The sequence below is a fragment of the Bacillus rossius genome, chromosome 15, assembly GCF_032445375.1.
Source record: "Bacillus rossius redtenbacheri isolate Brsri chromosome 15, Brsri_v3, whole genome shotgun sequence".
NCBI classification, from domain to species: Eukaryota; Metazoa; Arthropoda; class Insecta; order Phasmatodea; family Bacillidae; genus Bacillus; species Bacillus rossius.
The window spans coordinates 16,512,351-16,584,439 of record NC_086342.1 but is presented as its reverse complement, the minus strand read 5'-3'; the positions used below and the strand labels follow the sequence as shown (position 1 = coordinate 16,584,439).

The window sequence follows — 72,089 nt, the reverse complement described above, 5'->3', positions numbered from 1 at the left end:
TCATTTTATCTTCATCCCATTTTCCTTTCTTGGCTGCTGCCATCGTTCAAAATACTCCTGAAAACAAACAATACTTATAATGTGTTTTTTTACGATATTTTATTTCTGTCCGGTACTGGGAACATAGCCACTGTCCGGTACTGGGGCCACGCGATAGTTTACAAAACATTGCAAATGACTAAAACCTAAGCGAAATTATCTCAATGTCAATACTGCTTTTTTATCTCTAAACATGTGGAATCTCAAGTAAAATATGATAAACACAATTTACTTACCTAAAGAAGGTGAAAAATTGGTTCAAAAATTAACTGTGTAGTATGAAAAACAAGCCCTCCACACTTTCCAACGAATAACTCAACTACGGCAAGAGATACGACCAAGTGGCGCTATCTATACAATTGCTTTGTGTAACTCTACCTGCCTATGACCGTCAAGTGCTGTTATCTAGCGGAGAAACTTGTAACCTTGTACTGTCCGGAACTGGGGATCGTCCGGTACTGGGGCAAGTTCCCCTAATTTGTACAAAACATTGTAGTGTAAGTTAAAATTCCAGTTCATATAATTTGCATTTATTGTAATTCGCTATATATGGTTATTGTTTATATTTTTTTCCAAGATTGTAAAAAATTACAGTTATAATATAAGTTCAAGAAATAAATTTTAATTCATAACATGATTACATGTTATTATGTACCTACTTTTAACGATAATTACGAGCTAATTTACAATAACTTGACTTAAAACAGCAATAAAATGAAAGCCTAGCAATATAGTGTGGACGTATGCAATTATCAGCTCAAAACGTGTTAGATTACAATAATTGTAACTTCAAATAGTATGTTATTAAGTTTAAAAATATTTTTTTCTTCTAAAATTATAAGTGAAACTTGCATCCTTCCTTTTGAAGTCGTCATACATCTGTGAAATGAGCAGACACTTTTATTTTAGTAAAAAAAAAAAAAACATAATGTATCGATACACTAACTCATTTTTCAGTCGTAAAAAAAGAAGAAAACACTTCAACTGGCATTATATTTTTATAAAAATCATGGATGTCCATGTTGGGAAAAAAAATATATTGAAATTGCCAAAATAAAGATATTTTTCCTTCGAAAAATGGCAAGTAAATTGAGTATGAAGAAATATTGACAATCTGTTGTTTTTTTATGTTCTGGAATATTATTCGTATTTCGCTAATTTCTTAAAATATAAAGTATATATTCGTTGAAAATTTGGTAGGAGTGCCTTGATTCCTTTTGACTCTCTGCCGAACGGGACGGGGCTATACGAGTCTCCCTGGCGCCCAGAATTCGGGGGATGGTAGCGACAACATTTGTCTCTTTCGGGTTTTTTTTTCCTTTCTCCTACGGGAAGGGGAGTAATTGGGGAGGAGGGAGATGAGGGTGGAATGGGATGAGTTCGCAAAACGCACATAGACCAACGCCTGCTATATTTTCGAACTCTTCCATTTTTGCACCACTGTCCCCCCCTTCCCACTTTTACTTTCCCCTACTACCCCCAACCCCCTATCCCCTCGCACACGAACACCAGCAAGCCCCCAACACAACCCCCCCCCCAAAAAAACTGTGGCGCCTGCCAGTCTGAGTACAGTTCTGGCCAAAACTCGAGAGCAGGCCCGGAGGACCTATCTCTTGAGACGTGCAAAAACTCGCGATATTTTCTCGCTCCCGGTTAAAACCTACAGATGTGTACGCAGATGTTCATTGGATGGTGACACTTACTCTCATGGTCGCATATGATTCGGTAATATCATTGTTAGTTATTCGTCACTGCAATGAAAACATTTTTTTGTACCGTTACAAAAGATTCATTCGGAAATCAATTACCAATTTTTTTTAATAACAAAATAAAATAACTGTAATTTTTTACAATATTAAAAAACCTTGCTATAATTATTTTTGCATTAATTAAATACGTTTTTTTGAAAGAAAAAAAATACTGGATATTTCTTGTCACGCTTACGAAAATTGTAATTTTTTTTATACAAGCATAATATTTTTTTTTAAAACCATGGATGATTTAATCAAATATTAATCAATTGAATTTTATTTTGTTTTATTATGCTTATTTATGTGCGCATTTATACTGGAAAGCTATTCAGGGAACTGTTTACATATACCTAATTTTAACTAATGAAGAAACTGGGACAACACAAAGCATAAACGCCCGGGCAAGAATCCGAACCCAGTAGTAATGCGATATATATATTTTTTTAATTTTCATGTAACTGTAAAAATTTACAAATATTTTACATGATAATTTCAGTTCCATTTACAAAAACATTACAGCATGGCTTACTGCTCGTTCAAGGCGTTTCAACCAATTTTCTCGCGCATTGTCTCGCCTCGGGCTATTATCACCTTTAGCGGCCTGGGAATTCCGGGTTTACAAAGGCCGCCGCGTGGAGTGGCGAGAATAGGCGACGCCATTCTTGATGTTTCGGGCGACAAGTCACAACTGCTCTCGTCGGTTCGAGAAGGGCGCTACAGGTATTTCAGCAGCGACCCCGGCCTCGGCGGGAGTTCCGAGAGTTCGGAGAGTTCTGCGAGTGAAGGGAAGTGACATCGGCGAAGAGGGTGAGAGACCCTGTCGAGAGTGGTACGACGTGGAGCGATGGGATCGAGAGAGTGCGATAGAGTGGAGCGAGACTGAGTGTGCGGACAGGCGCGAGGTAAGGGGCGAACCACTGTTGAGCCTACCTCTAGTGTGGAGTGCGAACTGTGGAACTTGACAGACATTGAGTGACTTGCGAATAAACATTTTTAAGTGTCAGTGATTGGTGATCGAACATTTTTAAGTATAATTATTTATTAGTAATGTAAATATTAGTAATTAATAAAACTGTAATAAAATTTAATTGGGTTATCCCTTACGAACCCAGTTCCCCCACATTATAGTTCGTAACAATATCTTGCTTTCTTGTATCACGCGTACCCAACAATTCAAAACTGAAAATTGGAAACAAGACTCTCCTCACAAATACACTATTCATATTAAATATTAGGTTTATTTTGAAAACTATAAAAAAAGTAAATCGTATTTTCATTACAAACGTAATCGTCTGCCCTTCCTGAGGAGACGGTTTACAATGAAATGAAATTATACATTCGCCTGCACATTTGTAACATTTTACATTAACGTACGAGTTGTGTTGTAATATTATCCTTATGTTAACACAAGTTTAATCCTAACAATTAATTTTGTGACCTTTAGAGGTATTAAAGTATATTCTTTTGACATACAACTATACGTTTATAATAATTCTTATGATTAATATATCATATATATTGGACTTCAGAGAGAAATAAATTACCCTCAGAAAGCCACAAAACTGACCATTGCATCTGAATTTTAAACATTCCCCGGACCACCCTCTGATATGGGGGCAAGAACCCCCCCCCCCCCCCCCCCCGGGTAGGGCCCGGTTCCCCAAATCTGAGCACACGCCCCTGCGGCACAGTCCGGGTCTACCCAAAAATTAATCCTGAAGATGCCCCTGACAGGTGGGATTTTATCAATTTATTTCATTTGCATAGGTATATTTGTTGTTGAAAAAAAAATATACGAATTCTGTATATGCGTTATCAATTCGAAGGAATAAAATGTACATGGAAATATCTAATTCATACTCGTTGCTTTATTGTTTCTGATAAATAATCTGCTCTGTTAACTAGAATTATTATTATTTTTTTAATAAGGGAAGTATGCAACATAAAAGCACCCTATCGAGAGATGACTCGTGTCGGTAAACCCCACGCGCGATACCTTTGGCTGCAAATCGCCCCCTCCCCTCTAGAGCGGCGCGACGCGGAGCGACGAGAGAGTGCGACTGAGTGGCGGGAGGCTGTGTGTGTGTGTGTGTGGACAGGCGCGAGGTAAGGGGCGAACCACTGTCGAGCCCAGCTCCAGCGAGGAGTGCGAACTGCGGAACTTGACAGACATTGAATGACTTGAGGATAAACATTTTTAAGTGCCAGCGATTGGTGATGGGACATTTTTTTAGTACAATTATTTATTATTAATGTAAATATTAGTAATTAATAAATCTGTAATAAAACTTAATTGCGCTATCCCTTACGAACCCAGTTCTCCCCACCTAGGTCGTAACAATACTATGGATACAGCCACGATTATTTTACATGCATCTCTACTTCACGTTGACGATAAGACTACAGCGCTCTTGACACGCCCTTAACTGCCCTGAGCCGGTTATAAACAAGAAGAAAAGAAGTGGTCACATCACACGTAACTCGTCACATTCATTGGCTATTGAGGGGGGCGCGGAAGACTACCATACTGGAAGACTACCATAATGACAGTATTCCTCCTGGACCCTTCGAAAAAGGCGGAAAAGTACCATAACGGAACACTGCCATAATTTCAAAGGACAAGACGGAATTCTGCCATACTTTCTTATACACTCCATGGAAAGAGTACAGCGGCATTGCTCTCGAAGTATTGTATAGAATACTCGGTATATAGTGCTGTCAAACCTCTAGCTGTTTCTCAGGTTAACTTTAAAGCTTACAGATGGTGATTGTTGCAATAAAAGATAATTTCCAGATCGCGGACGAAAAGAAAGAAATGTTTCTAAAAAATTTATTATAGGGAGCAGCACTGTATTCTTATTATTTAAAAAAAAAACTACATAAGGTAGCTTTCCATTATGGTACTTTTCCGTCGCCTTCGTCAAAACAAGAATGGACGAAGGGTAATTCTGCCAACATTTCTTATACATTCCACGGAATGAGGAAAACAGCTTCACAGAATTTAAATTTTTTCACACTGGAATAATTGAAGTAATTGTAGATCATTATTTAATGAGTGCAAATCCAACGCAAATATTCAAGGGTTTTCTTATGTCGTGTTTTCATTATTTGGGTGATATAACATAAAAATCTCAGATATATTAGGTTTTTTAGTGTCCATTTTAAAAGTGTCACTGATTCTATAATTGCAAGTTTAAATTCTTAATCCAAACCGAGATATTATGTCTGAAGCATCAAAATGGTAATAAAACATGTATCACTGATTGAACGTCTAGTAAATAGAAAATGCAAATTAAAGTTATGTATGAATGTAGCATTTTTAAAAGGAATTTAAAAGCCTAAAATGTTAAAAAATTAATTTAAGAATTTTTTTCTGCATACTTTCCGTTCTATTTAAAATCAAAATTAGTTATTTAATTACAAATTACGACACAATATTCTACTTCATAGCTAATCAATTTGAAGAACAAAGTATAAAATTAGGTATTGATGAAGAGATAGTTATAAATTTAATAATACCTAAGATCTTCAAGTGCATGGTGGTGAAAAATAAAAACTAGGCATCCAATATAACTCGAAGGTATTAAAAGTGGACAAAACGTTTAATGTCATTTATTACTATGTGATAATTCGAATTAATTGAATTAGTTTATTTTACTAAATGTTCTACAATAAATGCTATCGTAATTCAGAGACGTTTGTTAACTTAAAAACCAGATCTGGACAGCTGAAATATCTTGCTGAATAGTTTCACAAACATATTTCCCTTTTTTTTCTTGCATATTTTCTTGATCAATTCTGATTACAGTTGTAATATCATTTATTAAATATTAAAGAGTAGTTGAGATAAACTACTACTTTGCGGAACACCTAATACCATGAAATTGCATTTGCAAATTTCACTGCAAAGCGTCTATTTGTAAGATATTTAAAACAAATATATACCACGCAATGCTTGAAGAGGCCTAAAATAAATATTTTTTAATATAATAACATTAGGTTGGAAAGTGTCAAAGGCTTTGCTCATGTAGAAATAAATAGAATATTTTATTTATATCTGGATGTTAACCTGGCGCACACACACACACACACACACACACACATATATATATATACATACATACATACATACATACCTAATACTGTGTGTGTTAAAGACGATCTTCCTGATTGAAAACTGTGTAATTTTTAAGAAATAATATTTTTAGAAATAAAATTAATGTGCCTGTAAATATTTTTTTCGTCGAAAATTCTAAATAACAAAGGTATTGGTCAATAATTTGTGACTAAAATTCAACTGTCAATAATACCGATAAATGGTTGAACACAACATCTCACTGACTGATATACCTACAATTAATTCAAATATTTTATGTACAAAAGCAAAAAAAAAAAAAAAAATGTTGCTTTGATCTTTATTTATAACATGTTTGAATGATAATGCTACAATTACTAAAAACTAAAACGCTACAAAACTACAAAAAATATTTTTGCAAAACTCCGTTCCCCCGGAGAAACCCCAGGAATGGCCACCGCATGGGGAGCCCAAGAAAAGAAACGGGCTCCCCATTTGGAAGCCACCTGGAAGGTTTATTTCTGTTCCACCCACCGTTTCTTTGGTAGCCTGACTTGTTACAAGTGATTTTATTCCTACCAGAGAAAATGCCACCATTTTGTCTGGGCAATCCGCCTTTGAGGAGCCGGGGCGCGAACCCGGATCCTACAAGTCACAAGGCAGGCGCTCTACCCCAGAACCAGAATGGTAGAGCGGATACTTGCAGTCTTCTTAACACTGACATGATGTTATTCCACGAGTTTACTGTAGTTTCGTGTGTCATCAACACATGCAGTACGTGATGTAACATCTAACCTCGGTAACGAACAAATTTGTGTGTTCTTATGTTGTTCGTTCAGCATGAATTATGTAATTTCATAACAGTGAAATATAATTTGTGTAACTAGTCTGACAATTTTTTAGTTGATTTCCTGCAAACAAACTTACTGTCCCAATGTACAATAATTATATAGAAATATAGACTAGTAAAAAAATATGTAAGAGCTTGCACTGTCGATGGTAAAGTTATTTTGAAATAAATGTTAGATATAAAAAGAGTGTGTTTAGTTAAAAATATGCGTGTGATTACAAGCATGAAGTTATTGTATAACATTTTATTTATTTGGTTTTAAAGCCACAAAAGAGTTAACCTTGTTATATAACTTTTTTTTTCCACCGTGTTTAATATGCGCAGCTAATACTGGAAAGCTATTCAAACAACTGTTTACAAATAGGCATTTTCAAAATCTTAAATGATATAGTCGAAGATGTCAAATTAAAAGATACATTTCATACTGACATCGCCGGAATTTTAGGTAATGATAGTACTGACCTTAAATCGATCAGTTTCTGAAGACTAAGAATTTAGATGACACTAGTTTTGTGAGATTTGCTTACTTATTTAGAAATATTCACATTATTTGAATACAACTATATTTTATTGTACCTTGCAGTACTCCTGAGTACAGAATTCTTGGTAATAGCTTACCTCAGGGTTAAGCAAGAGCATAAATGTTTTATATCATACAATGAACCTTAATCAAATCATCGGGATTATTAAACATGAACTTATTTGAGTACTCAACAAAAGAAAGTTTTTATTTAATATTTGTGCACATCGCAGTGACATTGATATTTAATTATTTGTAATTTTAATTGTAACAAAAATTGTAATCCGGTGTTTTTATTTTGGATGTGTAATCTTTTTACGTGTAATAGTATAAAACATGTATTATGTTTTAACTGTTACAGTATCAAAAGTTCATTTAATAGTTGTGTGTGTTTATTTTCGACCAAAAAATATATTTTTTTACAAAAAAATATCTTACAACAAGAGATTTCATTTTTCTTATAATTTTGTTGTTTTAAATTATTATGTTCGAACCTTTCCTTCAGTTCAACAACTTGAGTATATAATTATGATAATTTCGTTATGAAATTATATTCTTCATACAGACTACACTTGATATTTTGAGATTATTACGAAATAATACATAATTTTATTTTAAATACATTTTTTTGCAAACGTACGGGTTTCAAATTCTAATTAATACTTTAATTTTTCTCTTTTTTTTTTAATGGTTCTTTCTTTCAATTGGGGAGATTGATTATATATATATATATATATAATATTTAGGACACACACCATTGCTGATTATAATGTATGTGATAAGAAACCTCAATAACAACAAGAAAGATAAATGTGCAAACATACAGAAAACAAGCGAAACTCAGGGAACATCAAAACATTTAAAACATAGACAATTACCTACGTAGAAAGAATTGATAAAAAAATTATTTCCGCACAGACGGACAAAGTGGACTAACAACGATGAGACATTAGCAATAAGACCAGTAAAGAAAGACGAAAAAATACTTTGGACAACTCACATAATTGATTTTTCAGTACTTTCACAAAATATTCTATTGGAAACCAGTTGACAAGGAATAGTTTGCATTACTAAAAGAAAGATATTATAACTTTGTGCACCACATAGCTTTGGTTATTTTTGCACATCTGAAATACGGTTTATCGAGGTATAACTGAGTATTTATTACAAAAATAGGCTAATAATTTTATACTTCAATTGATGTGTACATTCGGCAAAAATTTTTTTTTTCAAACCATGGAAAAGATAATCGATCAAATAATCAAAAATTTTGCTTTCTTTTGTTTTACCGTGCTTAATGTGCGCAGTTAATACTGAAAAGCTATTCAAACAAGGGTTTACAAATAACTTTTAAATATTGGAGGTACTGGGGCAAAACAAAACATAAATGGTAACACTATTTTGTAGTGATACAGTTATTTTCATGTAAATGTACAAATTAACAAATATGTAAGTTTACATGAATATTTCTGTTCCATTTACAAAGAAAATTTACGGTGCACAAAAGTAAACAGAATAACCCAACGATGAAACTTACAGATAAAAATTGAAAAAAAAAAAAAACAACGGCTATACAGAGACGCACAGGTGAACCCAGCTATGTGAATAAACAGTGACGACAACACAGACGAACTCCGTAAGCCACATTTGAGAGACAAAACAGATATTTTGAAAACCACAACGATGGTAGCACAGAATAACACAGTATGTTTTTCCCAAGACAACAGTTGCGACGTTTCGGGAGAGAGATCTATTCCCTTCTTAAGGCACAAACAGACCGAAGTTTCTCATGATATACAGTTTAATGTGTAATATTATATGTCCGAAACTACATCTTGAATTAATTTACCTATTATTAAAAATTCTGTAGTCGGTTGAAATTTTATTTAATGAAACTACAGTTTTTGAAATTCACTTAGATAGGTACTGAATTTCTTTAAACAGATTTGTATTTTGTTTTGTTTTAAGTGTATATTTGTTTACACTTCCATTAACAAGGCACAGGTAAAAGTGCAGAGAAGCTGACTCAAAAGAGGAACCTGTTTCTGTAAAAATAAGTGTCAAAAACGTAGTAAAAAAAATAGGGGGGAGGGGGGTAGAGTGGCAAGATTTGTTTGGACAAAAAAAATTTATTTTACAAAAATTACAATGGCAAGAGTTTCAAAAGCACTTAAGGTATCGTCAAATAACCTGAAAATAATTTTCAAGCATTATCTTTGTAAAAGAGTTTCCGGAGGAGTGACTGGCTTCTGTCCTCCCCTTCCACAAATACTGTTTAAACCCATGGTAAATGTGTAAATAAAGTCACATGTAGTTACACGCACTACAACACGGTATACTCAAAAGACGTGAATTAAAATTTTCGTGACTGTAATTTTTGATAGTTGTACTTATAATATTATATGTCAATATTTTTTCAAGGCATGTGATGATAGTCTACATCGAGTACTATAGTCTGAAACTATGTATTTGTAATGTTATGCAATGATCGTACACTCACGCCTGTAGCAAGGCAATCTGAAGATGAGAAAATATACATTATCGAAGTTTATGGACCAAGTCGTAAGACACTAGATTAGTATCCCAGAGAACACTGGTTCAAATCCCGGCTGGCCGTTGTCATAACGTTTTGACGTGAAGCGTCTTAAAAATCACAGCGAAACATATGGGTAACAGAACAGACGATAGGTCTGTATCATCTTTCTTTAACATTTTCCTAACTATATAAGCTTCGGCCTGAGACGCATTTAAGAGTCTTCCCTACCTAGACTTCCCACATAGGTACACTTAGTTTTAATTTAGGTTAGGAAAAATATTCTGTTCAGTGTAGCTCACGACTCAGACGTAACAATGCGGTGATTCGTGTGTTTGTGTATAGAGAACCGACAACACTGGGCTGTACCTACCTACAGATTGTACGTTCACCAAATGTTGATATTATGCCTTCTAATATCTGATATCACAGGTCAATGTTAAACATTTTCGACGAATATTAATTGAAATGAATAGTAAGCTACCATTTAGTGTCTGTTTTGAATTAAAATATTTAGTACGTAGACAATGTCTCGTTGTTATTATTTTAAACCATTACACTAAAAGCGAGTCGCTGACAGAAGTTTCACGTGAAACCAACGGCCGTGAGTCTCGATACAGCTCCACCGATTTTTTCTAGAAAATTGGTAGGATATTTCCTTACTGTAGGTCATGGCTAATTCCTTTCATATTGTCGCTCTACTGTGGCGTGTTTTGTCGTCTGCATTGACCTCGCTATTTATATGTTTACGGACAAGCAAGCATTTCAGAATAAGAAGAAAAATAATATCGGAAATAGGCTATTCTCCTGGTAAACAAATATAAAAATGATTTCAAGGCTTTCATAAATTAATATTCTGAAATGTTTTCGCAGTCATTAACGCAGTTAAAATATAAGCCTAATGTCACAAGTACTCAATCAATCAAATTTAAACAGCAAACATGAATCGCTCTCACTATTCCGTATTCACATTTGAGATTGTTTTGATCTATTCTTAATGGCAATTGTTTTTCTGTGAATCTATATGTAAAAATTATTTTCTAATGGTTTTCACAGCACATGCTAAAATTATTATGCTGGAATCACAATACCCTGTAACAGCCCCGAGATGACAAAAACAACACCACAGACATTAAGAAGTAGGTAAGATCGTAGTGAAGTCAGACCACGAAAAGTGAACCCCAACAACCCATCAGAAACACAATGTGGGTATTATTAAAATTATTGTAACGTAAACATTTTTTTTTTGTGAAATAATTCATGCTTAAGTTTAGTTTATCGTTCTTTTGATAGACATGACGTAAAGTAAACTCAATTGTATTGCCACCTCAGTAGTATAAATGACTATACACCTGATGGTGATAATCGGTCGTGGAATTTCAAACATATGATATAAATCATGCAATATTTTACTTACTTAACCGTCAGTTGTCAGGTAATTGTGATTTCCGGTCATTAGATTGCATTTAATTTCAACTAGTGACCTGGAGTTAAAACATTAATTAGAATCACAAGACTTTGTATGATACTTATTTATACAAATTATTTCTAAGATAACAGACATAATTCAATGTCGGTCGAGTATTAGGACTGTATTCTTCGATTATGGTAGTCTTCCAGTATGGCAGCCTTCCATTATGGTAGTCTTACAGTATGGCAGTCTTACAGTATGGCAGTCTTTCAGTGTTGCAGTTTTCCAGTATGGCAGTCTTCCGTCGACCCCCGTCAAAACAGGAGGAAATGTGCCATAATGGAAAACTACCATATTTTTATTTTTACAGATCGTGGTTATAAGTAGACAGTGCTGCTTCCTATAACCCATTTTTGGAAACATTTGTTTCCATTAGTGCGCGATCTGTTTAGTTGATTTTTGACTGGTACAGAAAGTCACCGTCAGAAGCGCTATCTGTATTCTTTTAAGTTAACCTAAGAAACACCTAGGGGGTTAACAGCGCTACCTAGCGATGTATTCTTCACACTATTATTTAGATAGAAAAGCAGCTGTACTCATTCCATGGAGTGTATAAGAAAATATGGCTGAATTCCGCCCTCGTCCTTCGAAATTATGGCAGTTTTCCGTTATTGTACTTTACCGCCTTTTTCGAAGAGGCCAGGCGGAATACTTCCATTATGGTAGTCTTCCGTCGCCCCCAAATGAGCACTGTGGAAAGGCTTGATTTTGTGTAGGCAAGTTGAGTTTAGCCTGGAGTGAAATGAATATGCGAAATAATTGTAGCTATAGCTACAGATTTATCTAAAAAAATTGGTTGTCTGTAAAGTCGGTTTACGGACGATAGTTTAATGTGACGTCATAACAAAACATTGAAATTATTGCATACTTTTATGAATAAAATTGAATCTTTTTTATTGAATTATCACTATTTTGTATGGATACAAAGAATGAGTGAAATGAAATCTACAATTTAATTGATAAATTTACTTTTATTTGCACTCATTAATTCAAATATGTTTATTACTTTAACGAAGAGATTATTTTAACTATAACTTTTATACATGTTTGCTATTTAACTTCTTCTAATCTGTGTTATTCTGTTGAGGATAGGACGATGACAGGAAAAGTAGGAAACGAATGGGAGTGGTTCAAGTTTAATGTGCCTCGAATAAGTCAAATCGATGGTTGTTCCAATCGAGTGGAAGAGAGATAGATGCGGCGCAAGCGTACAATGAGTGTAACGGGACACGGCGTAACGGGACACTTTTTCGTGCGTGCAGCCGGCGTTCGATTTATTAGACGTTGTCACGTCAAAACCAAATGCGTACGACCTACGGCCAAATACTGCCTGCCAGGTAGTCAGTATCACTGCTCTGCACGACTGTATAGCCTATATATCAGCAAACTGTATTCGGAAACTTATAAATCGAAAACACTACAGAAATAAAAACTTATGCTACACCCGTTTTACAGGTACTTATTCAAACATTTTCCTGGCAATTTCTTTGAATCTTTTGACATCTACGAACAATGTGAAGTCCGTTTAATATAACTTGTCTCAAATATAACGGTTCTCTATAGTAGTATTAAGGAGATACCTATCTCCCAAATTTCACTTGCAAATCATCAAATTATGTTTCTTTATGAACACAGACAATACATGAAGTTTTTTACGAACACTGTTGACGGAACAAAAGTGGCGGAATAAGGATACGTAGACCATTAGTACTACTTCTGAGAACTGTTAAATATGAGATAAAATACATGAGAAAGCCTATAATTTCCGTACTCACTCTAAAAATTGGTGAAATCCATTTCCAATTCACTGTCTAAACGTCTAAAGGGTCCAAGATTGACAACTGGGGAGGTAAACACTACACTTTTAAAACATTCCCATTGTGGCCAAATCCAAAATGTCTATAAAAGAAATTCCCAGTTATAAATGTTAATTGTATTAAATATAAGCATTGTAAAGTTTATTAAATAGTATCGCAAACAGTTTTAGATACCGTTGGATATCGTAATGTTCGAGATGACAGAGCTCTTTTCCGCTGGCCTCTGCGTTCACCTGACAACACCAAGCAATTTTTTTTTTTTTTTTTGGCAGCTTGATAAAAGATCGTGTCTATGTTCCGTCGCTCGCTACCTAAAGGCCTTTTCACAATACCACGATGCGACGCGATCTGGCGACGCGATGTAGCGAAGGCAGCGACGTAAATATATGTCGCCAGCGAGTGCACTTCATAATAGCGCGACGCGATCGCCATGCAGCTGGCGAAAAAAACCGAACCAGCCTGCACTCTGCGGGGGATATTTTACAACATGGTTGTAAACAAAAGTTTTTGGCGGTAATATTCAGATTGTTATTATATTTGTACACTGACTGACTGGTAGAAGCATTTAATTATGGATAGGAATCGCGAAGCCCATAATATATTTCTAGCCAAGCATTATTTTTCTCAGTCTGATTAAAATATTTGTTACTAGAAACATCGTACAAACACGGCTTTTTCTGAACTTCATCAATCAGACGCTCTTCAAAACTCATTTCAATTGAACAAAATCCACGTGTTGTTTACTAAAATTACTTAGATGCATCGTTTCTTACCTCTTGTTTTCAAATCTTCTTCTTCTTTACCACAATCTTGTTTCTGATTGGCTGTTATTTCTGACGTCATTAGCGACATCGCCGAAGCGACGAAACAGCCTCGTCGCCAAGTGAGCTGTCGCGCATCGCGGGCGATGTAGTTGTGATTGGCTGGTTTGGTATGACGTCGCGTCGCGTCGCGTCGCGGTATTGTGAAAAGGGCTTAATGATTTGGCCAAGTTGAGACACAGAATTGAAGATGCCATTGCTTCCATTACTACGGACATGTTAACCAAAGTGTGGGAATAATTGGACTTTCATTTGGATGTGTGTCATAACTAAAGATGCACATATTAGACATTTGAAAATAAAAAAAACTAGGTTAGTTTACCTTCAGTTTAATTAATGATGTGTTTGACCATGGGAAAAAATATTCTTTCAACAGAAGTAAAAGTATGCAGGAACACCATCATTGATAATAACCAATCATGCTTGTCTGATAATTACCTAAAACAAAGTTTTTTAGTAAATTGAGTAGTTCATGTTCGAGAATGTGGTTGAACTATTACCCCCAAAGAAATTATCTCAGATAAATTCCATTTAAAACTATGATGCTGAAATACCAATAGTGCAATGCAAATAAAATAATTTACTAGCCAATCACATTCAATGTGACATCACTGCGAAAAAAATTTGCGGGTGCAACAGACCTTCCAATGTCACAGGTGCGACACTTAAATTTGTTTGAATTTTCTTTTCAAAAAATAGATTAGTGCAGAAGTATTCAAATTTTTTTATATCATTTATAACCAACACGATAAATAACCAAAGCCACTCAGTGTTAATTTATTTGAATGGTTCTTGCATTGGGGAAGCTTGATTTTAAAGATTTCATCGACATACGCCATTGCTGGTTTTAACTGTATGTCACAGAGAAATCATAAAAAATGACCAAGAAAGATAAATACACAAACACACAGAAATACAGCCGAAATCAGCCAATGTCATATGTTAAACTGTGGAAGGAATTGGTCATAAAAAATATCTCACCGCAAACAGTGGACTAACGATACATTTGTAACAGACGAACACAGAATAGGATTTCTAAGACAAACCATTTTCTAAGATTGATTTTTCACTTTTAGACAGTTTTTTTTAATGGATGCATTTATGACCATATATTTTTTTTTTTTTTTAAATCTGTGTCCGATGTGCTTTACGAACTGTTGAACTTAAGTTTGGCTAGTTTTTGTTTTCTTGGCATTTCATTTATTTCTTCATGACTAGGTTTGAGATAGATTGGTAAATACTACTGAAGTTAAGCTGGTTTTCTGTTTTTTTTTTATATTCATCTTTCTTGTTCATTCTTATGGTTTCTCTATGACATACAGTTAAAAACAGCAATGATGTATGTCCATGAAAATCTTTTAAATCAACCAAATCCATCAAAGGATACTGTAGAACATGATGGCACTTTGATTTTAAATCATCTGTAAATATATTTATGGAACTATACTAAAATAACCAAGATTAAAATGCTCTCTCCAACTTTACATCATCTGTGGTAGGTAGTTAATTTCATTTGTAAGCTACATTTTTTTTATTTGAGATCATACCCACATCCTTAATGTTCTCAATTATCTTTTATTCAATTTAAAAATACCATAAAATCTATATCTATACCTAACAAGCAAGACGTTTCACTTACTTCTGTTGCGTGTGGACTCTACCCATACACTATTTTTCAGGTGACAGTAAAGAAATAATATGAGTAGTAAATATTTGTGTAGGTACTTAATAGTTACAATGTTAATAGTTTTACCTAAATTAATCAATGCAAATTTAATAGTTTACTGCAATATGGTTGATTCTTCATGAATTATATTAAAAAATTTTAATTAACTTCTTCAACTTGAGTGGTAAGTTAGGTGTAGAATGAGTGTGAATTTCCTATTGTATTTGTACGAAATACAGTCAATTAAAAAAATAATTATTTTGTAAATCTACATACATGGAAATGTCTGCTTCTGTAAGAGTAGGGTTTAATGTAAAATGTTAGAAATGGTTATGCACGTGACTATTCCCAGCCGGATCAAATCTGGATTTATCACAAGTGGAAAATGGGCAGGCTTTGTTGAGAGCCGGACTGTTTTGTTGAGATAATCCCATCTCTCCACCAATGCTCCATTCTCAATCACAGATGTGATAACTCCACAAACCCCCTTTACCCAATAACTTAAGATCTAGTATGTACTCCAACCATGATGTTCACTGAATAGATGGTACCATTAACACACCACTTACTCCACAATTAAAATTATGCATATAATAATCTAAATCAAAATAATCTACGCATAAACTTTACACAAAACATTTTATTAGAACAAATTATCAACAAGAGCAGTCATACAGTTCTGAAACTATAACAAATATAAATCTGAAATTACTTTTGATACAAGTTATCAAGAGCAAATTCCTGGTTATCAGGGATGAATTTTCAGTTCATGGTTTACTTCACTTTTACATTTTTCACAAACAGTTGGGATTGTATACATAACAAATTTTTTTTTTCTTTTTCATTTGGCCAGTGATAATTTTCAATCTCAAAGTCTCAAAACAAAGAAACATCAAGGACTAAACTGGCTGCTGTAACACACCCTATATCACTTCTACACAAAACAAACTGAAATAAGCAAGACTTCAGTAGTGAAGTAAACATACTTTATGGTGTAGCAACAAAGATAAAGGTATGATGCTTGCCCTTCTGTTATTAAAATTTTTTTTTTTCCCACCAGAAACATGATGTCTTAACCCCAATTGAGAAAACACCTGTTTCATTCTCCACAAGATAAACTTTAGAAAAACTCAAGGAATATACTAGCATTCTGAAACAGACATTCGTAAACATAAACTACTTTGAGATCTCAAACTATTTTTTTTTTCCATGGTACATTGACACCTAAAGTTCTGAGCACTGTCTGGCAGTCTATTAGTGATAGAAGGTTGCAAAGCAAATCAAAGAAGAGACATTGAGAAGCAAGTGAATGAGTGTGCGAAGAGCAGAGGCCAAAATTGGGAAAGAAAGAACAAGACCGACGAAGGACAGAGGAAAAAGGCAGTTGTGAAGCCCTATTGGTCACAGACTGAAAACGGCCAGAGGAAGATGAAAAGGACAGTCTTTAAAATTCAACTAGTTTATAGAGGAAATGTTTAAATAAATAACATTATATGAACAAATAATGACCAACCAGGAATTTGCTTGAAATAAATAAAAAATTGGACAATATTTTTTTTTATACATAAAAACTATACAACTGAACATAAAATTAAGTGCCACATATCAACATAAGTTAATTTCCCACAATTACACAGTTTGTTTACTACAAATGACTTGGAATGATTAACTCTTTAAAAGCACATCAGTACAGGAAAGAATGTTTTACAAAATATGGAAGATCTCTATTATCACCGATTCAACAACAAAAATCATGAACACTATTTTGGAATACAAGGAGAAACCTACAAGTTGACAGAAAAGCTGAACAATTCACCAAATAAACACACACTACTATTCCACATCGGGGGCTGATTACAACTGGGCAACTAAAAATTCTGCCGTTTAAAAGAAATAAAATGCAGAATAAATAATAGAATGAAAAAATTATCTATTTTATAAAATTTATAAGCAGCACATAGGTATGGTTTACAACAGTTATCCAGTCATAGCATATTATAAACCAAGCCTACTGGAACTTTAGTGTGCATTTAACAATCAATATTTAACCAATTTTGTTCTTACCTAGTTGTACTACTCACCCCACGAAAACGTCCTGCCTTTAAGCTGCATTTTCATAATCCGTTAGATGGCTGACGTGCTTGCTCAAAGCAACACAAGCAATGTAATATGTAAACAAACATTTTTCACAACTTCAGCTAACAGAAACAGAAAAATAATATTTGCACTAAAGCAGACCTTTTCAGTCATACATAAAACTCAACACAGAAAAATTTTAAGTTTCAAAATATATTGCACATTGCAAATTTTGTTTTAAAAAAACAATACGGTACCAGGCAAAACATTTCACTGCATTACATAGGAAAATTCATTAAAATAATTTAAGTGACCAAGTCACCTGAATCACTTTGACGCTACAGACAGAATCGAGACTTTTAATGCAACACTTTTTTTTTCTGCTCAACTGATGGCTTCCCTGCTGCCATTATGAAAGAGAAAAAGAACATCTTGCTTTTTGTTTCCAGTGTGTGATCAAATTGTGTACTGCTAGGAAGGGTGCCTAATGAGTAAAAACTAGTTCATATCATTACTAGAACTAAAATATAAACTCAATGGCACAAAGTTGAGGAAATATTAATTTAGTAGGTAGAATCTCAGTGAATATTTAAACAGCCATTGTGTTACCCAGAAACGATTTTATTTCCAACGACCATAAGCAATTTAAAAAAAAAGGCAATTTTCTCAACGTGCATAAATTATAACAATAGTGACAGCAGGGAAGCCGATGAGATGCCCAGGATTTTGCCACGGCATTCTGTGCTACATTTATGCTTGCAAATCATCAACATATCCTTATGGTACACAAAAGCTAAGTTATTAGTTACAACTCCCACCGCCAGAAAACGCTAGAACACGAGTAACCGAAAACAAGCAGTTCCATCTTTCTAGAGGCAGCAGCAGTTTGAAAATTGAATTTCTTGGGGAGGGCAAACAATTATTTTGAATCTAATACTCCCTACCATTTTTTTTTAGAATATAGGTTTTGAAAATTCTACGCAGAACTAAATCAATGCAGTTTTCTGAAAAGCGGCAGACACCAGACATTGTGGAAAATACTAACTACAATTAAAGGTAAGCGTACCCTGTAACCAGATGAAGGAAAAAGAAGAGGGAAGGAAGAAACACAGCAAGAATAAACTTTCTGAAGCAGTAGAACGGCAAAGGTTGAAGGATTTAGCATGATACCGTAAGGCACAGTGAGGCTCAAGACGTAAGGGCCTTCGGGACTGTGGTGGGATCTGAAACAATTGGTCAATTGACTAGGTTTGTCGAAAATCGATACCCCAGTCGTGCAGGAGAGGGTTGCGATCAAACACCCTTAAACCTCGGTCCCTCCCTTTACCCGGCACATTCCTATTAGTAGCTAGACCCCACCAACAACTTCTTAATATTTGTGCGCTGTTAGCTTGCTGAGAGGTGTAAACAATCATTCTCATTTAACAAACTTTAACACATGAAGGTAGGCCAGTGTAAATGCTAATTTTTTGATGCGAAGCAAATGAAACATTTGCAAAGTTGAACTGCGAATATTGTTCTCAGAAAAGCTGCATTCCACTTGTTTTATAAAACACATAACTGAAGTAAAAAATAATAGTTTAACGTTTGTAATGTGTCCGTGTGCTCTTGCATTTATTGCTTTTCAGTATTTATTATTAAGGCCTGAAACTTATTATGTAATTTTTTTTCTAAGCACATTTTCAAGCTGTAATAGTATAACTTTTTGAGATGATTTTTACAATAAATTTGTATAATATTTAAATAAAAAGTCATAAAAACATAAATGCTACAGCACAGTGCAATACAGTAATGACAAAGGTATTTCAAAACTCATGAAAGAAACGACAGTTCATGAAAACCACTGAATTTGTTTTGATTCACAACACAGAGGATGATAAGTTCAGCTCTGTGGCAAAGTGTCTGTAGTTACATATGTGGGACTTTCTTTAATGAAAGTGGATACAAAATAACCTCCCATTTGGTGATTGTAAATAAAGGAGTCATGCCGGGAATTAAAATCAAAACACAAAATTTTACTGCATCACATGTGCAATTACACTAAAAATCCACACCCACAGAACTTGGAAGTATTGATTTCATTAGGAATGATGAGAACTTCTGGTAATACGCAATATGCAACACTCTTCATACTAGCAGTTTCCTGATTACAGTATTTATCACAACAGAAGAATACATAGTTAATGCTCTCCACAATTTGTATAGTATTTACTATCCATACATATGCATTGAGAATAGTCAACCAAACATAAAAAAATAAAAATATTATCAACGTATTAAAAGTAGCTTAAGTCAGCAACATACAACAAAAATTCTACACCACCCAAATGCACCTAAAAAAATAATTAAAGGAAACATTTTTTTCATTACTTAAGACCAGCTACCCATTAAAACCAATATTGATTTAACTATCCGTGACATCAACAAAACATTTCAACAACGTTAATCAATTAGCGAGTATGAGTGACAACCTTCTGCTTCTCAAAACTCTAGCACATTTAGGGAGGAAAAAAGCACTGGGCTATGAAATTTTGAGTGGAAATTAACCAAATGCAGAGATTTTAACCATCACGAGAGAAAAGTTATGAAACATTTCAGAGACAGTTACACCCAAAACTAGATTAATATAGTCTGCACCAAACCATTCGTACCCACAACTCAAGCACTAGATGATATGCTGTAGTTTTTCTGCACTGAAACATGCTTGGTCAAACAACACGTTAGTTATTCCATTTTCTTGTTAATAACTTTATTCAAATGCTTTTCCTGTAAATTTAACAATACACCCAGCTCTCTTGCATTTCATGTTTTTGTCTAAAAGTTTTTCAACAGATATTTACTAAATATTAAGGTTACACAAATATTCACAATTATAATTACTTGCACAACATTTTACACTTGAAAATATATAGTAAATCCCTCTTAAGAAAATATCCAGCACAGCAACTTAAAAAGGATCAGCACTGGGCTCATAAATACATACATTTTTCCTTTTGAATAAAATTTCTCTGTTAAAAAGTTTAAATTTCTAATACCTACAGAAACATCGGAACAGGGATTTACTGTAATATTTAGTACGTATTTGGGAGAAAATTTATGACTGAAAAACTAATCCAAGAGAGCTATCAGAATAAATTTACAGGGAGAGCCCTTCATTAATGGTAATGACAAGAAAATGGAACCCGCAATGTGTAAGACCGAACCTCAAGCAAGATTACCAATTTTAATCAAAAATTGTTCTCACTATTCAAAATCTGCATACTTTAGATTAGGTAATAAAAGTATCTCCTCACATAACCCACAACATAATCATGAATCACAATCAACAAAAATGTGAAACCGCGAAAACAACCTATTTCACCGTGGTCCCAATCAAAAAGACACCAGCTAGGCATGCATCTCAGAATGATAGCTTCTCACCAGTCTTTTCGCTTGCAGTAAATAATGTCCGTTATTGTCTCGTTTTCAGTGACCAAGGAAAACCCAGCCGCCTCGACGTCACTGTTTGACAGGTGTTGACTATTTGATTATAACATGAACACATCCTCTGGAGAAATCCACTTGTGCAATTACACTGCATGTATCTTTGAAAAATGCATTTTCAGAACATTCGACGTCTCCACCAGTTATAAACCACCTTTTGTTCTAAAATAGTTTTATTTCAAGTGCTCCTTGGTCAGTAGAATTTCTTCGCTTGTGCTTCTTTGTTTTCCCTGAAACAAAAATAATCTCAATAAATCCATTTAACATCAGCAAAGGAAACATATTTAATTAATAGAACTTCTCCACACAACGATAGCTTACACATTAAAAATGCAATATAGTCTAGTGCAGCAATAAACATTAAACAATTTTTTTAGATACTAACAGCAAATTTCTGAAACTACAATTATAAATATTCTTTAACACATATAAAATAATCACAAGAAAAAAGTATCCCAAAAAAAATCCTACCATGTATTTTATAATTTTTGTTTTAACCATTTCTATTACACTTTGTCAATTCCTAAAACATTTTTATTCATTTTTATTTTAAGTGAACAATTTTATGCATATTTTATGTTGTAATAATCTTTAGTTTTAATTATAATATTAAGGTATGATTTTATATTATATAAATTCTAATGAAATTAACTTCTTTCACTGCCATAGAGTCTGATATCTGCTAGAATGAACACCTTCAGCTCACACATTCAAGAATTGATAAACTCTATGTATCAGGGTATATATTGTCCACTCCAGTGCAAAAATAGAGTGAAAGGGTTAAATTTGATTTTAATGTTTTGTCCAAAACAAGATTAGACACACACAGACCAAACATCCAGGCAAATAATAGTTTTTTTTGGTGCGAAGTGAATATCAAATTGAATGTTTAAAATCTTTGCCATTCCAATCGAACTGCGAATATTGTTCTCAGCAAGGTTGTATTACACTTATTTTATAAAATACTGTATGGAAGTAAAAAAAAAATAATAATACTGTAACATTGGTAATGCCTGCCCTGACTAAGTGATTAACCAATTTGGCCATATATACAACACCATTCAATAATAATTATAATATTATAAACTAACCATACATAATGATACTAGGTACTGATAATTCACAAAAGCAAACTCGAGTTCCTCATTTTATTATTTTAAGCGTCCAACTTTATTTGTGCAAAACATACACAACGTAAAATAAAAATTATGAGTGAATCTTAGGCTTCATGTTTTAAAGCTTTGTAACAAAAGTACAACTTTATATCAGACGCGAAGCTTTGCATTACAATCATATAAAACGAATACCAAATTTCCTGGCTAAGTCGAATCAAATATAAAAAGAAGCTTTGACCTATCAATTCGCTTAGAAGAAGCTTCGCACAGGCCTACAAACATCACAATTCACAGTAACTGATGGATGTAATCAGCCACGGTCTTTTAGTTCGGAACCACCCCAGCATTTGCCTTTGAGGAAAACACGGAAGACCGGAATCAGGATTGCCGGCCCGGGACTCGAACCCGGATACTCTGCAAGGAGTCTTGACACACTGCACCATCTCACTCCATACTTCAAGATAATAGGGTGATCGGCATGAAGGCTGGGTTGTACCCCCCAGCCACAGCCATGGGCAGATGACGACGGCGAACAGACGAGGCGAAACTACCGCGCTTCACCAGTGCCTTCCCTCCCAGTATGGAGGTGAAAGGACCACACCACACCCAGTTCTGGGAACACGAAGGAAATTATACAGGAGTTAAAAATCCCTGACTTGACTGGGAATCGAAACCTGAGGCTTGTGGCTCAAGAGGTAGAAGGCTCCATACTTTATATGTACATTAGAGCTGTGCCGATACGAATCGGCATAAGCAGATCTACCTTGTATTTAGTTAAATCAACGTTTCTGCCGATTCACAACACACTTGTTAATTTTCGGCGGATATTAATGAAAAATTAAAGTGTTTGCCATTACCTAAAAATTCACGACTACCCTATTCACAGTTCGTAGTATTACATACTTTCAACTCCTTATGGCTGCCACTACAAACAACGGAAATTACCAACTGCTTGAACTACAAAGATATGTTTGTAATATAATTACGGAAACATTTTTTTATATTTACTCATTTCAAGTTTTAAAAATTGAATTTAAAATATATATCGGAACATTATAAGGCTTCACACAATGTAAATTACTTTAAGAATGTAACTATGTGTGATGCAAAGATTTATTGAGAAATTTTAATTTGTTTTCTGCAAAATAGTAAATTCATCCTTTTACATGTTACAAGGAATACACCACTCTATTATGCTTACATATTATAATTCTACTGTAATATTATAATTTTATTGCATTTTGCATGATTTTTGTGTGACTCCTGTGTAGTGAGAAAATACTATTTTGGCTTTGTGAATAATTTGATATGAGATTGCAAATTTAACTGAAATGTAACAGGCTGCACAGATGCCTAGTAACTGATCAAGTGGCACGTACTTGTAGAGGGAGTACGCGAGCATGATGACGAGCTGGACGGCCAGGAAGACCAGGAACACGGAGGTGGAGAGGCAGGCTGCCTGCGGGGGGCACCCGCCCTGCTGGGGGGCAGCCCCCCCCGCCCCGGGCCCCAGCCTCTGCAGCACGGCGCCCACGTCCCGCTTCACGGCGTTCATCCCGTCCCGCATCTCGTTCACCAGCCCTGCCGTGTCGTACCCCACCGACTGCACCTGCGCCGTCGGCTGCCGCGCCTGCGTCTGGATGATGGCGTCCGTCTGGGCGTTCACGTTCGTCACCAGCGTCCTGCGCACGCGCAGCGACGTCAGCACAGCTCCGCACGGTTCAAGCTTCGAATATATTGCACCCTGAGTACAAGACTATCGTAATTCCAAAAAAAATTGAGTTTATGAGATATTTTTTTACCGTAAGCAGGAAAATAGTATCATTATCTTAGGCACTGCAAGACTATCGCAATATTATATTTAATTTAACGGTACTTATGGCAAATAATGTAGTGTTGCACTCTGGAAAACATTATATAAGAATATGTGCAAGACTATGGCATCTGAGTTGTGATAGTATTGTACTGATTTTTGAGTTACGATAGTCTTGTACTCAGGGTACGATATATGTATACTGTATAGAAGTCGCCAGCCCAGGTTAAAATTTCTAATACGGTTTTGAGGTAGTTGGTTAGTTCACCGCCGCAAATCGCCACCACCTCTAGGGGCATCGACTTGTGGTGGTCCCTAGCGGGACAAGTGTCGAACTCTTCAAAACACCCCTCTTCCCCCCTCCAGTTGAACGACCTCGAGCTGTAGTGAATGATTGGTGGGGGGGGTGCGGGGGGAATGACAGCGGGCGACAGTGCTGCGCTCTAATGTGTAAATAACAACTAAGACGATACACGGCGTTACGGCAGTGCACTGCAGCGGTGAAGTTCCCAAGCTGCTCATCATACGCTCCTGAAAAACGTAGAGTAAATCCTATCCACTCGCGACTTCTATACAGTATATATATTCAAAGGTTCAAGGTAGTGGGTCTTAGCATAAAACGAAACGTACTAAATAATGTCCTAGGTTGAGCAGTCTTTTGCATGGTTCTCATCAGCTGTTTTCTGTAAAATGAACAAAATTAATTACTACACGAAATAATTTTTGTTGCCTTTTTGTTTCAAATAATGTGGTTTTTTTTAATGGTCTTATTTTCAAAGTTATTTTCCATGGAAGCTGAACATAATAAAACTAAAATTGGATTTTTACGTGGTTTCGTTATTAATACTGAGCTTGACTGTGTAGTAAAAACCCAAATGATAGTTTTCTTTCTGCAAGCTTTAAAGATTTTATTTTTTAGGCCAATTTCATTTTTAAAACAAGAGATTTCTGTGTTATTGTTATCATTTTTAAGAACTCTGTTTATTTATAAAGATGGTACCAATTTATAACGAATACAACACTGATACTTCATCAAAACAGTGTCATTTCAAATGATACATTATGCACTTTTACAATATAATAATTTGTAATACGCATGTCTAATTACATACTGGGAATAATAAAAATAAATCAGTATATGTGCATTAAATTTTTTTTTTTAAATGAGTTATTAGCTTATTACTAACAGTTTCAATATAAAAAAATTTCCAACCTATTTTTTACATACAATTTGGTATTAATTCCACGCTAAATCATTTACATTCATTTAATTTAATCCACCAATCCTTCACTTAGCACGTCTTCGGATTGAACGAATTCATTTAGCGCAATGTTAATTTTACTGTCCCAGTCTTGAATAGCACATCTGTAAATTTCAGTTAGCACAAAATTGCCACAGGCAAAAAAAAAAAAAAAAAAAAAAGTCGGGATGACGCCACAAAGTCTGCTTCTACTCGGTAAATAACAGATGTACAGTGGCATACAGTTAGCTATACGAGGGGGAAGAGATGGGCACGCAGCTCTGACTACAGTATCAGCTGCTGTACAAAAATCAGCTATGGAAAGTTAAGTTGCAACTATGGAGTGTAAATAAAGGACCAAATATTTTTACTTCCGCGCGTATGCCGCCATGCTATACCATTGCCACCCGGCAACAGACCTAGCCGTGATGAACTTCAGTCTGTCCAGTGGCAAGGAACTCGCACACACAAACACAAAGAAGGTAATTGTACGTACGCAAACACCTGCAGATGGAATCATAGTGGAATCATGGCTTCCAAGTGCATAATGCATCATGTTCAAGTATTTGAGACAAAACTAGAAGTATTACGGCATGCAGAATGTCATGAAGACCACACTTATGTTGGTCACACTTTAGTTTTAAGCAAGTGAACTGTGTGCACAATCGTACGAGACAAGGACTCTATCAAACGTTTATATAAGTCTGACGCTGTTGGTTGTACTAGTGGGAATATATTTCACATTAGATACTGGAACATAAATTAAGAGATGATTGATCCATGGAAAAGATTGTTAAATGAATGGTGCAGTAAAAAAAATGACGTGCCTGACAGGATTGGCGTGAACCAAGCGGTGATACACGAATAAGCACTTATAATTTTTGAAAAATTAAAATGTATTATCTGTTTCACTGCCAGTAAAGGATGGCTTGGAAAGTTCCCAGAAACGTAAGTGACGTGAGTTGATGGTCACGCCCGGGCGGGCAAGTCAACCAGCCGACTGACAATAACTATCTCCAGTTACGTGGTGTCGTATTTGTCATACAATGTATTCGATGGTAGGCTTATAAAGATAAATTATGTGACGTATTTATCATTGTGTGTTATTCTACGCATTTATATTACGTAAAGAATATTTTTTCTACACATTTTGGAACACATTAAATAAATTAGTCGTGCTATTTATGGAGACCAATGCTTAAAAATACACAATTTTTAATAACACAAACATTTTTATGAACGCATTAGTTGAACTAAGTGAGGGATTGGTGTATATTAATTTTTTTTTTTTTTTCATTTTGGTCCTTTATGGTGTATTAACTTGCATTTCAGGGTTATATGGTGTTATTTTGTCTTTATTACAATTACCATATAATCTTGTCCCTAGCGTGTTAAAGGAATTTACAAGGGGGAAATTTTTTTTTTCTCAAGCTAGGACTATAAAAGCAACACAATAGTAAATTGAACAGTTTATGATACCGATACCACTGCTATCTTAACAGACAAGCAATAGAAGACTGCTAAAATCACAGTATAAAATTCAGTATTCTAAATGCAAGGGGCAGATATGTAATTCCATTTTATTAAAATTCATGGAATTTCTTTTTTTTAAATAGTTAAAAAGTTTATACCAAAATTATTATTGTTAAGAATAATTTAAACACCTCAAGATCATCCATACAGAAGAGGAAAATCCTGAAACAGGGGAAAATTGCATGATAATTGCAGAAACCTTTCCTTACAATAACAAAATAATGCATAACCTGCAAAATGCTGACACCTTTGGTTATAAAACAGTTCTTGTTGAGAGTTTTGTTATTATAATAGGAAGAACAACAAAATGATGCATAGCGCATAGGATAAGGTTTACCTTATTTCACGAGCAGTGCTGAGAATAACATTTTGGTTATTCAACACAGCATCCACTTCATGACGACGTATTGTATCTATGGCCAAGGGCTGCCCGGGCTGACCTCCTATACAAAAAAAATCAGAATTATTTAACCTGAAAGTAACTTACACCTAACACGTAACATTGGATGAGAATAACAGTTAAGTGACAAGGAACTTGCTACTTCACACTCCCCCTAATCAGTGCACAAATAAACACAGTCTTCTCCACGAGTCACAACTTCTTTACGTACAGGCCTTAAAATGAATAAACGCTCACCGACTTACTTTATCTGCCAATTCAAAAGAAAGCACACTCGAATCCACACCTCCTATAGATTTATGATGCAATACGAAAAAGGTTTTCTTGCTAAAATAAAAGCACTTACTTTACAGAAGTTAGGGTAAGTTGAGGTGAAGTAATCAGAGATTAACATAAATGTAACATCAAGTGCAAAAATAAGGAGTCGAGTACCCTATGACAAAGAAAGGAAGAGGGGTCATAGGAGTGGGATGCTGAATGGCATGATTCAACTATAGAACACTTTCATAAGTGTATACTTGCACACTGCTCAACCATCATGACCACCCCGTCAGCCGCAATCGTTGAGTGTATTCATTCAATGAAAGCTCAAATTGGTGTTAAATTTTTTAAATTTGTTCTCAAAAGAGTGTACATGATTTATTGTATGCAGCCATTTATATTGGATGAAAAGTGGGGTAGTAAAAAACACACACTGTGGCAGGCATGAGTATTCTGCTCATATCCAATGCAGAGGGTGAGATAGTAAACAATGATGGTCAAACGTAGCAATAATACAAAAAAAAATTACAATGAAATATTAAATTTCCAGAACTACACTAGTTAAAATACAAAACTATAAAATCTACGCTCTAAACATTTTATAAAAAAAACACAAATTAAGCTTGACTTATTATTTTCACGTATTTATAACTTGCTCCTGAACTAAGGAATCATACAGAAGTATGAGTGTCATGTACATATCATATTATCACACTTTTTTTTCAAGGACGATAAAGGTGAAATCTAATTTTAATTACGCAATCTGGGCACACATGTGGTCAGCAGTGCTTCAGAAAAAACCATGCAATTTGAAAACTACTCAAGATAGAATGGTGTCTTTTTTAAGAAAAAAGCATTTAAGAACATGCTCATGGCAGTTGAGTGGTTCTGTTTCCATATTAAGTTTTTGAACTGTATTCTTAGGAGATTAAAATGGCTAAAATGCATGTTTTCAGCATAATTTTTAGGCATGAAACGCCCGGTACAGATTCTTGAAAGCACTCCGGAAACTTGCAACATACACTTTATACGTATTCATTTCTTAGGGCAAGTGATGTTACGGATCCCGCTCAAATATGATGGTTGCTCCTTGAACAAGGAGAAGCTGCACATCAGTTCAGAGCCTTGCGCTCAGAGGCGACACCGTTCTAGAAGCACCAGTGAGAGCGCTGCACGTATCATCCCACCTCGCCGACGCAGACGCACCCCTGACCATAAGGGGATGTGACCTTTGAATATATATATATACTGCATAGAAGTCGCCACAGCCCAGGTTAAAAATTTCTAATACGGTTTTGAGGTAGTTGGTTTAATTCACCGCCGCAAATCGCCACCACCTCTAGGGCATCGACTCGTAGCGGTCCCTAGCGGGACAAGTGTCGAACTCTTCAAACACCCCTTTTTCCCCACCCTCCCTCAAACATGCGTTGTCCTCCACCCACCCTCCACCTCACCTCTCATCCCTACAGTTTTGTGACGCACAAACTCCCGTTGAACGACCTTGAGCTGCAGTGAATGTTGGGTGGGGGGTGCGGGGGGGAATGACAGCGGGCGACTGCACTCTAACGTGTAAATAACAACCTAAGACGATACAGGGCGTTACGGCAGCGCCACTGCAGCGGTGAAGTTCCCGAGCTGCTCATCGTACGCTCCTGAAAAACGTAGAGTAATATCCTATCCACTGGCGACTTCTACACGGTACATATATTCAAAGGCGGGACCGGGCCCGCTCACCTGCCGCGACAGCCCCGCCGGCCGACACCGCCGACAGCATGCTCAGGGTGCGCTCCTGCCGGCCGACCACCTCGTCCAGCTTGCGGTTCAGCTCCCGCAGCGCGTCGAACATCTGGCTCTGGCCGGTGAAGATCTGCCGCAGCTCGCGCTGGCCGTCCGACTCGAACCACTCGTCGTACTCCCCGTCCTTGGGCTTGGGCGTGGCGTCGGGGTGGTCCCGGCGGTAGCTGGCCCCCACCGACAAGCAAAATTTTATTTTTGAAATTTTTCCTCAAAAAAGTGTACATCGATGGCTTAGAATGAAAACCTTGTATCTCATAAAATGCAAATTCTACAGCAGAGACAAAAAACCGTTTCTTTCGCCCCCCTCAATTAATGATTGTACAATTCTTTTATATGATTTCCCGATAGAAAGCAGTAGGATGCACATTTTATTTCTTTCAGCCAAACATTTTGTGAGATACGAGGTTTTCCAGCCAAAAACATAAAAAAACGTATTTTCGTCCAAAAATTGAGATACGAGGTTTTCATTCTAAGCCATCGACATGATTTATTGTATGCAGTCATTCATATTGGATGAAAAGTGGGGTAGTAAAAAAAAACACACACACTGTGGCAGGCATGAGTATTCTGCTCATATCCAATGCAGAGGGTGAGATAGTTAACAATCATAGTCAAAAGTAGCAATAATACAAAAAAAAATTACAATGAAATATTAAATTTCCAGAACTACACTAGTTAAAATACAAAACTATAAAATCTACGCTCTAAACATTTTATAAAAAAAAAACACAAATTAAGCTTGACTTATTATTTTCACATATTTATTACTTACTCCTGAACTAAGGAATCATACAGAAGTATGAGTGTCATGTACATATTATCATATTATCACACTTTTTTTTCAAGGACGATAAAGGTGAAATCTGCCGACTGACAGCGCCGATGGGTCAACCCTGACAGGAATCACAGCCGAACATCTACTACAGCAGATTCATCAACTGCGCTTCGATTAACCAAGGTTCCGTGATATCAGAGTCTACCTAAAACAGCACCACCGGCAAAGACTGTTTAAAATTTGCTTGAGAAGATAGAAAATGAACTAACTGTTGTCAAACACAAGATAATTAACCTCAATTTGGCCATTTACTGGTTGGGCGAATCATCGGAAGAAAAGATGCAATAAAATCATCCCAAAAAATGATACCACTGGGACAACTGAAAACCAAGAAGATTATATATTTATACGCTTATCCGCGGTTGATGGGGTCCACATTAACTCTTACTCAAGACTGCTGTATTGAAAATTTATTAACTCAAATCTAAAGACAGTCTTCTAATAAAGTTAATGTGTGAAACAGTAATAAATAAACCACCCCCCCCCCCCAAATCCTACATTTTTTTGCCCATTACCTGTTAATTTTGAAGTAGAGCTGTTATTTATTGATATGAATTTTTATTTTCTGTGCACAAATAATAGAAAAGCTATTCTCTCTGTCTTCAACTATTATATCACACCCATACCAGTTGCCATGAAAATCCTGTAACATTAAATACAACATAACAAATAAATAATACGATAACTCAATAAAGAAAGCTCACCTTTTCTTTAAAAGCTATTAGCTTCCTTCACTGCCTATTAACTTAAGCCCAATAAAATGTTATGATGAACTTAAGCCCAATAAAATGTTAATATTTTGTGGGAATATTGTCAGATGCTTTTTTTGTACCTAGCCAATGTTTATATTACATCGTCCCATGCCACCAGAAAGCTGTCTTGTGACGTATGTAGCCGCCACCAGCACATCAACGTACCTAATATTTTATTAAAAGCAAGTTAAATCTTTCCATCCTCAGGCAGAACATCTAAAGCTTTTAGACTCCAGAAAGAATCTCAGTGCTGTTTAACAGCATTGCTAACTCTATCAAATGAGTGTGTTAGGTTCCACTGAATTTTAATTGGAATAACGTTGAGAACAATATATAACACACATGTGTGATAAAAGTTTCCACACGTATAATCCCAAGACCAATAAATTAAATGCTGGGGCAACACTTGCTCATAGAAATTATCACTGTTTATTGACAGCAGCTCCGGAAAGCTTGCAACTAACATGCTCTCATGACGGCTCAGAGTGTCTACAAATAACCGGTGAACTATTTTCGGGACAATTTTCATATAACACAATGTAATTTTTATGTATTTTATAAAAAATTAAAAACAAGCAAATGTAATACAAAAATGTTACAGTAAAAATTTATGCAAGCTAGTATAAGGCTGTGGAGTATTAAATTTAATGATTTCCGGCACCATAACGATATTTCAGGACATTCGTCACCTGGTAGGCTTGTTATTTAACCGGTGTGTCCACACAAATCTGTACTAAAATTTCTCTTACTTTTATATCACTTTTCATGAACAAAAATTACAAATTTTCAATTTTTTTTTTTTTTTTTTTTTTTAATAATATACCTATTTTGCAATTTAATGAAAGAAACATGGACAGTTCAGTCTCCACCACTGCGCTACTTCAAACAGAACCCTGAATACGCCATTTCACAGCGTGCGTGACTACGCACGCTATAAGCTATAACTTCCACCTGGAAAAAAAAATATTCGTTCAACGTCTGGGCGATGGCATGCCGGAGCACGACATATCCACCCCTCAAATTACTCTGTCATGCAGGGGCGTAGCCAGGGAGGGGGGGGGGGTTTAGGGATTCAACCCCCCCCCCCTTAGCACCAAATCTTTAATTAAATTTCTTATTCATCACTCAAACAAATTTCATATCAAAAAAATAATAAAATCTTTACCGTTACAATATTTAAATTTAAGTACCGAAAACTGCTAAAAAATAAGCACTATTTTACACTTTAAAATCCAAATTTTCCCAGGGGAGGAACCCCCCCCCTCCCGGACCACCCCGCTTTAATACTAGGGGGGAAAGGGGGGGGGGGGCCATCCTTCTTAACACCACCCCCCCCCCATACACAAATCCTGGCTACGCCACTGCGTGTCACGAGGAACATTCCACGACGTCTCCCGTGTTTCGAAGTGGATTCCCCCCCGGGGCAGACACTCACTCCTCCTTCTGCTGGTCGAGCTTGCGCTGGTAGTCGGCGTACTCCTGCGCGAGGCGGGCCTGCTCCTCGTCGCTGATGCGGCCCCCCTGGCCGGCGACCTGCGGCGCGCCCTGGTCCTGGGGGTGGATGCTCCAGGTGAGGAAGTGCAGAACGTCGTGGTCGTCTGGAAGCACGCCACGCGCAAACACACCGTCATACACGCGAAACACCGTCATACGCGCGACACACCGTCATACGCGCGACACACAGTCATGCGCGCGACACACCGTCATGCGCGCGACACACCGTCATGCGCGCGACACACCGTCATGCGCGCGACACACCGTCATGCGCGCGACACACCGTCATGCGCGCGACACACCGTCATGCGCGCGACACACAATCATGCGCGCGACACACAGTCATGCGCGCGACACACCGTCATGCGCGCGACACACCGTCATGCGCGCGACACACCGTCACGCGCGCGACACACCGTCACACGCGCGACACACCGTCACACGCGCGACACACCGTCATACGCGCAACACACCGTCATACGCGCAACACACCGTCATGCGCGCGACACACTGTCATACGCGCAACACACCGTCATGCGCGCGACACACTGTCATACGCGCATAATGCCGCAATTGGAAACGGCGAATCCTTTTTCCCGGTTCTCGGAACCAGTGTTTGGCACTGGTAGCAGTGTCAGGCGTGTAAAAGATCCATCTTCCTCCTAACCAGGATAACGCCCTGGTGGGATCATAATGCCTGGGGGAGTATTGATGAATTTTTATGAGGTGTGAACCTTAGTTACATGTCACACGCGCGGACCGGCAATGAGCTTCCGCCAACTCTGTTTCATTTTGCGCACTTCACAGGAGTCAAAAGAAAAATGAATCCAAAATACAGTAAAATAAAAAAAATATGGTCATTACATTGAACCATCAAAAAGAGGTGTAAAATAAAGGAAATTAAAAAATAAACCTGGCAATACATTTTCTTAAACCAGTAAATTTTAAATTTGAAAGTTGGTTCGTTGATATTACAAACACAAATAGAATACCAGTAATTATTTTAATATCATAATCATTGATTATTTGTAAAATATCAAACAATGTGAATAATGTTGCAGTACCAACCTAAATTTCTCCATAAATCACTTTAGCCTGACATGTTAAGTTTTTTTCCAATAATTATTTTGTGAACATGTCTATGACATGGTTCAAGCCTATGTATCGGTAAGAAATACCTTAAAATAAAAAATAAATAAATTTGAAATGTCAAACCGTATATCAAATTATTCATGAATACTGAAAATCACATTATCCACAAATATCAAATATTTATTGAATACTGGCAGATGCCATGTAGACAACTCCGGCTGTGTTTAACGCACAACAAACTTAGTCGATTACACAAAAACCACCAACGAAAATAAGAAAAATATAGGTAACAAGTAAAAAGTAATTAAGTCGGTTACAGTAACACCTATTTGATATAGCATGTTTGGAACCAATGCCGTGCTACATACATATAAGCCATTTTTCCAGAATACTAAAAAAAAATTATATCCAGTACAATGATATCTAAAACAAGTTTTTATAAGCTGCTCTACGACTGTACACAGTCATAATAAAAAAGTGATGTGCAACACGTTATAATACAGAAAAACAACGGGGAAAAATCCTAACGTGAGAGGTTAGATCGGTGCTGGATTGTAGAATGTACCGAACCAAAGATTCATAATTGTACTTGCATACAGAAAATAAAAACTCAAAAAACTACACCACCATATTTATTTCTTATAAATAATTAATTTAAAGAGTAGCACTCCAGAACACAATTGCTCCAGGCGGCCGAAGGCACATAAGCGCACTGTGACAGCAGTGTTTATATAGGTACCTACTTAAATTTCAGTTTCCAGCTACCAGTAGTTCAGTTTTCCTTCTAAAGCACAATTGATGATTTACATAGTTTATCAAACAGTAGCACTAAAATGCTGTATAACCAGAGGAAAAAAATTGGCTGTGAAATGAGAAAAAAAAAAAGTGATTCTTTCAGTAGGTACTATCCAGAGATATGCAAGATATAACCTTGGTAACGAGCAAATTAATGTGTTCTCTTGTTGCAAATACAATTATAATAAGAAACTCCTTCACAAAATTTAACGTAGAATTTTTCAAAATAATGACGAAAATGACAAATATACCCAAATTGTGTGTTTCAACTACATTTCTGGACATGACACCCGCCACAAGAATACGCTGCCAGAGAAGCTACGTCGACTATTGAATCACTTGATTAGCAGACCAAAATTCGAAACTATATAATGAAACGGCTCTGAAAAAAATCTGAACCACAGCTATGAACTAGAAATTTGATAAAGAATTTCACTAAAATACTGCCCATCTTGTTCATTAAACATGAAGTTTCCTTTTTTCTTTGTGAACATTGATTCACACCATCCATATCACCATATGGTTATCACACATATCCGTTCCTTGACTTCCATTGCATTCAAGAAATTACTCCCACCAAATGCTGTATACAAAGAGCCAAGATGTTACACATAAAAATAGTTACTTTCTTATTTCAAAACCTCAAAACTCATACCAATAAAAACGTTTCATTGAGTGAAAGCTGATACAGTTTCATTTGACAATTTAGTATCCAAATACTAGATGATTTATAATTGATTGTAGTTCTCATAATTGTAATGTTGTAGGTGCCACTTATTTCTCAAATAAATATATACCAATCAGGCTATCTGCTGATTATTTGAATTGGTACACCCTAGATGTCCATAAATCAAAATTAAAATAATTCCACAAAATAACACTAATACATATTTTGATTTAACATGGAGCAAACCAAATCCACCTGGAATACAAAAAAATTATTCAATAAAGGGAATAATCATTTTTAGATATGGGCCAATGAAATCCTCAAACACCATCAAATCCTTAGTATTTGAAGGATTTGATATTTGAGGAAAAAGATTCAAAGATAAATATTCAAATATTCAACACTGATAGCCTCTAAAGTTTACTAAGTCAATTTTTTTTTCGTTCATACCTATTCTGTTACCATTCTCCAAGATGATGTGCTTCTAACATGTAATATATAAATACAATTAAAATATGTATTGAGCCAGGAAACAGTTTGTGAAATATACATCTAAAGGGTTGAATGTTGCAACGCCGTAGTTACAATTTTTTGATTTCTTGTATATTATTTTATTTTTGATTCTTGAGAACTTGATTTGGATTCGAGAGGCATATTCGAGGTATTCTTTGGGATTCTAATTCAAGATTTGGATTAGAAAAAAAACCTGGGAAGTGATCCATCACTAGAGACAGGTGTTTTCGGTGAAAAAATTTGCACAATTTCGTTACTTTTTACGAGATGATTTCGGTATATTTTTCGCTATTTGATCAGTAGTTTCGTCAAAAATTTCGTTGATTTTAAAACTGCAATATGAGGTTTATAAATATAAGTTCTACGTGAATGTGTTTAATATGTCATTTAAGAGTAGAATTACACAGTTTGTCTGCATTGTTCAGGTTTTAAAAAATGCATATATTTACTAGGCCTAAACATGTTACAAAGCACAGTACTGGAAACTGTTTAAAAAATTTACTGACAAAAAAAAAAGCTCAAGTCCTAACCTAAAAACAAATAAGTTACGTCTATTTTTACCTGTGGCTAGGTTATATCAACTTTTTCCAATAAGTGCTGTAAAAAACAAGACTCACAGCTATATGAATATTTCAAGAGTGGGTAGGCCTAACAAAATTTATTATCGTAACATTGTTTATCTGCTTAAGAATGCACAAAACTGTTAAAATATTGTACGCTTTACAGCATCTACCTGCAATGTACTTGTGCATCCATTGACGAAGTTTCGGGTCATTCCGTTTTTCAATCGGGTTGTTCGCTTCGATAAAAGCTCGAGTTGTTAACATAATGAACTCATTCTTGTCAAATTTTCTTTATTTTGCCGTCAACAAGGCTGATTCCAGCGAAACGTGCCTTTTTGCATCGGATTGTTGACTTTCCTTGTTTTTGTTATGCGAGGCACTGTTTTTTATGCGTTTCAAGCACGTGTCTTTCTGTTGACACTCTATTCTAATGTTGCAGTACTTGCACACGAGAATTTTTTTGCACTTTGTCAAAGACAGAATCCTTCGCTCGCAAACTCCGCCGCCCTGTCAAATACTGTCACAACCATTTTAAAATCAACGTTTTACAAGAAACAGAGCAAAAACGTTTGATTACATCCACGCCATTTTAACTTACTGTGGCGAGTGGCGACTCTGGCGAAGCAATAGTGCGACACGAATACGACTTCCTAGACTATCGAAAGTCGTCAACAATCGATTATAATCGACTGCTGTTATCGAGTCATCATAATTAGAGACACGGAAATTTCGCGAATCGCGATATCGCGAAATAACACCGCAATTTACCTTAATTCGCGACAAAACACCGAAATCGCACAGCATCGAGAAATAAAACTGATAATAATGAATTAGACCACCCATGCAAGACATCGCGAAAAACAAGTAAACACGACGTTGACGGCACATCGCCATTTTTCTAAGTTTCAACATGGCCGCTTTGTAGTAATGAAAGTAAATAATGATTTACAGTATTCCCGTCACGTAATCATTACAATTTGAAACGAAAGCAGTAATTGCAATCATAAACTAATTAAAAAGAGAAAAATGTACCTGAGCATCAACACAAAGTTAATAAAAAATACCGGCGATGTTTTCAACACAATATAGCTGCCATGATTTTCAACCCGCTGTATTTACACATTAATCTTGTAGAGAAATATAAAATTTTAATTCTTCCTTTCATGTTGAACAGTTAACAACCTCATGCTTTCAACTACGTTTGACTGGCTTGGTAACCTACTCGTTAGAGCTGTAGGTGTAGCAAACCGTATGTATTCGGTACTGACTGAGTAACGGGTGCGCCATCTAGTATCGAGTAACGAAACGTTACACACGGCTGGATTTCGTTACTCGCATTTTTCGTATGTTTTACGCATGCGCGCGCATATTCAATGAATTTACGTTACAAAGAACGATGTTTGTTTATTAAGTATAATATGGAAATTTGTCGTCCAAGTTTTTTACTGTTTATAAGAAAGTATTTTTTACAAATTAGAAATATGTATGTTTTTGTTATTTATTATCGCGTATTTTCACGTTTTTTGTTGTTTTTATCTTAAAAGAGATAATATAATAAAACCGCTCTAATGAGATTTAATTGTTTCTTGGTTAACAAAAACTGTTAATTATCAAATATTGTTAATTGTTTATATTCTATTTATTATTATTTACGTGACGTCATACTGTACGCGTACGCAATACGACTCGATTCGTTGCTGCAACATAACATTGCATGTTATGCGGTATCAGAAGTAACGAGTAACGTAGCGACACGATAGTAACGAGTACTAATTGTTATAGTAACGAATACATACGGGTACACTTTTTTTCGTTACTTTTACACCTCTACTACTCGTAAACATGAACACATGGCACTACGCTGATTGATAAGCAAAATCAGTGACCTTTAACTGCCGTAACTACACTTCTCAGCAAATGCAATACGACCGCAGAGCAAGTGAATACGGCGTCAACGGGACAAAGAACAGCAGCAAGAAATATTAAAAGAATACTAAGTTGAGACATGCCGTGCCGAGGCAGCGCGCTAGGCGACACCGGGCCGTGCCGAGGCAGCGCGCTAGGCGACACCGGGCCGTGCCGAGGCAGCGCGCTAGGCGGCACCGGGCCGTGCCGAGCTGTTTCAAGCCTACAATTTTTATTTGCCAATAGTGTTGACTTTAGAGTGCAGTATACGAGTATACGCCGTGCCACTATTATTTAGCCAAGCAAAACTTGTAGGTCATAAAACCATTCTCAAAAGTTAAAGTAAACATGAAAAACCAAAACAGCGAAATAAAACCGAAATTTGATTTTTTCAAAACGAAATTTAAGGAAAAATAAAACCATTTTTAAGGGACTCTAATCATAATACGGACGTTTAGCTATTTTCAGTGTTTTTTTCGTAATTTTTTTCGTGATTTCTCTACGTAATTGATAATTTCGCGTTTTTAAGTTTATGTGTATTAATTTCGTTAATATTTCACGATTTCGCGCATCGCGAAAAACACCTGTCTCTATCCATCACTGATCATTTCAATTTGAGAAACACCAACTTCTCTAACTAATATTGCAAACAATAAACCGCAGCATGCAGGCAACCTGCAATGAAAACTTCCATACCCGCAAGTCCACCGGTAGCAGCCGAGAGACCGAAGTGGCCGTTCTTGGGCAGGACCACGTTGTCCATGCGCAAACAAACCTCGAAATCTTGCTCGTTATTGGTCATGCCATTGTGGAACAGCACCTTATGGAAAAAAACAAAAAAAAGCTCACAATGAAAGCCATGGCAGATTAAACATTCACAACCCAACTAGGAATTCCTCTGCACAGACATCTATTCTAAAGGCACATCTTGACGGCAAAGGCACAATACTTCAGGGAATGTGATGGAGTGTGAAGACTTGTCAACAATGCAACTATACAAAAATAAAAAAGTTGTCATGGAATCGCATGATGTATCACATAAAAAATGTACAAGTTACTCATGAACACATTTCTTCACCTCCAATTTTCTTACTAAATACATTCCAATTGTTTGTGTCATTTCACGGGGAATTTTCTGAGGTCTTTCTCTCGAAACAATCTACACAGTGCAGACATACTGAGCTCACAGAACATAAATGCACATTGCTAACAATTTATTGCTGTCTTCTAGTTTTGAGGAAGGAGAACAGAAAAATCTGTTAATGTGAAACTTTTAATTCTTATGGAATTTAAAAATTTTCTCTGCTATTAGTGAAATCTACGCTAATTAATCAATTTCTTTCATGATCACAGCCAAATCAGCTAACAAAAAATAATTAAAAGATTGAAAAAATATACATATGAACGAGTAAAATAATAAAATACTTACTGTCAGCGTGTTCTTAAAGTATTCTATTTTTGCCCTCGTTGGGAATGGCTTGTTACGAAAATCTCGCAAGCAGCCCGCGAGAGACTGAGTTGCACCATCGCTGAAAACATAATTATTTGTTTATTTTTATTTATTTTTTTTAATGTCCCCAGAAAGCATAACTCTGTTTTGTAACTATACAAGTCTGTACGTGTCATATTGTAAACAAACTATTCCTACGAAAAAAATTTCACTTTAGCCTATATCTGAATGAGATATAACAAAACACATAGTGAACATTAAACTTGCATACATAAAGGCATTACACAGAATGAGCAAATGTCTGTATTACATTACCATAGATACGTTAACAACACTAGTACATTGCCAGACACATGGCTATATATTCATCTAGTACATCTTCAATAAATACATTTTAACCAAATTCAAAAATTGGTAGATCCTGGTAGACCTAAATAAAAACTCTTACATAAAAATAAAAACTGAAAAATGTAGTAGGTGAAAGTCATATTGCTGTTCTAATAGAATGGTATTATGGCAGGAACACAAATAAATCAAAAAAAGAGATGAAAAAATCAGGGAAATAAGTTTTATTCTTTTTAAAATACTGGAAACAGTTGTGGTTCAAAACATCAGTTAATAAGAAATGTTTTAAACTTATCTTTAAAATGATAAAAAAAAAAATTAACATACCAAATACAAGAACATAACTCAAGATATACTACAGACTTATGTGGCCAGACATATTCGTAAGGGTACAAAACAAAATTAACATTACATGTGCTAAAGCATATACAATGCATCAGTGGAACACCTATATTCATTTAATTCTTTTTAATTACGTATGGCAAAGCTTAAAAATAAAGTCCTCGAACTTAAGTAGTAAGGTTTTTCACTATAGGTGTATAATCTTTCCCTAGATGCTTGCATTTGAAATTTAAATTCACACAAATATATAAAAGTTCTAACTTAGATGTTATACCAACATTTTGAGCATCTTTTACACACATCTAATTTGCATTTAAAAATCTGTATGACGCGCAACAGCTTTGTGAACTATTATGTGCCCAGTGAGAACAATAAATAGAAGTTAACACACACACAATAAATGTTTATACAAAATTTCACACTTACTTCTGATGATCAAACTCCTTTGTACCATCATTCAAAACGGCCATGATGTAAGGGTTGTTGTGTTTGTTATCGTTGTCAAAAGAGTCAAAGAAAATCCCCAGGCCTTGCCATTTGTCAGAGCTTCCAAAAACTGTGCCATCGTAGGCGCCTTTGTTATCGGTGTACCAAAACGCCTGTTGCAAAACAAAAAAGTTCACATCTTGTACCTGGGCATACCAGCTTATTGCTAAAAATATACCTGGTATTTAATTTTGAGTCATCCCATAAAAGTGTGAAGTAAGGGAAGTGGTTAAAAGAAGTAAAGATAGGGAGGGATGGAGCAAGGGTGGAGAGGAGCCAAAGAAAAAAGGGTGAAATAGAGGGTGTAGAATAGAGCAGTGTGAAGAGATAAGTTAAACAGAGTAGTGAAGGGTGGTGTAGAGGAAGCAGAGAGAGGGTTGGAGTAGTGGAAGGAGAGATGGAGTAGAGGAAGAGAGAGAGAGAGACATGTGGTAGAGAAGAGTGGCATAAAGAGGGATGGAGAAAATCAAGAATGGAAAGAGGGAAGAAGCAAAGACGGTTGGAGTAGAAATTGGTTGAGGAAAGAGGGGTAAAATACTAAAACAAGATGAAAAATAAAGTGGAGGATAGAGCAGCCAAAATAGACTATTGGATCACAAAAGGGAGTAGACAACTAGGAGAAACACGAGATGAAATTTAAGAGCAAAATTAACACGAAGACATTTTACCGTTTATGGGTTGTATAATCAAAGCAGTGTAACGTTCTGAAAGAATGACTTATCACATCAATATAAACATGCTGAAGGTCAAATGCATGCAGCAGTAACTACCTCTAGGGAACGGGTATATCTGAAAAAGGGCAAATAATCATAACATTTTCTTTAATCATTCTGTAGAACCACAAAGCTATAATTTTATTATTTCATCACCTGAAAAATAATTATTTTTCAGTATCATGTTCATGGAAGGATATAATTTCCACCATGTTGAATTATTGGAACAATACATTTGTATGTTGCGAGCAGTTGAAAATCATTGAGAAAGTTAGTTTTTTTAATGTTTCTTCCTATTTACAATTTTTGGTGATTGCTTTATTTCATTAAACTGAATTTCAGAAGTTAGATTTTTGCACATGTTGCTGATTCTTGAAAATAATAAAGGTTTATAGGGTTAGGTCAGCTACATTTACAAAATTAATTTAATAAGTAATATGTAATTAATGAAGCTAACCTAATCAATCCAATGTCAACTATTTATTTTTAACAGAATTTTAACTGTAGCTAACCTTACCAAAACAACCATTAAAATGATAAATTACCAGTAAACTACTTGAAATATTGTATTGCTGGTTAACAGAATGATAAAAACGTCAGGAAGTAAACAGACGTGTGTTGAGAATTTTGAGAATTTTATTTGCTTGTTTTGAGGTTGCACCCTATCCTACATTTACATAATTAATTTTGATACTTACTAAGCCATCAGCTCCTATCCTGCCACGACCAGTGACACGGAATATTATGTCCACCTCCCACCAATCAAAGTTTGTCTTCGACTTTGTCCATATAGCTCCTAAAATGAAGAATAAAACATGAAATATTAAAACATTTGGAGCTATTCTATCCTTGCTCATTAAAAAAATTACTTATATAGTGCAAATAAAAAGTAGTTGGTAGTGCTATAACATTGACAACAATGGTGTGGTCAAATTTTTTTCTGACAAATGTAGGCCTAAGTTTTTTTTTCTTCACAAAGAGACATAGTATTAATGAACTATTTGCATATCATTTAAGATAATGCAAAAAATATTTTTAAATATAGGCTACCCAGTATCTACTGATTGGTAGGTCATAACTATACTTAATTTCAGAAGGTAATTTGTAGCCCAAAAAATAAAAACTAATTTATCCACTAAATGTTTAGTGAATTCAGTCTGCTGTTTGCCATATTTTTTTTTGCAGCAGCTTACTCTGTAGCCGAAATTGGGAAGTCACTGATTTCAAACCAAAGTTACTATCAATCTTGACCATTACAAAAAAAAAAATGCAATCCAAATTAAAAATAGATATGTATACAGTTAAACATCATTTATCCGGACCAACTAGGACCAAAGGCAGCCCGGACAATCGAAAATGCAGATAATCCAGGTAATATGGGCAATAAGAAAAATTCTTAAATAAACAGACTGACCATTTACTAGAATGAAAAATCTATCAAAATTACTTTGTTTACAAGTCATTAAAAAATATAAAAGTAACTTTTCACATAACTTCTTAACAAAAAATTCATCACTTTGTTCTTTTTCAAACATGCATGGCATTTAATTGAAGCATGGTCAGAAACATTATCATGTGCTAAATGTCTTTCTTTGCATGGATGTAGAATACAATTGTCATTTTTATGTGGGTATTAAATAAATTGTCTACAAATTTGGTCCAGATTATCCAGGGATCCCAATCAACGAGGGCGGATAAACGAGGTTTTACTGTATCGTCCGATTGATATTTGTTCACATTTTTAACATTTTCTAAAAATTTACCACTAACTGAAACCAACATTAACTTTAGGGTAGTTACTTGCACAGCATGTTTCAGTTAAGAGACCAGAAAAATTTGACGATTTATATAGCGATAAACTAAAACTGAAACGATTTCATATTTATGCTGCTTTTGGGATGGGCCCATTATTCTCTTGGGTGGCCGTGAGCTGATGAGCAACCGTCAACCAAAGAAGTATCAAATCAAGGGCAACCCACTTCATTCATCTCGTAATTCAGAAGTCAATGATTAAACCGAATTTGCCGGATTACTGAACGTCAAAATAGTTTTAAGAGAAATACAAAAAAAAAAAAGAGTTTACACAGTACATATGTACGCAGATGAAATATTGTGAAAACATGAAATGTAAACCTGTTGCAAAAAGCAACCCACAGTAAAAATTAAAATGCAAGCAGTTTGATTGATGCCGAATCACAGAATGAGCCGAAACGAAGGCCTCCGATTGTACGTCTGTACTTAAATTTTTTACAGATAATTACAAAGAAACATTATGTCTTTTCATTCAAAATTTAAAGGGCATTTTCTATATGTAAGAAGTACCATAATGAATGTTCTCAAATTCTTCTGGTAACCTGTAGGTTTTTTCATAAACTCTGGACTCAAATGACTGGACTTAATGAGGTTACACTGAAGTAATTTTACCCGTTCGCCTAGGGGCTCTAAAGCATGTTCTAAATGACCCAATGCTGATCCGAACCACAAATGCGGATGTGTGAATACGGAAGAGTATCTACAGTGGCACTCATGCAGAATTAGAGAAAAAGGCAATGACGCTGGGCAACTCCCAACTCTTACGTTTATGTAAAAATGTGGCCAATATGAGCAGAGTTTTTGGCAGTGATGGTAGTCAAGTATACATTACAATCTAATTACATTACAAATGCTTCAACTACAATAATTACTATGTACACAACCCGTGTCTCATCATTACTTTAAGTTATTTTCTAGAGTAGGCTCTCTTCTGAAAAAAATTAAAATTAAATTTTGAAAACTGTATTTTTGAATTCCTCTCAACATTTGCGACATTGCAAGATTTCTAAAAGTTTACTGTTAGTATACAATTTTGAACAGTTGGTTATGTTAGCTAAATTTAAAGTATAGGCTATTGTTAAATTGTGTGAATAGTTAGGTTGGATTTGAGAACTTTTAAATACTTACCTGTGTTTTTCAGGACAAGTATTACTCAAAAATCTCATTTTCTAAAATTTTTTGGAAGAACATCTACTCTGGGAAATAACCTTACGTAGTTTATTTTCATTATATTTGCTTATCCTTAATGGGTTGTGTTCACATTTCTCAAATTTTTTTTAAAATATGTTCATTATCTTAGAATTTAATTAATTTCCAAATAATCCCATTGGTTGCTATTTGTTTCTTTGCCATGCACTGTGGAACATGCAATTGTAGGAAGAGGGATAGTAAAATATAAATCTTATTCGTGATGTGTCAAAGTTTTACATCTTTGTCATTATTTAACGAGCCTAAGACATGTTTATGTCAGTGATTCTTACATTTCAATGTAGAAAACTCCTAGTAAAATAATTCCAAGATGTAATTAAATTGATTTGGCCCCCACCATGCATGCTCAGTCGCTGATATACTTGACTGTGTTCACCGACCATGCTGATATGTTTTCTGTAGTAGCATGCCACATTCATTTTTTCGATACATCTATTTGACATGATACTACACAGAGCTCAGCACTTAGGAAAATATTGTTTTTGTTTGTACTCATCACATTTCTTATTGGCAAATATTCTTCATGGCATCAGATACATATTTTGCAGTCTAACCTGTATGAAATTAGAGGTTCATATTCACCAGCTCTGGTCAGACATGCGCACCACGCGACTGAACCATCAACATCTAATGTCATAGGATACGTGAACCAAATGAGATGCCATATATACACCTGCACCATCAGCTCCGATGGTGGTAGGCTCTTTAATAAACCATAACTTAGTCCTGTCACCAAAAAAAATAATAATAATCAGTGAAACTTAGATTTATGCATGTTGAATAGCCAACTACGTACTTATAATCAGTGCGACTTATATTACCTTTTTGGCTCTTCAGAGACGGTGCGATCCTGACATTTTCTGAACTTGCAATAGCATCTGAAAACACAGAAACACATATTTGTGAAAGGTACACTCAAAATTTAGAAATAAGGCATAAAACCTTATGATCGAAATTGTAATCATAAAGTGAACCTCTTCTAAAATTTTTGTGTTCGCTAAGCAAACTAAATCCAAAATCCAAATATTAAAGATCTAGACTTTGGTAGTGGAACACATGCCATCTGGTATGGAAAGAGCAAAAATTGTGTTCAACTTACTTCCACCATACTCCCAGAAAGGAACACTTCCATCTCTTTGAGCCAGGTACGGAGGTTTGAAACTGTATTTGTATTCAAATCTTTTCAGCGGTATTTGTCCAAATATTGAACAAACAGATATAATAAACAACGCCGCAACGAACAGCCACCTCACAGCACCCGCCATTTCTGCAGTCGGACAAGTAGTGCATGTGCCAACTCAACTTGTTTTTCTGTCATTGGTTAAACAAAGTCGATTGTTCCGTTGAAACACATCGATATATCACAGATAACAATTTTGAGAGAGTGTCAAAATAATTCAAAATATGCTGTTACCTACTTTATGCACTTGTTTGGGATATAATAGCAAGATTAGACAACAATAATTATTTTATCTATTTTTGTTACTAATCTACCCAAATTGTATGTCAAAATAAATTTTATATAGAGTGCAATTTTTTATTGTCACAGGACAATCAGCAAAATATGCTGACTTATATACGCGGGAAGTATCATAAAGAAAAGCCACTTAAAGGTAGTGCTTAATCCTGGTGATGACAGGGAGTAAAGCAAGGAAGAAGGAAGAATGTATAAGGAATTGTGTAGGAGGTTTTTGAGAAGGGTGGGAAACCTCTGTTAATGGGCATAATGGGCATAATGGGCATAATAATAAATATATATATTTATTTTTAATCTATTTTGTGTATAAATGTTTGATCAAAGATATTAGACAAGGCATATAATACAAATGCAATGAAACAAATTAAATAGATGTAAAAAAACAAATTTCTTAACTGTCTTTTTTTAATATCTCTTTCGGCTATGAAGCAAAATCAACCCGTCCGGTGAAATTTTCCTGTAAAAAAATGTCCACCCAACATAAATTACAATAACAGTTATCATTTTACATGGAGATAGTACCTACAAGCATTTATATTGGTTATATTACAAGATGGACAGTTAACATAATTTATATAATGTGAATAGTACTACACCACGTTATTTTTAACTGTAAAACAAATTAGCTATAGTTTTAATTACTGGTGTATAATAAAATTTTACTAATCAAAGGGTTACAGAATATAGCTTTAGACCCATGTTGGAGTCAACATTTGCAGCTAATGAAAAACTCACGTGCAACAATCAGTGGTGGTTTCTGGGGTTTTTCGTTGTATATTTTGGAGTATGAGCTAAAGCAAAATTAATTTTTTGCTAATTTTATTTAACAGAGTGCTCTATAACGGGATCATGGATACCTTCATCAACGGAACGCGCCCTATTTTGTAGTTTTTTTAATTAACATGTGTCATGTGATAGCGTACTGTCAAAACTGTATATAAAAATTTAATTTGAGTGGAATTTGTAACACAATAATTGTATTCATTCCACTGCTACACAAGAATTTCATTTCAGTTGCATTGTGTAAAGCGAACACTGCGCTCTTGTTTGTAAATATTTGTAAACTATTTTGTAAATAATGAATAACAGTGTGGCACCAGCTGAGGAATGTGATAAGGAACCTAAACCAATGGAAATTGCCGACAGGTTCGATATGATTTAATTTTAAATTCATTCGTGGTAATACCTTAAGGTTGCTGCTCTTGCCCAGAAAATATTCAATATTTCCAAAACGTTATTTTTAAGTTTCTCTAATTATCGTGGAAAATAAGTGCTGCAAAAATTTTAACTATCTTCATAACACAATTTACAATAATATATTGTAATTTATTCTAAATTTCTCAATATTAGTGTGTGCTTATTTGGTTTCTTTAAACTACGACAAGGTTCAACGGAAGGTTATTATTTTGTGCTAACTTTCAGGGAGCCTCTCAGTAATGAATTTGCTTGCCAAGAAGCTGCCGAAAAACTGGCGGCAGGACTACTGGCCCTGTACCAACCAAAGTTGCTGGAAACAAAGCAGAAACTACTCGAGTTGACGTGAGTACAGTGGTCTAAGTGGCTAGTTTATTTTCTTTTGGGCATTGTGCAGCTATGTTGTACGTGATTGTGTTAAAAAAACGTTTCAGCACAAAGCAGAGAGGCTTGATCGATGAAATGCAGGAAGAGAATAGAAAATTGTCGGAGGCACATTGTGCTGAAGCCATACAAGAAATGGTGTGTATTAATTTGTTCTTTGATTTAAAAAAAAATCAGTTTCTAGAACTAATCAAAATTATACTTAGCACACAGACATGATTGATTTCTGGGTTGGGGGGGGGGGGGGGTGAGGGGTTTGCATCATGAGAGTGGGAAAGTTCCTCCCCAATAGAAAAGGTAGACAGAAGAAGCTCCTTCCGAAAAATTTCTAAATATTTGTTGACTTGTAAATACGATTTTTTCATTGATATGAATACTCTTACAACTTTATTAATCTTATTTTAAAAAAATTAGAGCATCAATAATTTATAGAACAGAATAATAGTCGACCATTTTCCAGATGTTGAGTTTAATTGACTTATATCTGGATACTAATAATTTAATATAAATATTATGTACCCAGACTAAGTTGTTAAGTACGTAAACATCCAATTTTTATAAGTATTTAAAATAAAAAGAAAGCCCAAGAATTTTCTTCAGGAGTCATTATTTCATCCAGTGCATCTTTTACCCTTCTGGTGGGAACCTCCTTTGGATATGTTACTGTCTGCACAGGATATCTGAATGATTGGCGACAATCACATCATTTGAATAATGACAACTTGCTAGGTTTTGTTTATGCTTATAGTTCCTTAGTTCATTGTAAACTGGAAGGCAAATTGGGTGTTTCACTGTCCTTGCTCCAAATCGGATCCAGTTGTCGCAGATCTTTCACAGCTGAGACCGGGTGAGCGTTCACGAAGCCAAAGAAAACTTGGTGTTAAGCGAAGCAGCAGGTCCTTCTCAAGTGACAAGATGTGTCGTTCTTGCAGACTATTTTTTATATTTATCTTGGCTCCAAAAAGCAGCAACTTTCAACATTTACCATGAGTTGTATAACAAATCTATGTATCTAATAGGTCAGACTACAGGTTGGGGTTTGTTTTCTAGCGGAATAAAACTTGGAATTTTCAAAAGTGGTAACGTGGCTGGACGTTGCAGCTAGCTCGCGGGTTTTCTCACAGTGCTCCCATTTCTTCCACCATTGCATTTCATCATTGCTCCATCTCAATATAATCATTCTTGTTTCAAACATTGAATGAGACAGCTATGCCATAGTACTTACACTAAGCTACAGAATTTTGAAGAATGTTTGACTAGAAAAGGAAGCTTGCTGTAGTTTGTGGTATGGTGAATCTTTTGATGTGAAACATTCATAACCAATTTTATTTATATATTTTCAACAAATTTTTAGCTAATACATATATTTTTTCAAGTGCTAAGTATTAACTTAATATTTTGTACGTGGTTTTGTGCCTTGTATCCATAGAAACTTTTAATATTAATTAATTTTTTCAAAACATATATTTTTTTGTATTAACCTAATTTCAGAATTTTAGCGATAAAATAAAATAATAGTGTAAATATGCAAGTGCACAGTCTGTGATGGTTTTTTTTTTTGTTGCAGTTCAACAAAATAAAGTTGTACCAAGCAAAGTTAGCTGGAATCAAAAAAGAAATGGCCTACATCAGTGATAAGTCCAGTAAAATGAAGGTAAGCATGTGTGTGGGAGCATGGGCGTTAGATCAGCTAAAGTAAAGAATTTGAAAGCAAACAGCAGGCTGATATCCCCCCCCCCCTTTTTCTCCCTTCCCCACCAATACCCTACATGAAATTCTACAGATGCTCCTGTGTGAGAGTGAGCAATGATGAGTTGGGCTTAACTCCTGGTCGACATCGTGGTCATTAGAGATGAGGATGGAAAGGCTGGACCGTTCACAGAAGGAATGAATGGGTGTTGGGAGAATATTCACCAGCTCAGGGCAGCATCCGCCGGGCATCCCCGTTTGTGGGAAATTTGTGCGTGTCCTTGCCGGGAATTGAACCCGGATCACTTTCGTGAGAGTTTGGGTTATCAGATCACTTGACCACTGTGCCTATGTGGATACGTACGTCATATTAAAATATTCGGGAATTGTTTCTTAATGTGTAGGTATCCAGTTGTGTGTTAGCATAATCTATTAAAATAAAGAGAGGAATTGGATGTATTTGTAATGCAAAATATATGAATACCAAAAAATATTTGTTTTTGAAAATATGTATAGAACTCTGAAAAACATTATTCACGGGAGCAATTGTTCCGTGTAACGTATAAAATTGTATTTTAACGTAAAACATTAAAAAAACACTAGGAAGTTGAAATTGTTTGTGATTTTGAACTGTCGCTAAAATGTTTTTATTTTTATGAATTTGATATAAACTGGATACCTGGTAAGGAATGTTGTTCCTGGGAGCAATTAGTTCTGTGCAATGTATCCAATTTTATTTCTAATGTAAAATAGTACAATAAAGTATTTAGTTGAATGTGTTTGGGATGCAATACTGTAACCATAACCAATATATTTTTTGATTTTGAAAATACAAATTATAAATCTTTGGTATGAACTAGATTCACAATAAGGAATAATAATCAAATGGACGGTCTCCGGGTAAAAGGTAACAAGTCAAGAATTCACTTTTTGCACGAGAAACAAAAAAACTCTTAGATAAAAATTGAATTTAAATACTTAAATTTTTCTTGCATTATTCTTTTATTTACCAACATAGTTGTCAATTATTAAAAATGCATTACATATTCTAAGTATACTTGAGAGTTTATTGCTGGAATAAATTAAAAATAACCAAAATGTGACTTGTTACCTTTTACCCGGAGACCGTCCAAATATTCTCAAATTAATGAAAATTGACGTTTAGTTGCTACATGGAGGCAGGGTCCAGATGGAACTGGAAAGGGAGTGGCGTGTGTTCCTCGGCTGCGCAGAAGCGGGCCCTGAAGCTGCAGCAGGCGAAGCAGAGGGAGGACCTGCAGAGGAAGCACCAGCGGGAGCGGCGGCTGCTGAGGGAGCAGGAGCTGATCGCGAAGCCTTCCGCGTCGAGCACCAAGGACAGCTAGTCCCCGGCCCCCCCCCCCTCCCTCGCTCGAGCGATCCCCTGCGTCGCTGTGTCCGGGTCCGTTGGGTCTGTGCGAACACTAGTTTCTTTTCATACCAAGCAAATAACAAATTGAATTTTTTTTTAAATATTCGCAAACTCGAATCGAATTGCGAATGTTGTTCTCGGCGAAGCTGTATCACACATATTTAATAAAATACAGGATTGAAGAAGAAAAAAAATATATATATATACAGGATTGAAGAAAGGAAGAAAAAAAAATTCCTTAAATATTTGTAACGATAGAGCGATTAAAAGGTTAACCTTCGGGGCCCTACGTATAGCATAATTCAATATAATTATAAAGAATCCTGCATAATACCATTCATATTGAGCATTCATAAAAGCAAAAACGGAGCACCTTCTTTTGATTTTTTTTTTAAGTAACTAACATACAACGTTAAAAAAGTAATGTATTTTCTTGAGCAAATCATAGGCTTCTCATGTTTCAATTTTGTAGCAAATGCAAAGCTTTACATTAGACCCGAAGCTTTGCAGCACAATCAAAGTTTCAAATAAAACTAATATCATATTTTCTGGCAAAGTCAAATCAAATATTAAAAAGAGCTCAGATTGATTTGCTTACTCAAAAGTTTCGCACAGGCCTAGTGCTAGTTGGGATATGCAGAATCAGAGTGACGGAACACACTATCTCTGCTTAAGGAAGTAATGGTGGTGTTTTCACAGTGATACGTAGTTAGTTCCTAACGATAATATGGTTTTAATAACTGAACACTTTCATTTTAACCTTCATGTACAGATCTATAAATATTGTTATAATGAAAATAATTGTTATAGAATACAGTGAAACCTCATTATAAATACCTCACTTCAAAAGATTTCTTACTGTAGGGAATGTATTTTTAGATCCTTACAAAGTTAGCAGTTCAGTATAAAGTAGTTTTTATAAGATACAACTTTTTCAGGTAGGTACATTTTAATGACATTTCACTGTAGTATTATAAATTGCACTATGTTATGTTATGTTATATCTTAATGGTCATTTGTATAAAGATGCCACTCATTTTTTTTAATTTGTAGTGTACTCTGTATTGTATATAACTATATAAGGTTTTATGTTTTATATCAAGCCTTTAGCACAGTGGTTTATTTTATGGTTTGTATTGGCTGAAATAACATATTCCATATATGTATTCATTTTGTTCTATATGTCAATTATATTTCTGGCCAAAAAAAAAAGAGGGGCCAAGTCAATTAAGCTTGTGTGGCTTTCGAAGAATATTCTTCCAGAGTAAATGCTTTAGTCGAGTCCAAAAAGTTTTAGATCTTGAACATAAAGTATCTGGTAGTTGAACCATTAGTAAAGTCCCTATGCCATGATGGAAGTTTCCATGGAAAGTCTTCAATGACAGCTGGTATGGATGGTTCTGTGTAGGAATTAGCAAAGCACTGGCCATTTTCATGGAAGTTTTGGTAATCGGTTGTGTTTGAATTTCTGTGGATGGTTTCATACAAGGTGGAAATTTTTATTCAATCAGAATGAAGTGTGTGTGCTCCCTAGTTATAAAACTAATTTATTTTGGAGGGATTGAAGTGTCTTATTATTGACTTGAGAAGCGGCGAACATTTTTTTCTGATGTTGTCCATTGTCATTTATTACATTGCTTTAAAATTTAATCATTTTGTAACAGCATCAGCAAGACTTCTGCTATGGCTATTCCAGTTGCGGGCTGGCCTTCTGATTTCAGAAACTAATACGTACTTTACTTTGAAATTTCTAGCAAATTAGCTGTTATCTCGATATAAGTGTTTGTTTTTTTTGAGGTTGTACATATACAAAACAATATCATTACAGACTGTGGATTATAACATCTGCATTTATGTTTCCTGTACACAACAGTAGTTATATTTTAGCTTGTAGCATTACTATTTTTTTAGTTCAAATTTTAAAACAGGTTGAAACTGAACAGTGTGTTGATTTTTTCAGGCATGTAAACATGATGATACGATTCTGTTTCATTTATTTAAAAAAATGTAAAATTATGGCATTGTAAAATCAATAGTATCTTTGATTCACCAGAATATGTCAACCCTATTATTACTTAAATACAATGCACAGAACACGTTTCAAGCATTTTATCACCAGAAGAGGCCTTGCTCTTTCATTGACACTAGTATTACCTACTATTGCTCATACAAACTTGGTCAGACTATTCATATTATTTAAAAAGTTTTTATCCTAGAATTTTTTTCTTCTTCTGGTTGCAAAACCCAGAAATTACAGCCAGTTGTGAGAAAAAAAGTAATGGAAGGGCACTTATAAAATGTTAATAATTTTTTCTTTGAGGAAGAAAGTAACTTGGTAGCCAGTCTATGTCCACCATGTCTATGTAGCACAAACTAAAGAGTTATTCTAAGTACCTAAAATATGCATATTAATTTTATTAGGTAATTCATACAAAATTAAGACTTCCCATTATTTTTCTTATGCTATATCACTTGGTGTAATAACATAGACATCTTATTTAATACTTAATTACATATAATGAATTCAAAAATATATGTATATATATATATACATATATTTAACAGATTAAGTAGTTTTGCATTAAGTATTTGATAAACCTTTTTTAAACAAAATATGGCATGCTTCAATAAAAATTTTCTTGTGTGGTTTTCACCAATAATGAAATTAAAATACAATTCTCCATACAGACGGCTTACTGCACGTTTTCTGTCCATCACCACACAGTCTATTAAAAGTTGTTTCTGGTGGAAAGCCAAGGATCTCGCGCTCTTCTTGGATACGGAAGGAAAATGTTGACTCGTACGTTCCAACAAAGAACCTACGGTTAAAGGAGAAACAATGTCCTTTTAGTATGAATCTAATTCATTGGCTTATCTTAAAATGTACTGTCACACAAGTATTTAATTGTATGAACATATTGTGAGAAAAGGACTCTAAGGCTGGGTTTATAAACTTCGCAAGAGGACACAACATACAACAAACTCACGAAAACTGTAGTTGCCAACAAAACATGCTGTTCACAAAAAAAAACCATTGCCAACCCTACAACTAAAAAAATTATAAAAACATTTTCTTCATTGGACTTAACATAAATATTTTTCGCAAAAAAAAAAATGAGATTCTTAATGTTTTGAGTTCAAAGAATTATTTACTTGTGTGCGATAAAAAGAAAATTGTAGCCTTCTGCGCACATTAAGACTATAATAGTTTTCTGAACGAAACGCAATAAGTTGAAAGTTGGCCAATGATATTTTTTTTTTTTGCATCTTGCTTAATTTATGGGCCTGAGAGAATACTAGTTTTTTATGCAACGTGAATATCAAATCAAATGTTTCAAAATATTTACAAAAAAGGATTGGATTGCGAATATTGTTCTTAGCAAAGCTGTATTACACTTGCTTTATAAAATACTGGAGTGACGTTAAAAACAAAATTTTAACCTTTGTAATTTTGAACTGATTACACGATAAAAAAATTGGGCCTTTTATATAACACCATTCAACAAAAATTATGAACCAACCACACATAATACATATTAATATTGAGCATTCATTAAGGCAAACCTCAGTGCCACAGTTAATTTTTAAAGTAACCAACTTTATTCATGCAAACACATAAAACTCACAAAAAAAACTTAATATTTTTTTGAGTAAATCTTAGGCTTCCGTGTTTTAAAGCTTTACAACAAATGCCTAGCTTCACAACTGAAGCTTCATATAAAACGAATAGCAAATTTCCTGGCAAAGCCGAAACAAATATTAAATAGAGCTTCAATTGATTCGCTTAGTCAAAACTTCATACAGGCCTATTAATTTATAAACAGGCATTTGAAAATAATGTTATTTGACAGTTTTGCGACTTGTGTTTCTTGCATTCTTGCGTAGCTTATAAACCTGACCTATTACAGCACGCTTGATGTCAGTAAACTATTTCATTATTACAGTATTTAAGCATACAAAACACTTTTTATGATCTTTGCAACATTTTAGGTTACACTGGACTTGAATGAACACTTTCAAGAAAACTATAAGTGCAATAAACTGGGTGTCCAGTCCACATTTTGGAGAGTCAGGAAAAAATCAGGGAAGATGGAATTCATCAGGGACAGCCAGGTAATTCACTGGAGGTTCATTTTGCTTTAAACCAGGTTGAATTTTTTATGTGGTTTAAATTTTCATTTTTATTATATAATTCAAGGCCAGGTGTATTTTTCTTTATTTCTTTCATAAAACAGCAAAAAAAAAAATCAATTTTTTTTAAATTTTGGAATTTTGGCTATGACAGTCAGGGAAATTTTATTATAGATCTGTGTGGACATCCTGATAAAACATATATTTGCTATGCACTGAGACTTATTCACAAAAGAGAGACAAATAGATGGGAGATCCATCTAATTTATTATGTAACAGACAATTTTTGATGTGTAACATCTTAGCTCTCTGTATTCAGTATTTGGTGGGAGTAATTTAGTGAATGGAACAGAAATAGCATGGAACGGAAATGTGTAACCATGGTGTTGCTATCTGTGGTGGATGGTATGGACCAACGTTCACAAAGCCAAAGTAATAGTTTACTTAATACTATTAATAGTTTTAACTGTTCAATGAATTCTAAACAAGATGGGCAGTATTTCAATAAAATTCCTTGTCGAATATCAGATCCAAAGCTGAGGTTTAATATTTTTTTAAGTGTTTTTCGCTTTGTAAATCGAATGATTCATTACTCGACATAGTTGCTCCAGGAGCGAATTCTAACGGCGGGTGTGGAAACAGAAATGAAGTTGTAAACACAATTTGCACATAGTCATCGAGCTCTGCATTATTTTAAAAAATTCTCCGTTGAATAGCATGTCTGAATTTCTTATTATAAGTGTATTTGAAACAAAAGAACACATGAATTTTCTCATTACCAAAGTTAGATACTGCATATAACTGACGAGTACTGAAAGACTATATTTACTATATTATAATATACTATATTTTTTAAATTTAATCAGGTCAATTTTTAGTTGTGAGACTGTATTGTTATTAGAACACAGTAGTTTCGTTAGGGGAAACTAATTAAAAGAATGTTACCTTGCATGCGAACAAATAATTTGGTCAATGATTGCTATTCCACCATCTTTATGTCTTTTCTTTACGGCAGATGACGGCCTGTAATGGAACACTTTATACCCTGTCAGGTGCGACTTCAATTCTTCGAATTCTGAAACAAAAATTATGACTTTTAACAAATTCCCTTATGTCATACTATTTTTTTTTTTTTTTTTTTTTTAAATTAATATTGTGCAACCAACATTTTATAGTTGGTATAATATAGTGTCAATCATCAGAAATGTAGTGACTTTTGTGACTAATAAAATTTCTCTGGAGAAATTACAAGCATAATTTAATACCATGTAACTCCGCCTCTGGACTTTATAACTGCATGAATTCGGTTAGGAAGTGAGTCTACAAGATTGTGCTGGTGCGTCGCATCCAGGTTAAGCCATTCGTTGAGGATTAGATCGCGCAATTCCATTAAATTGCGGAGATGCTGACGTCGGCGTTTTACCCGCAGTTCCAACATGTCCCACAGATTTTCAATGGGGTTCAAGTCAGGCGATTTTGCAGGCCAATCAAGATGTAATAGGGTGTGAGAGTGTTAATAAAACCAGTCACACATGCGTCCAGCCCAATGAACTTTGCTGCTGTCATCTTGAAAAATCAAGGTATACACCAATCCCCACTTAGTACGTCTTAAATTGCGCGAATTCATTTAGCACAATGTTAATTTTACTGCCCCAGTCTTGAATATAACGTCTGTAAATTTCAGTTAGCACGAAATTGCCACAGGCAAAATAAAGTCGGAATGACGCCACAAAGTCTGCTTCCACCCGTGGTGTCATATCTGTCATACAAAGTATTAAATGGTAGGCTTATAATAAAGTTAAATGATCTGACATTTATCGCTGAGTGTTATTCTACACATTTATATTATATAAAGAATGTTTCCCTACACATTTTGGAACACATTAAGTAAATTAGCCTTAGTATTTGTGGAAAGCAATGCTTCAGAATACACCATTGTGGATAACACAAACGTTTTTTAGGAACGTATTAGTCGTGCTAAGTGAGAGATTGATAAACTCATCATACAGATGTTGACTACAAGGCAACAACTGATCATCCAGAATGTTTAAATAAACATGCTGGTTCATGCTAGTGGTCACTGCAGTGAGGGGGCTCAATCCGGTATACGAAAAACATCCCCAAAACATCACAGACCCACCTCCGGCTTGAACCTGACCTTGCACACATCCAGGATGAAATGCTTCATTTGGCCTTCGGTGTTCTCGACAACTTGTGTCATTGGAATACAGGCTAAAATGTTATTCGTCAAACCAAATTATTATTTTTTTTCCCAGTCAGCTACTGTCCATGTTCAATGATTTCTAGCCCAAGGAAAACGCACAGCTTTATGTGCCCGTGTGAGCAATGGCCTCTTGCAAGGTGACCGACTCCAAATATTCATTACATACAGTTCCTGTCACAATGTTCTCTCTCTAACAGGTTCGAATGGACTTTCATTCACTGACTGCAGCAATTCCTGTCGGGTTTGGAAGCAATTTTGATTTCACAAGCCGTGAAACGTGTGTCCGGTCCCTCTCAGTCGGGATCTTTTTTCTGACCACAATATTCTGACGTGTTGTTTGGCCACGTGTATTGCAACACTGCTTGTAGATACGTTGGAACAGTCAGCTGCGAACACCAACAAATCCAGCAACTTCACGCACCGTATGGCCATGGGCACGGCCGAACACGATTGCCCCTTTTTTGCCACTCGGTCACATCCTTAACACCTACCGATTTTGATGTACACTGTCCGCTTGAAACATCAAAACCTCACTAATCGCTACTACTACCTCCAACATGTTCTGGACCATGGCCATGCAGATTCGAGATTTCGCTGGATTATCTAGTGCAAATATAGTTTTCAACTGGAATACAAAAGAAATATATACAGTACAATGATATTTAAAACAAGTTGCTCTACTGAAAAAAATCTATAGAATAGCTACAGAAAGAAATAACTTATATTAGCATTGGTCTTCTTTAAAAATCATGGGATTGTACCCATGAAATGCAGCCTACTAGAAAACAGGAAACACTGTACTGGAAGGAAAACCAACCGTAACGGTTGAACTCTGAAAACATCCGGGGACGAGCGTTTGTTTGGTGCCAGCTTACAGAATGTGCCGAACCGTGGAATTCCAGATTAAAGGCTTCTCACTGTTCCGGAATGGACTCCCAACCAAGATAAGAGCAGTAACAAATATAATGTGTTAAATGGTATACAGTATTATTTTTACCTTCCTCTGGGGCATCCGTTGCAATGAACACGGCACACATTTCCAGCTTATCCAGGTGAGCTTTGATCTGTGCGGCAGCTCCTATCACGCTGGGGACCTCCTTCGGACGGCCCCACACAAAGTCTTTTCTGCGTAAGTGGACGGCTAGGTAAGGACCGCCTTTCGTGCCGGTAACGGCCTGTGGGCGAAGAAAAAAAAAAATTCCATGCACTTTTAACCCATTTGCATCTACAAGCGTACTAGTATGCAGCTGTTTTTCTGGCCGATAACACCATCATAGGCGTACTGGTATGCAAAATGGCTAATCTGCCCGAAAAACTTGAAAAAATCCCTTTAGAATGATAATAACCCCTCAGAGTAGCTAGTATTGTTATAACAAAGGTATATTATCGTGAAACTTAAACTATTTTTAAAATTTTATTTAAAGAATAAAAATATAATGAAAATAGAAAATAACTTTAATAATAGTAATATATAAAAAAGTTTGTGGATTCCATGGTATGTCTAACATTAAAGTGAGTGGATGCAAATGGGTTAAATAAAGACCAATCAACTAGTCGGGTCGTAGTGGGTACCAGCAACATCAGCCTTCTCCATTGCAATGCCTGGTGAACCAATGTCGGGACTTTCTCGATACCTTTCATTAAAATTTCTCACAATTTCAAATTGTGGGTTCATTATGCGTAGTATGAGAAAATAAACATTGTGCAAAATAAATCTACTATTTGCAGGAACATACCAAATTTTGTGTTAGAAAGCTAAAACCTTCTCAGAAATTATCTCCACGTGATTTAGGTGGACAGTCTATCTACAGTAGAGTCTCACTCATCTGACAGAAACGAGCCAGCAGAATGTTGGATGAACAAAAATGTATCATTATAAAGAGGTGTTAAGAAAATGACCATGAAACATCATTGAAGGAAAGAGGTGGTGGTGCTTTAATTATTGCTATTAATAAACATAAATTCAAAACCGTCTTACCAATGAATGCTTACAGTTTCCCTGGAGTTGAGGCTGTCTGTGAGATATGTGACATGTGTTAAGATACCACTATGCTGTAGGGGGAGGAAGTCTCTACTCAATCTCTTTTCTTTCCTTCTTTCATGTTTATTATTATTATTATTATTATTATTATTATTATTATTATTATTTAGTTCACATCTGAAGATTTTCACAACTGTTAATAATAAACAGGAGGGACAATTGAAAACTATTACAGTAAACTCTCAATTATCGAGGCCCACATTATCTTGTTTTGACATCTGTGCTTACATTTAATTTAATTATTAGTTTGTTATATTCTCAAGCTGTAAAAAAAATGATGGCATCCATCTGGTACAGTTCTTCGTTTGGGCGGCTGTTTGTTCCGACATGGCATACGTGAAGCAGTTCTTAAGGCACGACAAGCAAGTTTTCGTCTAAGCTCTTTTCAACTTGCTAAGACAAACAAATATAATTCCAGATGGCTTTCAAAAATTTACAAGTTTCTAATGGTTTTCCAGGCAATAAAAAAAAATTCCCGGCTATTTCAAGATTTTTCCGATTTTCACGGTCGGGTGGCCACCCTGCAGAAGCTTGCTCATGTCAACTCTCAAGGAGGAGGAAGTAAGCAAGCCTTCTCTGGTCAGGCTTGCTTATGTCAACATCGGCCGGCGACACTCACCCAGGACTCCTTTGCAACCCGGCAAACTGACAAAAAAAAAGAAGTTTTTCAGACATACTGTTTCCGCCGTCCAATCGTCTGGCCTGACGGTGCCGTCGGCTTCGTCTGTGGAGTTGAGGTGCTCCTCTCTGAACTCCGCGGCTATCCGGCGGAGCGCCGGGGCGAAGCGCATGCTCCTTCTGGCCATCCAGTAGAGCCGGTCGCCGAAAGCGTCATGAAGGGCCACTTCCGCGTGGTCGAACATGATCGTCCTGGAAAACCATAGCGAAAAAAAGAACATTTTTTTAAGGTCATAGTTGTAAGTTTGTCAGTTTTTTCTTCTTCTGAGTTGAACTAAATCCATACACTAAGGTAATTCGCCTCTTCACCTCAATGAGAGGAGACAGGGTGAGAATGGAACCTTGCCAGAATGCATGGACAATGAAAACTGTATCCCAGATAACAAGTTTTCTTAATATCTTTTTTTTTTGTTCGAATCAAACATCTAATTATTTACAAACAGCAAATATATTTCCTATCAATTTCAACCATACAATGAATTTATGTTTTTTCACACTTCACAGAAGTCCAAAAAAATTGATTCAAAACATATCAAAATGGTAAAGGAAAAAAGAGAAAGTAATGTATAGCCTAAATCATAATCATAAATTATTTTTTACGTGTAAAAAGGTAGATTGTACTACATTGCAGGAAATTTTTTTAGAAATTTCCGAATAAAACTCTCTTGGCTTTACACTTGATACATTCTTTTCAGTTACTTTTTTTGTTTTTTTTTTAGAGTCCTACACTATCGCTAATAAAAAAATTCAGGATATTACTTACTCTGTTTCAAATATTAAATATAACATTAAATTATTCATTTTAAATTGGATTTTTTTTTTGAATACTTTCAGGGCCCCTAAAGAAAACCCACCGGTTCTCGGCAAAGTCTACAATGTTTTACGATGATAAAAAAAATCAGACTTTTTTTATTTCATCAGGAGTCTAACCTGAATGTGCTCCCACTTCACACTTGTTCATGAGTAGAGACCCGTGAAATTCGCAGGTTCATTTCGTGTTATGCTAAAATTCAAATAATTATACCTTAGTGTTGCTTCTGTCATTGGTTCACTGTTAATCTGGAGGAATGAGGGCCAATTAGAGACCCTCACTCATAGAAGTGTCGAATCACAGGCCACCCAGTCGAGATGACTCACAAGTCAGCAGCCAATGAACAGTTGGCATTTGCCCGAGTGTGTAGAGGATATTGGAGTATATCCTGAAGTTCATTGAACCCGCGAATTTCACGGGGGTCTATCCATGAGTGCGGAACATGTGCGCGAGCTACCTGGCGTGTGGGTGAAGTTGCACTGTGTCCTGCAGCTGCGAGGCGTGCCCGTGGAAGGACAGGCAGCGAACCCGTCTCGCCGTCACGTCGGGGAGCCCCCAGAACCAGCCCGAGAAGCCGCCAGCTCCGCCGTCCGCTCGTTCCCTGCGAGGAACGGTCTTGGTCCGTCGGCCAGTGCCAGCTCGCGGAACAAAACACGTTCAGCTCGTGGACGGTTACTAGGGACACCTGTATTTCGCGAATACATTTCGTGTCAAGGTATTTCACAAAATACTGTAGCTTTTCTCCTGTGGTTATTGGCTGAGGTAGGTGAGAGGCGTCGTCCCGCTCTTGACGGGGCCAATGAGAATGTGGTCACCGTACTGCTGCACCCTCAAAATTTGCCATGACTCTTAGAAAAAGCCAGTGGTGTAGCCAGGATTTGTGTATGGGGGGTGTTAAGAAGCATGCCCCCCCCCTCCCGTATTAAAGCGGGGGTCTGGGGGTTCCCCCCCGGGAAAATTTGGATTTTAAGGTGTAAAATAGTGCTAGTTTAGCAGTTTTCGGTTCTTAAATTTAAATATTGTAATGGTAAAAATTTTATTAATTTTAATACGAAATTTGTTTGAGTGATGAATAAGAAATTAATTAAAGATTTGGTGCTAAGGGGTGGGGGGGGGGGGGGGGTTGAACCCCCAAAAAAAAAACCCCTGGCTACGCCCCTGGAAAAAGCTACAGTGTTTCGTGAAATACCTTGACATGAAATGAAATCACGAAATACAGGTGTCCCTAATGATGACTTAGCTGTGTTGCACTGTCTGAACACGTGTTTTCGATGCGTAACATCTTATATCTCGATATACTGCATTTGGCAGAAGTAATTTCATGAATGCGACGGATGTCGAGGAACAGAAACGTGTAACGACCATGGTGCTGCCATCTGTGGCGAATAGCGCAAACCAAAGTTCACTAAGACAAAGAAAAGGAAACTTATAGTATTAACAGTTCAATTAATTTTAATAAAATTTCTTTTAGAAAATTAGAAGTATTTTTTCAAGTCTTTTTAACTTTTATCAAGCCTTTCACTATATAGTTTAAAATTTCAGTCTGCAAATCCAATGATTCTATAGTCAACATAGCTGCTCCAGCAGCCAATTCTAGTGGTGGGTGCGGAAACTACACATAATTCGCGTTAATAAATGTATTTGAAAACATAGTCTGTGTACATTTATCACACACTAAATTATTTTTAAGAATTCTACATTAAATTTTGTATCAGAGTTTTAATTTATAAATGTATCTGGAACATGAGAACACTGAAAGACTCGCTCAATTTTTTAATTACATATATCATGATCATTTCCAAGTATTTCAAATGTGGGTGAGGGGGGAGGGGGGGGGGGAAATACCAATATCATCAGGGTGACTGCACAAATCTGTAATAAAATTACCCTGACTTTTACCTAATCAAGAGTTCAAACTACCCCGACAATTTTTTTTACAATAATTTACCTATTTCCTTTACCTATTTACCCATTACCTTTTCCAAAATGAAACAAACAAAACTTATCTTCCTCCATCCCCATTGCTGGCCCAATTCTCTTTCCACTTTCTTTATTTTAAACAGAACTTTGCATATGTCATTCTATAGAGTGTATGACTATTTACTAAAACACAATTTAAAAAAATGCTTTCATGGTCAGTGCAGTACTATCACCGAGGAATTCACATGACTTTTTCAGGATTTCAAGTTAATGCGTACTCTAACTTTCCCTGACCAATTCTAAATTCCCTGACTTTCCAAAATATGGAAACCCTGTTCTTCAATCCACTAATGAATGTAACTTTCAAAGCTTTCAGACTAGTTTATCGTAAAACATATGAACCGGACACTCTCTAAGTTTGGATAGACAATTGCAACTGACATTTTTTGTAGCCTTTCCACCAATTAAATGTACAAATCATCCCTTTAAGTGCGAAAAAAAAATTCATAAACAGAAAGTGCCACACACAGCACTTACGTGCCTCACTCGCACAAACCTCCGGGTAAGCAGACCAGCTTAACTGTGAAAAATCTAAAAACAAAATCCTTTCAAAAACATAAAGTATCCTGCAATTTCTGCACTTATGGAAAGAAATTTTTTTTTTTAACAATCCTACAATAACAATACTTTCTTTTAAAACCTACTTTTCTGTGACTAAGCACACGGACCTGTATCGGGGTTCATCCACACAAGGTTGTATTTCGTACTTCTCTTCCCACTTCCCTGTTTTGAAAGCATCTTTGTAATGCTGAAGTACGAATACTTCATCTATGGTAGTACTGTCATATTCTGAAACAATAAAACAAACAAAATAATGTACATGTATGAGTGTAAAAAAAAAAGATATAAACAGTTTTTTTTTGGCACTGAAACATTTGATCACAACAAAAATTTGACTTCAAGACCATCATAAGATCTCATGTTAGCACGTTTTTATTAATATTATTGATTTTTCTGTGAATGGGGGAAGAAAAAAAAATGGTGGCAAGCATTCCTACTTTCCTTTCACTTTTCCCCTGAACTGAGTCGCATTCCTCGCCAATACATTACACTCTCCTAACGTTCTCATAGCCATAGCATTATTTCCCCTTTCCGTCTTTCTTCGTTCCTTAAAGACTTTCCTACCCTAGGTTTCCCCATCACAACTGTCTCCCCAGCTCTTCCCAGCCTCCTACTCCACTCAGCACTCGGTACATCCTAACCAGCCTTGCCTCCTGTCTTCTGTCCTTTATACCCTCCCGCCCCATAATCTATCAGCTCTGTCGGGCTATTTAGATACTCTCCCTTTCCATTGCTATCGAATTCTCCTCCACTTTACCTTCACACACCCAGCTGCTTTACTCTGCATTCTCAAGGTCAAGCCCACTCACCCACCCTCGAAAATATTCTGAATATATTATTGTACATCATTAGTGTTTGTACAAATCATACAAAAGAAGATTTGGTCGCAATTTCAGCTTGAAAATTGAAAGTCAAAATAGTTTAAACTTTTTTAGTACGTAGTAAAACTTCTAGGATCTGTCTAACACCCTGAGCTGGCCATTTAATTTTCTTGTCATTATTTTTTTAGTGTGTTTCCTGTAAATTTATTCCAATACCTGCCTCGCATTTGTTATTGGATTACAAACTCTCTCACCAGATATATACTACACATTATTTTCTTTCTTTCAAAACGTTGATGTTCTCAACTCACTACGTTCAACTTTTAATTTTTTTTTCTCTAACATTACCTTTCAAGAATTCGTCCATTTCCACAACCGGTGCAAATTTCTGCAAGGAAGCTACATCAAAGAACAGTCGCCATGGCAGCTGACTTTGTTTGCCGACGTCCGCAGACTGCCAGTGGTACAATTTTGTCCACGGCGGCAGCACCTGGAAACAGAATACATTTCCCTCCTTTTTTTTTTTTTAAAAAAAGGATTATCTTAGAACTACAGAAATATTAAATTATAATAGTAGTAGGAGTGAAATTCTGTCTGGGTAAACTAAGTAGCCTTATGGCCAAATCTTTGAGGAGTCAAACTCATGAAACAAAATGTAATTTTGTGGTTTTAATTATATATGCAAAAATAGAAACTGTAAAGTTGGGACTTATCAATGTCTGTTTGATTTCTAAGTCAGCTTGCTTATTTGATTCAATTTAATAGTAAAATATCTCCATATGTTCATATTGCTGACATCTGAATACAAACACAACATTTTAAAAAATTTTATTTTTCGCTTTTCAAATCAAATGATTCAATAGTCAATGTAGCTGCTCTGGCAATGAATTCTAGCAGCAAGTACAGAAAATATGTGTGATTCGCATTAATAAACATAGTTGAAAACAAAATTTTCATATATTTATCACGCTCAGCATTATTTTATTAAAGAATTCTATGTTAAAATTTTTTGTCAGAGTTCCTTATTATAAGTGCATTTGCAACATGATAACACATGAATTTGCTTGTTATTCTGGTCAGATGTTACACATCTTAACTTCACCCAGGGTTTAATTTCAGTACTATGTACTAGCTCGCTGTAGGAAAGGTTTTGATTGAGTTTAAAAACTGACGAAAACTAGCTTCTACTTCACAGCTTAGGTTCCCCCCTTCCTTCTTTGCGACAGAGAGGGGAGTGACGGAATATCTCTGTCGCAAAGAAGGGAGGGGGGAACCTAAGCTGCGCAGTAGAAGCTAGTTTTTGTCAGTTTTTAATCTCCATCAAAACCTTTCCTACAGCGAGCCAGTAGTAAAATGTTTTCTGTTTTCTGTTTTCAAGCGGGTTAAATTTTCACAATTGTTATTCCTATTAAAACTATACTGACGTTCGATAACCCGGTAAGATTCTGAACATGCCGGATTAAAATCTTACGCAACAGTTGTGTAGTAACGCACCAGCTTCCAGCTTCCGTCTTCGCCGCTGAGTTTCCTCACGAACCTGGCGATCCTCATGTACACGTCACGACGCAGGTTGAACCCCTCCGGAGGGTTCACGTCGTACAGAATGTACCTGAAAACTGAGAAGCAGTGTAGTACACATCAAACTCTTTGTAAGATGAGTCACATCTGTGCCACGAATCAGTCAGACTATTTTTTTTAAAGCCAACAACTTTACAAGTAATAAACAGATAGTTAAAATAATATGTATGGCAAATGCACTACAGAGGCATGACAACATGCTTTAAAAAAGTTTTTATTATAATTGATGGTAAATAAATTTACTAATTGCTATTAATCAAGGTAACATGAAAAGATCTTATCAACTAGCAAAAATTTTAAAAAAGACACATTGATAAATAATAAATCAAATTGAGCTTACGAATAAAAGAAAAAGGGCTATATGAAATTAAAACAATAATAATTTTTTTATTAAATACAATTTATAAAAATTTGAAATCAAAAACAAAATATAAAAATTGTTATTAATACAAAATTATACAGGGAATTAATTATTAGGACTTACTTAATGTATCATCAACTTTAAGGTCATAAGAGGTAGGCCTATATGAGAGGTGAAAAAGTGAGATGGAGCAGCGATGGAATTAATCTGGTAGAGGAAAAAGGAGTACCTCGAGAAATCCCACCGGCTCATACCATCATCAACTTACCACATCCCACCAGCGAAAGGTTCACTTTTGATCTTTCTAGGAATTGAATATGAATTATCTTGGTGAGAGTAGGTTCTAAAAAGAAAATGAAGAGTTTCAAGATTACAGCAATCAGAAGGAGGGATCTAGCCCAAACACATGGATATAGGTAGTCATGAGGGGGGGGGGGGGGGCATTGTTGGGTATTCGACAGCATGAGGGGGCAGGGGCATTGTTGGGTATTCAACAGCATGAGGGGAGGTAGGCATTGTTGGGTATTCAACAGCATGAGGGGAGGTAGGCATTGTTGGGTATTCAACAGCATGAGGGGAGGGGGGCATTGTTGGGTATCCGACAGAAGTTTTTTTTGGAAAATAACCACTTTCATGGGGAAGGGTCCATTGTGCCATACAATAATAACAATAAAAGTACATAATTCATAGAAAAGAATTTTCTCTAGATAAAGTTTCTAGCACCTAGTTTTAATTCCTCCCCCCTCCCGGGCCCACTCCCCGAAAAAAATAAAAGAAAATTATGTAGCTGTCCCCTCTGGATTCACTTTGCCCATTTTGTTAGTCAGGCACATAGGACACATTAAATTGAAGGGCAAATTTTATAATCAAAATATACTCTACATGGCATAATAATAATATTTAAGTGTAATATTTTGTGTAAATACACTGAATAGGAAAACAACATAAAATTAAAGTTTACGATAAATATCAAAAACTAAATTTCCCTACGTGCGTTATCTACACTGTGAATCTGAATCATGTACTCCGGACTTTTTGTGCGACTATCCTCAGTGACCAACGTATGTCTCCAAAATAATTTGAAACACCTGAGTAGACATGGGTGTTTAATACTTCCTATAAATTCAATACTGTTAAATGAAACTGGTGTCAGCTTTCGTGGCGCGTCACTTTTCAGGTAACATAACCTATACATAACATTAGCAAACCTGAATCGGTAGTTGCTGTAAGTCTGGCAGTCTACATTTTCCGATGATTGTTCGGAATATTCACCCGGTATTTGACAGAAATCGTCAGCTTTGACAGTTATAATAATGTACGACCAAATTGCGAAAACAATACATTCACCAGCAAATAAATGCACCGCCATTTTTCAAAGTGAATTTTCTTTCATTTTTCAATTCCCTAAAATCACCGATTTAGTTTTAACAACCACTGTCTTATTAATGTTAATTATTATATATATATTTTTTGTTGTATATTTATGTGTGAAATTTTTTTTAACTCTGTTTTCTAAACACATTTGCTGTAGAAGAAAAATTAGCAGTGGTACCACCTTAAAGATGGCGGATGAAGTGGAGAAGGCCAAATCAGCTGTACCGGGTGGTGATACAATATTTGGTAAAATATTACGGAAAGAGATACCATGCAGTTTCATTTACGAAGATGATAAGGTAATATCATTTTAAATAGACAATTTGACATATATTCCTTGCCAAAATGTATGTACTAATATACTTCCTCACGTTCAATGTATTTTTTTCCAGTGTGTCGCTTTTAAGGATGTAAATCCTCAGGCGCCGATTCATTTCTTGGTGATTCCACGCAAACCAATTGAACAACTCTCGAAAGCTGGCGATGAAGATTCAGAAGTGAGCTATTCCTAATTTTGACTAATTTTTAGGTTATACCAGACTTTTTTGGTGCAGGGTTAGTAGGGGGTGGGATAAATTCATGAAGGGGGGAGGGGTAGTTAGAATGTAGGAGGTTGCCACAGCCTCCTTCCTGAAATTATTACAGTAATTCCGAAAGAAAGCAACTTTTCTGAAGGAAAAATATTCAAAAATGCTTTCTTATACTTAATAACATGTTTTACAATAATTTTGTAAGAAGAAGTTGTGATAACTCAAGTAGTTTACCAGTTAATTACCATTTTAATGAGTAGTGAGGTTAGGTTAAGCATTACAAATACTGTAATATTGATTGTTACACTTGCGATTGGGCTTCCGCCCGGGGGCAAGGAGTCCCCCTCCTACTCACCCGATTTCTGATGTGTCTTCCTCAAGTTCTTTCCTCTACTCACATCCAGTATCTTTCCCTCAGTCATATTCCACTCCCTCCCCGTCCTCACAAGGAATACTTGCCTTCCTCTTTCCGTTCTTCTCCACACACTCTGAATCTTCCACGTTTGATGATCCCTTCTCCCTCTATACACCTCTTTGCTCAAATTTTATGAGAATGGTCTTTTAGGTTATGTTAGCTTTATTGAAAGTACTCTATAATAGTGTGGACAGTTGGTTGGGTTAGCAACATTTAACATACTTTAAAATAGTGTGGATGTTTGGTTAGGTACTTCAAAAATACTGTTACGATCGCGCTTGGCTGCAGTGCTTGGCATCGCCGCGCTCGTTCGGCCTGTCTGCGCCCCCTTCCACCTGTATCCTCTCCCTGGTATCTCGTGTCATATTATCGCACGACATCCTGACCGTCGCAGCGCGCACCTGCCTCAGATCGTGTTACTTAAAAGAGGCCGCACTGTGGAATAAAAGGATTCAGACATGTTTATCGGCGCGTTTTGTGGGAACCCGATGCTTGTTGCGTTTATCGGCGTTCTTTGAGCAGCCGCCGCGTCCTTCGAGGACTCACGACGCGTTTCTGGGCATTTCGATGGCGAAGGTCGCGCATTATCTCGGAGACATGCCCGATTGTTCTGGACGGGAACCCAAGGGCTATATAAGGAGGTTGGGCCGACCTTCGAGAGGAGTTCAGTGGGGAGTTCTCCCGCAGCGGAGTTTCCGGGCGATAGTGCCGCGGGTGCGGCAGAGTGGCGAAGTCCTTGGACGAAGGTTCCAGGGCAGGGAGTGAGTGAGTTCAGTGGAGTCGGGAGTTTCCGGGCGATAGAGTCGCGGGCGCGGCGGAGTCCCGAGTGAAGTTGCGGGCGAGTCGTCGTGTGGGATCTCGGCGAAGGGTGTGACGGCAACGGTGGAGTGCGGCGGCGGAGTCCCGCGGCGGAGACCCACGAGGGGTGCTGCAGCGAGAGTTGCGCCAGAGGTGCGGCCCAGCGAGGTGTGCGGAACGAGTGACTGGGGGAATAGACATTTCTTTAAGTGTAGTTAATTGTTTGCCATCTTAGAAGATTAGTTGTAAGTGACATAAGTAGTGGAAATAAATAAAACTGTGTGCGATAAAAATCTTTAATTGGGCTATCCTTTACGAACCCGCAGGGAAATCGTAACAATACTATAAAATTGTTCAAATGGTTGGTTAGGAATTACCAATATTAAATGTAGCTAACTTATTCTAACCAACTTACTATGTATTTTATAGTATTTTTAATGTAGCAATCATCCACAGAATTTTATGTATTTTTAATGTCTCTAACCTAACAAAACGTTCACACTATTATAAAGTATTTGTAATGTAGCTAACATTATCTAACCAAGCATTCTAATGATTATACACTGTTTTTACTGTACCTGACCTAACATTACTACTCTATAAAATGGTCACTTGTGGGTTAACTATTTTAAGTATCACTTTGCCCTCATAGATAGAGATTGCAAAACATGTCAGAAGCAAAATAAACCACTCTGAATTTTTTTATTATAATGTTTACAGGAAAGTGGCTCTCCTTCAGAATTACCAATATTAGTGTAATTTTTTTTGTTACTGTAGGGCAATAAAACATAATTTTAAAAAATTATTTACCTTAGTGGAGGTTTTATATCCAGGAAATGAGATATTTTGAAAGAAAAAGTTTTGTATTTTGAGAATAATTGGTGGCCTGATAACCTTAGAAGTCAGTGAATCAATTACATTTTTTAAAATAGTTTACCATGGGCAGTCACAAACAAAGCTCTTTTTATTTAATGGGAAGGAGTCAAGAATGTAGGTACCTAAAGTCCGTGCTTCAATAGGACTGTCCTTGGATGTGCTGGTAAGTGCTGCTCGCAATTCTGAAACTTGATTGGATATGACATCACACCTTCATGCTGTGATGCTAAGGTCGAGATGGCCAACTTTTATCTTGGGGCTGGCTGACAGTCAGCAGCTGTCCAGCAAGGAACACATAATTCATTGGCATTTGTTCCATATCACGTATTCAAGTTTATTCCTTGATTCTGATAGCATGATCCTGTAAATATTGATTCTGTGGTACATGATGCTTGATGTTTTAATTTTGTACGTCGAACGTTGAAAGATCCTGCAAAAACAATTGTGATATAACGGTGAATAATGATCTTGAGTTGGATAAACTGGAAAATATATATTGTATTAGAATTTGTTCATAATCATTGTTATACCACAAGCTTTGATTATGTTCAGGATCTTTCAATGTACTCAATTAAAACAGCAAGCATCAAGTACCACAGGATTAAAATTTACGTGATCATGCCATCAGCATCAAGGGATACGCAAAATGAAATTTTTACAGATTTTTTTTTTTATGGTGCTGATCATATTCATACTGGTTGCACACATACAGGTGCAATATGCTAGCAGTTGGATCATATCACAGATTAAAATATTTGTGAATAAAAATGTTTCCATAAATATTTAGTAATAATGAATATAAAAAGCCTCATTATAACATGGAATAGCGGTCGAATGGGAAGATGGCTATGGCGGCGGGGAATAGGTAAGTTCATGCCATATGCTAGTTGAAACGGGCAGAGGGGGCGAGGTAGAAAGACGCAGAAGTGATGCTACAGGATTCTCGTAACGCCAACTATTCCCCTCATGCGATCAGAATTTTCGTTACTCGAAAACTGTAGCCCCCTTCGGCAAAGAAGTTTCACTTTACAAAAAAAAAAAAAGTGAAATAGTGTGTTAAATGCATTTGTGGACATGTTACTGACATTTGAGCTTTCATGGCCAGTTTTGTTTGTGTTCCCGGCTGCTCAGTCACTTGACCCAGAATTTTTGTTACTCGAAAATTGAAGCCCTCTCAGCAAAGAAGTTACCCTTAAAAAAAAAAATAATTAAAAAAAATTGAAATTGTGTGCTAATGCATTTGTGGACGTGTTACGTACATTTGAGCTTTTACGGCCGGCTTGTTTGTGTTCCCCAGCTACTCGGTCACCTGATGACCGTGGCCCGGAAGGTGGCCAAGCAGCAAGGGCTGAACGATGGCTTCCGGCTGGTGGTGAACGACGGCGCGGACGGATGCCAGTCCGTGTTCCACCTCCACCTGCACGTCCTGGGCGGAAGGCAGCTGGGCTGGCCGCCCGGCTAACTCGCGTGACCTCGGGTCATACCTTTGAATATATATACCGTATAGAAGTCGCGAGTGGATAGGATTTACTATACGTGTTTCAGGAGTGCATGATGAGCAGCTCGGGAACTCCACCGCTGCAGTGCGCTGCCGTAACGCCCTGTATCGTCTTAGGTTGTTATTTACACGTTAGAGCGCAGCACTGTCGCCCGCTGTCATTCCCCCGCACCCCCCATCACCCATCATTCACTGCAGCTCAGATCGTTCAACAGGAGGGGGAAGGGGTGTTTGAAGAGTTCGACACTTGTCCGCTAGGGTCGATGCCCTGGAGATGGTGGCGATTTGCGGCGGTGAATTAACCAACTACGTCAAACCGTATTAGAAATTTTAACCTGGGCCGGCGACTTCTATACAGTATATATATTCAAAGGTCATACTGTCACATGTGAATGGGATGAATAAATGTAACCAATGCACTAAAAGCACTCTTTGAACTTGTATCAAATCTTTAAAAAAATATAAAGATTGCATACCTTCATTGGATGCACTTAATTTTTTTTTTTGGGAGTAAATAAATGTGAAATCTAAATAAATTTTTACCCAGGGTTTTTTTTTTGGAGTAAATAAATGTGTTAAATCTAAATAAATTTTTACCCAGGGTTTTTTTTTTTTGCAGGACCCGAAATTACTCTAAGCATCTTATGTATGCATAATTAAGTTTAAATTTTTTTTAAAAACCAAAACAGCGGTTGTGCTATATAACTTATACCACTGGCAGGCCACATAAACCGTCTTTTCCAGCTCTACATACTGTTCTCAGAGATTGAATGAAGACAAGTTTCACAAGTAGCAGATTTTTTTTTTGCGAGATATTTTCAATACTTAAATCTTCTTTGATCACAACTACATCATAGAAAGATTAATACAAAGTCAGCGTACATATAAATTATCGATATAGTGAATTCCGGCTAAGAAGAAGTTCAAAACACACCCGTCCCTCGAAGTAATGCTCTAATTCGTTCCAGAAAAACAGAGCAATTACATTTCAATACATACAATAGTAATAGAATATTAACTTACTTAGCATGTGTGAGTTTCAG

General features: G+C 36.0%; 4 protein-coding genes across 8 annotated transcripts; 2 read left to right on the top strand and 2 right to left on the bottom strand.

Annotated features, from left to right (window-relative positions):
• Positions 1-16,168: 16,168 nt before the first annotated feature.
• Positions 16,169-45,532, bottom strand: LOC134539193 (protein ERGIC-53). The gene is made up of 11 exons (XM_063380964.1): positions 45,335-45,532; positions 45,057-45,113; positions 41,913-42,010; positions 40,442-40,614; positions 39,308-39,407; positions 38,575-38,698; positions 32,285-32,447; positions 29,200-29,426; positions 27,142-27,247; positions 23,597-23,899; positions 16,169-21,332 (listed from the first exon to the last, which is right to left on the bottom strand). Exons 1-11 carry the CDS (start codon positions 45,498-45,500, stop codon positions 21,296-21,298), a joined length of 1,554 nt encoding a protein of 517 aa, XP_063237034.1. The 5' UTR covers positions 45,501-45,532; the 3' UTR covers positions 16,169-21,295.
• A 945-nt stretch (positions 45,533-46,477) lies between these two features.
• Positions 46,478-51,802, top strand: LOC134539526 (biogenesis of lysosome-related organelles complex 1 subunit 6-like). Its single transcript, XM_063381625.1, has 5 exons — positions 46,478-46,858; positions 47,135-47,251; positions 47,341-47,428; positions 48,858-48,944; positions 50,212-51,802. The coding sequence occupies exons 1-5, from the start codon at positions 46,791-46,793 to the stop codon at positions 50,341-50,343; spliced, it is 492 nt and encodes a 163-aa protein (XP_063237695.1). The 5' UTR covers positions 46,478-46,790; the 3' UTR covers positions 50,344-51,802.
• A 958-nt stretch (positions 51,803-52,760) lies between these two features.
• Positions 52,761-67,061, bottom strand: LOC134539525 (GDP-fucose protein O-fucosyltransferase 2). Of its 4 annotated transcripts, none has more exons than XM_063381621.1 (10): positions 66,764-67,060; positions 65,824-65,898; positions 65,111-65,225; positions 63,965-64,106; positions 62,903-63,023; positions 60,712-60,855; positions 59,443-59,635; positions 57,722-57,899; positions 55,446-55,575; positions 52,761-53,188 (listed from the first exon to the last, which is right to left on the bottom strand). In XM_063381621.1, the coding sequence occupies exons 1-10, from the start codon at positions 66,922-66,924 to the stop codon at positions 53,035-53,037; spliced, it is 1,413 nt and encodes a 470-aa protein (XP_063237691.1). In that variant the 5' UTR covers positions 66,925-67,060; the 3' UTR covers positions 52,761-53,034. The 4 variants fall into 4 exon arrangements, with proteins under 4 accessions (XP_063237691.1, XP_063237690.1, XP_063237692.1 ...); XM_063381620.1 differs by lacking the exon at positions 66,764-67,060 and adding an exon at positions 66,546-66,726 and having other exon boundaries at positions 65,111-65,232; XM_063381622.1 differs by lacking the exon at positions 65,824-65,898 and having other exon boundaries at positions 66,764-67,061.
• On the top strand, positions 66,542-71,527 carry LOC134539527 (adenosine 5'-monophosphoramidase HINT1). 2 transcript variants are annotated; one of them, XM_063381627.1, is made up of 4 exons: positions 66,542-66,616; positions 67,087-67,228; positions 67,322-67,426; positions 70,846-71,527. In XM_063381627.1, exons 2-4 carry the CDS (start codon positions 67,118-67,120, stop codon positions 71,008-71,010), a joined length of 381 nt encoding a protein of 126 aa, XP_063237697.1. In that variant the 5' UTR covers positions 66,542-66,616; positions 67,087-67,117; the 3' UTR covers positions 71,011-71,527. The 2 variants fall into 2 exon arrangements, with proteins under 2 accessions (XP_063237697.1, XP_063237696.1); XM_063381626.1 differs by having other exon boundaries at positions 66,575-66,732.
• The last annotated feature ends 562 nt before the right edge of the window (positions 71,528-72,089 follow it).

Coding starts and splice junctions, on each gene's coding strand:
- LOC134539526 (XM_063381625.1), top strand. CDS start 46,791: ATGAATAACAGTGTGGCACCAGCTGAGGAATGTGATAAGGAACCTAAA. Junction 47,252..47,340: donor CAGAAACTACTCGAGTTGAC/GTGAGTACAGTG, acceptor AAAACGTTTCAG/CACAAAGCAGAGAGGCTTGA. Junction 47,429..48,857: donor CTGAAGCCATACAAGAAATG/GTGTGTATTAAT, acceptor TTTTTGTTGCAG/TTCAACAAAATAAAGTTGTA.
- LOC134539193 (XM_063380964.1), bottom strand. CDS start 45,500: ATGGCGGGTGCTGTGAGGTGGCTGTTCGTTGCGGCGTTGTTTATTATA. Junction 32,448..38,574: donor TGCTACCGGTGGACTTGCGG/GTATGGAAGTTT, acceptor GCGTGCTTCCAG/ACGACCACGACGTTCTGCAC. Junction 29,427..32,284: donor CTCGACCAGCAGAAGGAGGA/GTGAGTGTCTGC, acceptor GGTGGGGGCCAG/CTACCGCCGGGACCACCCCG.
- LOC134539527 (XM_063381626.1), top strand. CDS start 66,575: ATGTACTCCGGACTTTTTGTGCGACTATCCTCAGTGACCAACGTATGT. Junction 66,733..67,086: donor CGTGGCGCGTCACTTTTCAG/GTAACATAACCT, acceptor CATTTGCTGTAG/AAGAAAAATTAGCAGTGGTA. Junction 67,229..67,321: donor TCATTTACGAAGATGATAAG/GTAATATCATTT, acceptor ATTTTTTTCCAG/TGTGTCGCTTTTAAGGATGT.
- LOC134539525 (XM_063381621.1), bottom strand. CDS start 66,924: ATGGCGGTGCATTTATTTGCTGGTGAATGTATTGTTTTCGCAATTTGG. Junction 64,107..65,110: donor AAGACGGAAGCTGGAAGCTG/GTGCGTTACTAC, acceptor TTCTGTTTCCAG/GTGCTGCCGCCGTGGACAAA. Junction 55,576..57,721: donor AACGGATGCCCCAGAGGAAG/GTAAAAATAATA, acceptor TTTTTGTTTCAG/AATTCGAAGAATTGAAGTCG.